General features: G+C 44.1%; 1 protein-coding gene across 1 annotated transcript; it reads right to left on the minus strand.

Moving 5' to 3' along the window:
- Positions 1 to 22,879: 22,879 nt before the first annotated feature.
- LOC109774053 (cytochrome P450 734A1) lies at positions 22,880 to 25,448 on the minus strand. The gene is made up of 4 exons (XM_020332772.3): positions 24,843 to 25,448; positions 24,020 to 24,264; positions 23,527 to 23,884; positions 22,880 to 23,419 (listed from the first exon to the last, which is right to left on the minus strand). The coding sequence occupies exons 1-4, from the start codon at positions 25,350 to 25,352 to the stop codon at positions 23,003 to 23,005; spliced, it is 1,530 nt and encodes a 509-aa protein (XP_020188361.1). The 5' UTR covers positions 25,353 to 25,448; the 3' UTR covers positions 22,880 to 23,002.
- Between the last annotated feature and the right edge of the window lie 46,641 nt (positions 25,449 to 72,089).

Here is a 72,089-nt window from a genome sequence, read left to right on the forward strand (position 1 = left end):
GGCTCCCAAGTGACACCTAACCAATCTAGGAGACACCACTCTCCAAAAGGTAATAGATGGTGTGTTGATGATGAACTCCTTGCTCTTGTGCTTCAAATGATAGTCTCCCCAACACTCAACTCTCTCACACAGATTTGGATTTGGTGGAAAGATGATTTGAGTGGAAAGCAAGTTGGAGAAGGCTAGAGATCAAGATTTATGTGGTTGGAATGGAATATCTTGACCTCAACACATGAGTAGGTGGTTCTCTCTCAGAAAATGTATGCTGGAAGCGTAGGCATGTTCTGATGGCTCTCCTCACGAATGAAGAGTGGGTGGAGGGGTATATATAGCCTCCACACAAAATCTAACCGTTACACACAAATCCCCAAACTCGGTGGGACCAAATAATGAAACTCGGTCGGACCGATTCAGTTCAAAATGTGAACGTTAGGCTTTTCGGTGGGACCGACATGTCAACTTGGTGGGACCGATTTCGTTAGGGTTAGGGCATAACGTAATCTCGGTGAGACCAATTACACAAACTCGGTGGGACCGATTTTGGTAATAAGCTAACAGGGAGTTGGTCAGGCAAACTCGATGGGACCGATTCGCTCATTTCGGTGAGACCGAAATGTTATGAAAGGGAAACAGAGAGTTTGCATTGCGAACTCGGTGGGACCGATCGGTCATCTCGGTTGGACCGAAACGTTACGAAGGGAAACAGAGAGTTTGCAATCCCATCTTGGTGAGACCGAGATCCCTATCGGTGAGACCAAAGTGGCTAGGGTTTTTGGCAGTGGCTATGTCAAGAGAACTCGGTGGCGCCGGATAGAATGTTTCGGTGGGACCGAGTTTTACTTTTGGTTTGGGACATATGTGGATATGAGAAAGTAGTTGAGGGTTTTTGGAGCATATCACTAAGCATTTTGAGCAAGCAACCCATTAAGCAACACCTCATCCCCTTTTAATAGTATTGGCTTTTCCTATGGACTCAATGTGATATTGGATCACTACAAGTGAAATGTAGAGTCTTGAGCTTCAGAGCTTGAGCCAATCTTCTGTCCTTAGCATTTTGAGGGGTCCACATTTCTAATCCATGCCATGCGAATCATTGAGCTTTCCTGAAATATTTATCTTGCGATATCATTAGCTCAATGAGCTATATGCTGTTAGGAATTACCAAAACCACCCAGGGATAGTTGCACTTTCAATCTCCCCCCTTTTTGGTAATTGATGACAACATATAGATCAAAGCATCGACAAATGATCAGAAGATTGAAATACATCGTCGCTTTGAGAAGTATGTGATAAGCAAGAGCTCCCCTAAATTTGTGCATTATTTAAAATTTGCTTTTGAATGCAAATGCACAATCGATTAGGATCGTGGGTTACTCTTCCATGTCACATACATCTTGGTGGAGCGCTCAAAATGATAGAAATTAAAAGCATGCACTCATCACCAAGCAAAGTGAATGATCATATATGGAATATAAGAGATAATATCATCCAAGCAAGCATTAAAGTAGCATATGATCAAACACATGATCAAACAAGTATTTCACACACAGACATAAAGTATCAACCAAGCACACAAAAAGTTCAACCAAAAGCAAGAGAGGCAAAGAAGCAAAACACTCTCTCTCGAAAGTTTGAAAATGCATAGTGCTATGCGTCTCTCAGGCTTGGTCTTCGGGAGGTGGTGTAGAGAGAACTCCAAGGACGAAGGCATCAGTTGATGTAGTTGGAGCTGGTGGAGTGGCTGCTGGAGGTGGTACTGAAGCTGTAGCTGCTGGTGCTGACGATGTAGCTCTAGTATCCGGTACTGGCACTGCAGCAGACCTCTGACTCCTTGGCACTCGCTGAAAAGCATCTGTAGTCGCCTTCCCTTTCCTCTCTTTTGCTTCCTCCTGGAGCTGCTCAACTGCTGTCTGTGTCTCAGTGACCTTCAGATCAAGATCATAAAATTTTGTCCCTATGATCCTCTCCAAGCTCTCCTGATTCTGAGTCAGGGTGGGCAAGCCCTTCTCAATCCTCAATGTAGCTTGAATCAGATATCCAAGCTGATCTTTCTTGCTCTTCAGGAACACCTAAGATGCTTCCTCGGCACTTGGCATCCTTGCAGCCTTTTTTGCCTTTGCTTTAGCTCTCTTCTCTTGTGCTTGTGCTGATGAAGGTTCGTTCTCATTCATGACAACTTCATTATCTTCAAACTCTGGGAGCAAGGGTAAATGATCTTTGTCCAACAAGTAAGTCCCTGTGCCCATCTTGGAGTTGATGAGCATCTGAATATGTGGAGCATACCCACAAGATCTCTTCTGATCAGCAGCTGTCCTTTTGATTGTCTCTACAATCAGACTCATGACCTTGAATTTTTTAGGCACATCAAATATTTGCAGCAAGTTGATGGAGTGTCCTCTAATCATCTTGTGATCTCCAGACTTGGGTAGCAGAGTGTGCCTTAATATAGTGTTGATAGTGGGTAGACCAGACAACAGATAGTGTATAGATCCAAGCTTGTGTGTCTCCAAAGCTTTATCAGGGATCTCGTTGTACATGTCCGCCATAGAGTTGTGATCTTCTTCTTCTTGGCATACACATCCAAATCATCGTCATGCTCTTCTGGGGCATTGATCAACTTGGCCCATTCTTCTACAGTTGATTGGAACCTTGTACCTTCAGACATCCATACTATCCTCCCATCTGGATAGAAATGAGCAGTGGAATAAAACTGCATGATTAGCTCATCATTCCATTTGGTGAGCTTCTGACCTACAAACTTGTCAACTCCACAAGCTTTGAAGCTGTCCTATACACCTGGGAAGTGATCTTCATTTTCTTTGATGTATTCCCAATCAACCCATCTCATGTCACACACAATTGGCTTCTTGTCAAGCAGAATAGTCTCATAGAAGTCTTGTTGTTCTTTGGTGTGGGACCTATAGTCCACAGTAGTTCTCCTCACAGCATAAGGATCAGACTGTCTCCAAAGTCTCAATCCTGCATCTTTCCTGATGTGCATGTCCTCAGCCACTAGATGAGTGTCATTGTGGTCTGGAATCTTGGGTTTTAGTTTTCTTAGCACTAGGGCTTCATCATCCTCTTCTTCAACTTCAGGCACTGGGGCCTTGTTCTTCTCTTCAGCAGGAATGTTTCTGGTGCTTCTCTTGGGCTTAGAGGGTTTCCGAGTTTGAGCTATTGATTTGGGAGCAGTCTTGGGCTTTGATGGAGCAACCCCTGACTTGATTGCATCTCCCATAAGCTTCTGAAACTTGGGTGCTGGTGCAGCATCCTCTTCCTCTTCCTCTTCTTCTGAATCTCTTACCATAGTTTATTTTCCAAGAACTTTTGCAATTGTGGTTCTTGCCCTCTTCTTCTTCCTGCCATCTCCAGCTACTTCACCATCATCTGATTCTATGGTGAATTTCATGGTTTCTCCTGTTGGAACTTTCCTTGGCTTTGACATTGGGACTCTCTTTGCTGGTGCCTTCTTATTCAAGCCAGGCTTAGTTGCAGCAGCTGTGCCATACTCTTTCTTCAGCATACTGGGCAGAGATGGAGGCCACCACTATTGCAACCCGAGGTCCGGCCGTAGGCCAGGTCCCGGCTGAGCACTATTTTGAAGAAGTCCTAGAAGGCGCTCGTTTAATAGAGGCTCAGTGCTCGAAGAGTATCATGTTCGAGTGACATGTGTCCCAATTGTAAAAACAACGCTATTTGGATTATAAAGGATGTGCTTATACTTTTGCCTGAAAGTATTATGATGCCTCCTGTGCGGCCGTTTATGTATGTAGATAACCTGAAAGTTTGCAGTCGTTGGCTTCAGCCCCCACGCACATAATGCGGGGGTGTTCGGAAAAGCGCGTATTCACACTTGATCCAACGTCTTGGTTCATTAAGGAGGTGATAGCGCGGCGAACAAGGTAATCGGACTATATAGCTTTAACACTTTCACTTAGCCATAGGAGTTTGACGGCGGGGCTACTATATAGCCCCTGGAACTTCTGCGCTCATCCGAATACGGTGCGCGTACATACATGACCGGGAAACCGGCCCTTCATTAATGTGGAGGAATCGCGAAGATTCCGCTGAGTCATCGAGTGGTTGACGAGTCTCGCGCTTTATCATGACAGTTAGTTTTCGGCTTTCTCTACTGAGGTGCTCATCCAGATGAACCAAGGCACAATCACAGTAGTTCTCCCGGTGCCACCTTAGCCGATAGAGCGGAACGTAAGGTAGCAAAACATGGGAGCCGGGAAAACCCAACTATTGACCAAAGACATGATTCGGAGCTGATGCATATAAGGCCAAACTCGCGACGCCGAACACTCCCTAAGGTATTCGGACTTTACAACATATACTGGGCTGAGTAACGCCCTCGAGAATGAGCCTGAATTTCCAAGTACGTGCATTAGTCTGACGTGACGAAATGCCAATAACGCCAGCATCCCTCTCGGTTGTGTTGAGTATCCGGAGGGTGTGAAGCAACAAGAGACAGTAAAAAAGGTTTACACAGGGTCTTAATCTAAAAAGAAACCTTTGATCGGGGCCTTGCTGCACGTCTGCGCCTGTGTCTCCGTTGTGTCGTATCCTGGAAGGGTGTAGCACGATGATCATCTGTAAAAGAGAAAAACCCAGCTGAAAGTCTTCGTGCGAAAAATTGGTTGTTCTTAATGAACCATTAGAATGCAACCTAAATAGGGTTAAGCCGAACTGTAGCCCTTTTTACATGCGGGAAGCCCCTAGCACCACCTATGGGGGTATATCCATTGACCCAATCTCAGGTTTAGCTGAGCTGTTACAGCTAGTGGTGCACCGGACTCGTCTAACCGTGTCTGCGGTCTTGACGACCGATCATTTATTCTGGTTGGAGAGGTCGTTCAGTGTTCGGCTGCTAGAGCCGCTACACATTCCTCCGCACGTAAGGAGCGCTCTGTGTTTCCGCTAACTGTGATGATGCCACGTGGACCGGGCATCTTAAGCTTAAGATAAGCGTAATGCAGTACTGCATTAAAACGAGTGAAGGCCATTCTTCCGAGTATTGCGTGATAGCCACTTCGGAATGGAGCGATGTCGAAGGTTAATTCTTCGCTTCGGAAGTTGTCGGGAGAACCGAATACAACCTCTAATACTAGAGAGCCCGTGCAGCGGGCCTCTGGGCCTGGTATTACTCCTTTAAAGGTAGTATTGCTTTGACTGATTCTTGTTGGGTCTATCCCCATTTTGCGGACGGTGTCCTGATATATCAGATTAAGAGTACTGCCGCCGTCCATAAGGACTCGGTGAGATGGTATCCGTCAATTATTAGGTCTAGCACCAAGGCAGCCGATCCTCCATGCCGGATACTAGTCGGGTGATCCCTGCGATCAAAAGTGATCGGGCAGGCCGACCAAGGGTTGAACTTGGGGGTGACGGGCTCCACGGTGCATACGTCTCGGAGTGCGCATTTGCTCCTCCTCTTCGTTACGTGAATCATGTTCACTGTTTTGACCTCTGGTGGGAATTTTTCTGTCCCCCAGTGTTTGGCTGGCGAGGCTCATCCTCATCTTCACTTGGTGTCCCCCTCCCCTTGCGTTCGGCGTTTAGCTTGCCGGCCTGCTTGAAGACCCAGCATTCTCTGTTGGTGTGATTTGCAGGTTTGTCGGAGGTGCCATGAATCTGACACAATCTGTCTAGAATCTTGTTTAGGCTGGACGGTCTATCTTTACTGCCTTTAAATGGCTTTTTTCGTTGACCGGGTTGAGGGCCCCTGAATCCGGCGTTTACCGCCATGTTGTCTGGGCTGTCTTCATTGTTTCGACGCTTGCTTTTATTGCGTCGCGGTTTTCCATTGCCATCCCTGACTTCAGATGTGCCTGGGTCGCTGGTGCCGCTACGGGCCAGCCTGTTGGGAATCGTAGCATAATTTTAAAATTTTCCTACGCTCACCAAGATGCATCTATGGAGTCTACTAGCAACGAGGGGAAAGGAGTGCATCTACATACCCTTGTAGATCGCGAGCGGAAGCGTTCCAATGAACGTGGATGACGGAGTCGTACTCGCCGTGATCCAAATCACCGATGACCGAGTGCCGAACGGACGGCACCTCCGCGTTCAACACACGTACGGTGCAGCGACGTCTCCTCCTTCTTGATCCAGCAAGGGGGAAGGAGAGGTTGATGGAGATCCAGCAGCACGACGGCGTGGTGGTGGATGTAGCAGGTCTCGGCAGGGCTTTGCCAAGCTTCTGCGAGAGAGAGAGAGGTGTTACAGGGGAGGAGGGAGGCGCCCAAGGCTGTGTGTTGCTGCCCTCCCTCCCCCCCCTTTATATAGGCCCCCTGGGGGGCGCCGGCCCTAGAGATGAGATCTCATGGGGGGCGGCGGCCAAAGGGGGGAAGGGGTTGCCTTGCCCCCCAAGGCAAGGGGGAAGCTCCCCCCTAGGGTTCCCAACCCTAGGCGCATGGGGGGAGGCCCAAGGGGGGCGCCCCAGCCCACTAAGGGCTGGTTCCCTTCCACTTTCAGCCCACGGGGCCCTCCGGGATAGGTGGCCCCACCCGGTGGACCCCCGGGACCCTTCCGGTGGTCCCGGTACAATACCGGTAACCCCCGAAACTTTCCCGGTGGCCGAAACTTGACTTCCTATATATAATTCTTCACCTCCGGACCATTCTGGAACCTCTCGTGACGTCCGGGATCTCATCCGGGACTCCGAACAACTTTTGGGTTTCCGCATACATATATCTCTACAACCCTAGCGTCACCGAACCTTAAGTGTGTAGACCCTACGGGTTCGGGAGACATGCAGACATGACCGAGACGCCTCTCCGGTCAATAACCAACAGCGGGATCTGGATACCCATGTTGGGTCCCACATGTTCCACGATGATCTCATTGGATGAACCACGGTGTCGAGGATTCAATCAATCCCGTATGCAATTCCCTTTGTCAATCGGTATGTTACTTGCCCGAGATTCGATCGTCGGTATCCCAATACCTTGTTCAATCTCGTTACCGGCAAGTCTCTTTACTCGTACCGCAATGCATGATCCCGTGACTAACGCCTTAGTCACATTGAGCTCATTATGATGATGCATTACCAAGTGGGCCCAGAGATACCTCTCCGTCACACGGAGTGACAAATCCCAGTCTCGATCCGTGCCAACCCAACAGACACTTTCGGAGATACCCGTAGTGCACCTTTATAGTCACCCAGTTACGTTGTGACGTTTGGCACACCCAAAGCACTCCTACGGTATCCGGGAGTTGCACGATCTCATGGTCTAAGGAAAAGATACTTGACATTGGAAAAGCTCTAGCAAACGAAACTACACGATCTTTTATGCTATGCTTAGGATTGGGTCTTGTCCATCACATCATTCTCCTAATGATGTGATCCCGTTATCAATGACATCCAATGTCCATAGTCAGGAAACCATGACTATCTGTTGATCAACGAGCTAGTCAACTAGAGGCTTACTAGGGACACGTTGTGGTCTATGTATTCACACATGTATTACGATTTCCGGACAATACAATTATAGCATGAATAATAGACGATTATCATGAACAAAGAAATATAATAATAACCATTTATTATTGCCTCTAGGGCATATTTCCAACAGTCTCCCACTTGCACTAGAGTCAATAATCTAGTTACATTGTGATGAATCGAACACCCATTGCGTCCTGGTGTTGATCATGTTTTGCCCTAGGGAGAGGTTTAGTCAACGGATCTGCTACATTCAGGTCCGTATGTACTTTACAAATATCTATGTCTCCATTTTGAACACTTTCACGAATGGAGTTGAAGCGACGCTTGATATGCCTGGTCTTCCTGTGAAACCTGGGCTCCTTCGCAAGGGCAATAGCTCCAGTGTTGTCACAGAAGAGAGTCATCGGGCCCGACGCATTGGGAATCACCCCTAGGTCGGTAATGAACTCCTTCATCCAGACTGCTTCCTGTGCTGCCTCCGAGGCTGCCATGTACTCCGCTTCACATGTAGATCCCACCACGACGCTTTGCTTGCAACTACACCAGCTTACTGCTCCTCCATTCAATATATACACGTATCCGGTCTGTGACTTCGAGTCATCCAGATCTGTGTCGAAGCTAGCGTCGACGTAACCCTTTACGACGAGCTCTTCGTCACCTCCATAAACGAGAAACATATCCTTAGTCCTATTCAGGTACTTCAGGATATTCTTGACCGCTGTCCGGTGTTCCATGCCGGGATTACTTTGGTACCTTCCTACCAAACTTACGGCAAGGTTTACATCAGGTCTGGTATACAGCATGGCATACATAATAGACCCTATGGCCGAGGCATAGGGGATGACACTCATCTTTTCTATGTCTTCTGCCGTGGTCGGGCATTGAGCCTTGCTCAATTGCACACCTTGCAATACAGGCAAGAACCCCTTCTTGGACTGATCCATATTGAACTTCTTCAATATCTTGTCAAGGTATGTACTTTGTGAAAGACCAATGAGGCGTCTGGATCTATCTCTATAGATCTTGATGCCTAATATATAAGCAGCTTCTCCAAGGTCCTTCATTGAAAAACACTTATTCAAATAGGCCTTTATACTTTCCAAGAATTCTATATCATTTCCCATCAATAGTATGTCATCCACATATAATACGAGAAATTCTACAGAGCTCCCACTCACTTTCCTGTAAACACAGGCTTCTCCATAAGTCTGTGTAAACCCAAATGCTTTGATCATCTCATCAAAGCGAATGTTCCAACTCCGAGATGCTTGCACTAGCCCATAGATTGAGCGTTGGAGCTTGCATACTTTGTTAGCATTCTTAGGATCGACAAAACCTTCCGGCTGCATCATATACAACTCTTCCTTAAGGAAGCCGTTAAGGAATGTCGTTTTGACGTCCATCTGCCATATCTCATAATCATAGTATGCGGCAATTGCTAACATGATTCGGACGGACTTCAGCTTCGCTATGGGTGAGAAAGTCTCATCGTAGTCAACCCCTTGAACTTGTCGATAACCCTTAGCGACAAGTCGAGCTTTGTAGATGGTCACATTACCATCTGCGTCCGTCTTCTTCTTAAAGATCCATTTGTTTTCTATGGCTCGCCGCTCATCGGGCAAGTCAGTCAAAGTCCATACTTCATTTTCATACATGGATCCTATCTCGGATTTCATGGCTTCTAGCCATTTGTCGGAATCCGGGCCCGCCATCGCTTCTTCATAGTTCGAAGGTTCACCGTTGTCTAACAACATGATTTCTAGGACAGGGTTGCCGTACCACTCTGGTGCGGAACGGGTCCTTGTGGACCTACGAAGTTCAGTAACTTGATCCGAAGCTTCATGATCATCATCATTAACTTCCTCCCCAGTCGGTGTAGGAACCACACGAACATTTTCCCGCGCTGCGCTACTTTCCGGTTCGGAAGGGGTGACTATCACCTCATCAAGTTCCACTTTCCTCCCACTCAATTCTTTCGAGAGAAACTCCTTCTCCAGAAAGGACCCGTTCTTGGCAACGAAGATCTTGCCTTCGGATCTGAGGTAGAAGGTATACCCAATAGTTTCCTTAGGGTATCCTATGAAGACGCATTTTTCCGACTTGGGTTCGAGCTTTTCAGGTTGAAGTTTCTTGACATAAGCATCGCATCCCCAAACTTTTAGAAACGACAGCTTAGGTTTCTTCCCAAACCATAATTCATATGGTGTCGTCTCAACGGATTTAGACGGTGCCCTATTTAAAGTGAATGCGGCAGTCTCTAAAGCATAACCCCAAAATGAGAGCGGTAAATCGGTAAGAGACATCATAGATCGCACCATATCCAATAGAGTGCGATTACGACGTTCGGACACACCATTTCTCTGAGGTGTTCCAGGCGGCGTGAGTTGTGAAACTATTCCACATTTCCTTAAGTGTGCACCAAACTCGTGACTTAAATATTCTCCACCACGATCTGATCGTAAGAATTTTATTTTCCTGTCACGTTGATTCTCAACTTCACTCTGAAATTCCTTGAACTTTTCAAAGGTTTCAGACTTGTGTTTCATCAGGTAGACATACCCATATCTACTTAAATCATCAGTGAGAGTGAGAACATAACGATATCCTCCGCGAGCCTCGACACTCATTTGACCGCACACATCGGTATGTATGATTTCCAATAAGTTGGTTGCTCGCTCCATTGTTCCGGAGAACGGAGTCTTGGTCATCTTACCCATGAGGCATGGTTCGCACGTGTCAAATGATTCGTAATCAAGAGACTCCAAAAGTCCATCTGCATGGAGCTTCTTCATGCGCTTGACACCAATGTGACCAAGGCGGCAGTGCCACAAGTACGTGGGACTATCGTTATCAACTTTACATCTTTTGGTATTCACACTATGAACATGTGTAACATCACGTTCGAGATTCATCAAAAATAAACCATTGACCAGCGGGGCATGACCATAAAACATATCTCTCAAATAAACAGAACAACCATTATTCTCGGATTTAAATGAGTAGCCATCTCGAATTAAACGAGATCCAGATACAATGTTCATGCTCAAAGCTGGCACTAAATAACAATTATTGAGGTTTAAAACTAATCCCGTAGGTAGATGCAGAGGTAGCGTGCCGACGGCGATCACATCGACCTTGGAACCATTCCCGACGCGCATCGTCACCTCATCCTTCGCCAGTCTCCGTTTATTCCGTAGTTCCTGTTTTGAGTTACAAATATGAGCAACCGCACCGGTATCAAATACCCAGGAGCTACTACGAGTACTGGTAAGGTACACATCAATTACTTGTATATCACATATACCTTGGGTGTTGCCAGCCTTCTTCTTGTCCGCTAAGTATTTGGGGCAGTTCCGCTTCCAGTGACCACTTCCCTTGCAATAAAAGCACTCAGTCTCGGGCTTGGGTCCATTCTTTGACTTCTTCCCAGTAACTGGTTTACCGGGCGCGGCAACTCCCTTGCCGTCCTTCTTGAAGTTCTTCTTACCCTTGCCCTTCTTGAACTTAGTGGTTTTATTCACCATCAACACTTGATGTTCTTTTCTAATCTCCCCTTCCGCTGATTTCAGCATTGAATATACCTCGGGAATGGTCTTTTCCATCCCCTGCATATTGTAGTTCATCACAAAGCTCTTGTAGCTTGGTGGAAGCGACTGGAGGATTCTGTCAATGACCGCGCCATCCGGGAGATTAACTCCCAGCTGAGACAAGCGGTTATGCAACCCAGACATTCTGAGTATGTGCTCACTAACAGAACTATTCTCCTCCATTTTACAGCTGAAGAACTTGTCGGAGACATCATATCTCTCGACCCGGGCATGAGCTTGAAAAACCAGTTTCAGCTCCTCGAACATCTCATATGCTCCATGTTTCTCAAAACGCTTTTGGAGACCCGGCTCTAAGCTGTAAAGCATGCCGCACTGAACGAGGGAGTAATCATCAGCACGCTGCTGCCAAGCGTTCATAACGTCTTGGTTCTCAGGGATTGGTGCTTCACCTAGCGGTGCTTCTAAGACATAATCTTTCTTGGCTACTATGAGGATGATCCTCAGGTTCCGGACCCAGTCCGTATAGTTGCTGCCATCATCTTTCAGCTTGGTTTTCTCTAGGAACGCGTTGAAATTGAGGACAACGTTGGCCATTTGATCTACAATACATAGTGTAAAGATTTCAGACTAAGTTCATGATAATTGAGTTCATCTAATCAAATTATTTAATGAACTCCCACTCAGATAGACATCCCTCTAGTCATCTAAGTGAAACATGACCCGAATTCAACTAGGCCGTGTCCGATCATCACGTGAGACGGACTAGTCAAGATCGGTGAACATCTCCATGTTGATCGTATCTTCTATACGACTCATGCTCGACCTTTCGGTCCTCCGTGTTCCGAGGCCATGTCTGTACATGCTAGGCTCGTCAAGTCAACCTAAGTGTATTGCGTGTGTTCCGAGGCCATGTCTGTACATGCTAGGCTCGTCAACACCCGTTGTATTCGAACGTTAGAATCTATCACACCCGATCATCACGTGGTGCTTCGAAACAACGAACCTTCGCAACGGTGCACAGTTAGGGTGAACACTTTCTTGAAATTATTATAAGGGATCATATTACTTACTACCGTCATTCTAAGCAAATAAGATGCAAAAACATGATAAACATCACATGCAATCAAATAGTGACATGATATGGCCAATATCATTATGCTCCTTTGATCTCCATCTTCGGGGCACCATGATCATCTTCGTCACCGGCATGACACCATGATCTCCATCATTGTGTCTTCATGAAGTCGTCATGCCAACGATTACTTCTACTTCTATGGCTAACGCGTTTAGCAACAAAGTAAAGTAATTTACATGGCGTTATTCAATGACACGCAGGTCATGCAAAATAATAAAGACAACTCCTATGGCTCCTGCCGGTTGTCATACTCATCGACATGCAAGTCGTGATTCCTATTACAAGAATATGATCAATCTCATACATCACATATATCATTCATCACATCTTCTGGCCATATCACATCACATAGCACTTGCTGCAAAAACAAGTTAGACGTCCTCTAATTGTTGTTGCAAGTTTTTACGTGGTTTGTAGGTTTCTAGCAAGAACGTTTTCTTACCTACGTATGACCACAACGTGATTTGCCAATTTCTATTTACCCTCCATAAGGACCCTTTTCATCGAATCCGTTCCGACTAAAGTAGGAGATACAGACACCCGCTAGCCACCTTATGCAACTAGTGCATGTCAGTCGGTGGAACCTGTCTCACGTAAGCGTACGTGTAAGGTCGGTCCGGGCTGCTTCATCCTACAATGCCGCCGAAACAAGAAACGACTAGTAGCGGCAAGAAGAATTGGCAAACTCAACGCCCACAACTGCTTTGTGTTCTACTCGTGCATAATAACTACGCATAGGCCTGGCTCATGATGCCACTGTTGGGAATCGTAGCATAATTTTAAAATTTTCCTACGCTCACCAAGATGCATCTATGGAGTCTACTAGCAACGAGGGGAAAGGAGTGCATCTACATACCCTTGTAGATCGCGAGCGGAAGCGTTCCAATGAACGTGGATGACGGAGTCGTACTCGCCGTGATCCAAATCACCGATGACCGAGTGCCGAACGGACGGCACCTCCGCGTTCAACACACGTACGGTGCAGCGACGTCTCCTCCTTCTTGATCCAGCAAGGGGGAAGGAGAGGTTGATGGAGATCCAGCAGCACGACGACGTGGTGGTGGATGTAGCGGGTCTCGGCAGGGCTTTGCCAAGCTTCTGCGAGAGAGAGAGAGGTGTTGCAGGGGAGGAGGGAGGCGTCCAAGGCTGTGTGTTGCTGCCCTCCCTCCCCCCCCCTTTATATAGGCCCCCTGGGGGGGGGCGCCGGCCCTAGAGATGAGATCTCATGGGGGGGGCGGCGGCCAAAGGGGGGGAAGGGGTTGCCTTGCCCCCCAAGGCAAGGGGGAAGCACCCCCTAGGGTTCCCAACCCTAGGCGCATGGGGGAGGCCCAAGGGGGGCGCCCCAGCCCACTAAGGGCTGTTTCCCTTCCACTTTCAGCCCACGGGGCCCTCCGGGATAGGTGTCCCCACCCGGTGGACCCCCGGGACCCTTCCGGTGGTCCCGGTACAATACCGGTAACCCCCGAAACTTTCCCGGTGGCCGAAACTTGACTTCCTATATATAATTCTTCACCTCCGGACCATTCCGGAACCTCTCGTGATGTCCGGGATCTCATCCGGGACTCCGAACAACTTTCGGGTTTCTGCATACATATATCTCTACAACCCTAGCGTCACCGAACCTTAAGTGTGTAGAACCTACGGGTTCGGGAGACATGCAGACATGACCGAGACGCCTCTCCGGTCAATAACCAACAGCGAGATCTGGATACCATGTTGGCTCCCACATGTTCCACGATGATCTCATCGGATGAACCACGGTGTCGAGGATTCAATCAATCCCGTATGCAATTCCCTTTGTCAATCGGTATGTTACTTGCCCGAGATTCGATCGTCGGTATCCCAATACCTTGTTCAATCTCGTTACCGGCAAGTCTCTTTACTCGTACCGCAATGCATGATCCCGTGACTAACGCCTTAGTCACATTGAGCTCATTATGATGATGCATTACCAAGTGGGCCCAGAGATACCTCTCCGTCACACGGAGTGACAAATCCCAGTCTCGATCCGTGCCAACCCAACAGACACTTTCGGAGATACCCGTAGTGCACCTTTATAGTCACCCAGTTACGTTGTGACGTTTGGCACACCCAAAGCACTCCTACGGTATCCGGGAGTTGCACGATCTCATGGTCTAAGGAAAAGATACTTGACATTGGAAAAGCTCTAGCAAACAAAACTACACGATCTTTTATGCTATGCTTAGGATTGGGTCTTGTCCATCACATCATTCTCCTAATGATGTGATCCCGTTATCAATGACATCCAATGTCCATAGTCACGAAACCATGACTATCTGTTGATCAACGAGCTAGTCAACTAGAGGCTTACTAGGGACACGTTGTGGTCTATGTATTCACACATGTATTACGATTTCCGTACAATACAATTATAGCATGAATAATAGACGATTATCATGAACAAAGAAATATAATAATAACCATTTATTATTGCCTCTAGGGCATAGTTCCAACACAGCGAACTATCCTCGCCCGCGCAAAAGCGGGTCATAAGGCTTGTTAGGGCTGCCATTGTCCTCGGTTTTTCCTGGCTGAGGTGTCTGGCGAGCCATTCGTCCCGGACACTGTGTTTGAAAGCCGCTAAGGCTTCGACATCCGGGCAGTCGACGATTTGATTCTTCTTAGTGAGGAATCTGTTCCAAAGCTTTCGGGCTGACTCTCCGGGCTGTTGAATTATATGACTTAAATCGTCTGCATCCGGAGGTCGGACATAAGTACCTTGAAAATTAGCCCTAAAAGCATCCTCAAGCTCTTCCCAACTTCCAATTGAGTTTTCAGGAGGCTTTTCAGCCAGTGCCGAGCTGGTCCTTTCAACTTGAGGGGCAAGTATTTGATGGCGTGGAGATCATCTCCGCGAGCCATGTGGATATGAAGGATAAAGTCCTCAATCCAGACCCCAGGGTCTGTCATTCCGTCGTATGCCTCTATGTTCATGGGTTTGTATCCCTATGGAAATTCGTGATCCAGCACCTCATCGGTGAAGCATAGGGGGTGCGCGGCACCCCTGTATTTGGATATGTCATGGCATTCTGACGGTTGTAGTGTTCGGTTTTGATTCCGAGCTATTATTCGGTCAGTATAGTCATTTGTTCGGCCATGATTCTGTGCCGGAGCGCGCTTCCTAGATCCGTAGATGGACCTGGTCATACCGGCTTTTTGGTGCAAGTCCTCACGTAAATTGTGTGCTGACTTATGTGCGACATCGTTAGCTGCCCTATCGCGGCCACGGGGTGGTCGATCTGGCTGATGAGCCGTTTTATTTTTCGGCTGAATGGGCTCTAAAGCCTCGTCGTCGAATTCAGGCAGCAGCTTGCGCTTTGGAAAGCTCTTTGTGTGGCGACTGCTACGGTACTTTTCTTCAGTGTCAAGCACTTTGTTCCATCTGCTGTTGAGCGTATTCTGCGCGGCCTTAAGCCTTTGCTTCTGCTTCTTCGGACTCCTCGCGGTGGCAATAAGCCTTCTATGGAGGTTCTCTTGCTCCAAATGCCTTTCCGGGATGATGTGTGCATCGTCGTCCGGGCTGTTCTCCTCTCCGGAGACAGGTTGATGAGTTTTACCCTCGGCGTCGCCGTGATCGGACAGCGGCTCCGTACTATGTTCGCCGTCCGCTGGCTCATCCTGCTCTGCCGCTGGGTCCATGTGGTCGTCGTTTCCTTTGGAGTCGACCGGGGTATTATTCTTTCTTGCACTGTTATCGCTGTTTGTGCTGAGGCGGGATTTGGAGCGGCGCCTACGTCGTCGCTTTGGTTGCTTCTCGAGGGTATTATCCTTCGCTGCATCCTTCCGTTCCTCGTCATTGTTTTCTTTGGGTGTATCCACCATGTATATATCGTGTGATGAAGTGGCTGTCCAGCGCCCTGTGGGCGGTGGTTCCTGTTCCTCTCCTACATCGTCATCCATACCGTCGATGTCTTCGGAGTCGAAATCAAGCATGTCGGTTAAATCGTCGACAGTGGCTATTAAGTGGGTGGTGGGTGGGGAACGAATTTCTTCGTCGTCCGCTTCCCACTTGAGTCGGACATAGTTCGACCAAGGGCCTCCTGACAAGGAGAGAGACCTTAATGAATTCAGCACGTCGCCCAGGGGCGAGTGCTGAAAGATATCCGCGGAGGAAAACTCCATGATCGGCGCCCAATCAGATTTGACAGGCACGGACGCAGGCGGTTCGGAGCCCGTGGCCGGGGACGAATCCAAGGGTCCGGCAACACATGTCTCGTAGGAGGTGAAGTCAGTATTCGGCTCTATCGCCGTTGAGTGTGCGGCCTCCGTGGCGGGGTCCATCCACCCGTCCTCGGACGGCGCAATCTGCTCCGGATTGAGGGCCGGAGTAGCCACGGGTGTGATCTCCCGAACACCGTTCGACGGCAGAGCTAAGTCATGCTCGTCGTGACTGTGCGGCGCACCTGACATGGGCTCGAATCCGTCGAAGATCAAGTCTCCACGGATGTCGGCGGTATAGTTTAAGTTTCCAAACCTGACCTGACGGCCAGGGGCGTAGCTCTCGATCTGCTCTAGATGGCCAAGCGAGTTGGCCCGCAGTACGAAGCCGCCGAATACAAAGATCTGTCTGGGGAGAAAAACCTCACCCTGGATCGCATCGTTGCCGATGATCGAAGGAGCCATGAAGCCTTATGGTGATGGCACAGTGGCACTCTCAATGAAAGCACCAATGTCGGTGTCAAAACCGGCGGATCTCGGGTAGGGGGTCCCGAACTGTGCGTCTAAGGCGGATGGTAACAGGAGGCGGGAGACACAATGTTTACCCAGGTTCGGGCCCTCTCGATGGAGGTAATACCCTACTTCCTGCTTGATTGATCTTGATGATATGAGTATTACAAGAGTTGATCTACCACGAGATCGTAGAGGCTAAACCCTAGAAGCTATGATTATGATTGTCGTTGTCCTACGGACTAAACCCTCCGGTTTATATAGACACCGGAGGGGGCTAGGGTTACACAGAGTCGGTTACAAGGGAGGAGATCTACATATCCGAATTGCCAAGCTTGCCTTCCACGCAAAGGAGAGTCCCACCCGGGCACGGGATGAAGTCTTCAATCTTGTATCTTCATAGTCCAACAGTCCGGCCAGAGTATATAGTCCGGCTGGCCGAGGACCCCCTAATCCAGGACTCCCTCAGTCGGAGTGATAACTTCTTTCGGAGTGATGGTCGGAGTCGGAAGCGAATACCCATTCACCAACGTGAGCTTGATGTCTTCGTTTTGTGTAGCTCTTTGATGATTTGTCCTTCCTTTCCGAATCCTTGCTTCTCCGAGAGGTTCTTCGATCATAACGATCATCTCTACTCCTTCTCTCTCTTGGTGGTGATTCTTCTCTTCTACTTCTTCTTTTGGGAGAATCTTCTCTTCTTTTGTAGAGCCGTACACTCATTGGAGTAGTGTCCGGGTCTTCCACAATTGTAGCAATTTCGTTCACGAGTTGAAGATCTTTTGTCATTGTAGGACCTTGACTTGGAACTTCTTTCCTTGCTTCTACTCTTGTAGAACTTGTTGAAATTCCTCACCATTAGGCTCAATTCTTCATTGAAGGTTTGTTTCTCACTTGATGATGTGGGAGCATCACATGAGGCTTTGTAAGCACCACTTGACTTGTTGTGGAGCTCTTCCTTATCCTTAAGTGACATTTCATGAGCAACAATTCTTCCAATGACTTCCGTTGGCTTGAGATCTTTGTAATTGGGCATCATTTGGATCAATGTGCACACGGTATCATATTTTCCATCCAAGGCTCTTAGGATCTTCTTGATGATGAATCTATCGGTCATCTCTTCACTTCCTAAGCCGGCAATCTCATTTGTGATGAGAGCAAGCCTAGAGTACATTTCAGCGACACCTTCACCATCCTTCATTTTGAACTTGTCAAGTTGACTTTGAAGCACATCCAATTTGAATTCCTTGACGGAGTCGGTACCCTCGTGCATATCAATCAAAGTATCCCAAATTTCCTTTGCATTCTCAAGACGACTGATTTTGTTGAATTCTTCGGGGAACAATCCGTTGAAGAGAATATCACAAGCTTGAGCATTGTATTGCAGCATCTTCAACTCTTCCGCGGTAGCTTCACGGTTCGGTTCTCTCCCATCAAATAATTCACCTTGCAAGACAATACACACAATAGCCCAAACAGTGGGGTTATGTCCAAGAATATGCATTTTCATCTTATGCTTCCAACTAGCAAAATTAGTACCATCAAAGTAAGGACCTCGGTGGTAATTTCCCTCGCTAGACGCCATACTCTCCTAGGTTGTGAAACCAAGGATATGATCACCAAAAACTATGGAAATCAAGGCAAATGGAGACCGTAGCTCTGATACCACTTGTAGGATCGAAAGTATGTCTAGAGGGCGGGTGATTAGACTACTTGACCAAATAAAAATCTAGCCTTTTTCCCAATTTTAAGTCTTGGCAGATTTTAGCAACTTAGCACAAGTCAAGCAATCAACCTACACATGCAAGTCTAAGAGTATAGCAGCGGAATGTAAAACATTGCACATGAAGGTAAAGGGAGGAGTTTGGAGGGAGCAAACACAATGTAGACACGGAGATTTTTGGCGTGGTTCCGATAGGTGGTGCTATCGTACATCCATGTTGATGGAGACTTCAACCCACGAAGGGTAACGGTTGCGCGAGTCCACGGAGGGCTCCACCCACGAAGGGTCCACGAAGAAGCAACCTTGTCTATCCCACCATGGCCATCGCCCACGAAGGACTTGCCTCACTAGGGTAGATCTTCACGAAGTAGGCGATCTCCTTGCTCGTACAAACTCCTTGGTTCAACTCCACAATCTAGATGGAGCTCCCAAGTGACACCTAACCAATCTAGGAGACACCACTCTCCAAAAGGTAATAGATGGTGTGTTCATGATGAACTCCTTGCTCTTGGGCTTCAAATGATATCTCCCCAACACTCAACTCTCTCTCACAGATTTGGATTTGGTGGAAAGATGATTTGAGTGGAAAGCAAGTTGGAGAAGGCTAGAGATCAAGATTTATTGGTTGGAATGGAATATCTTGACCTCAACACATGAGTAGGTGGTTCTCTCTCAGAAAATGTATGCTGTAAGTGTTGGCATGTTCTGATGGCTCTCCTCACGAATGAAGAGTGGGTGGAGGGGTATATATATCCTCCACACAAAATCTAACCGTTACACACAAATCCCCAAACTCGGTGGGACCGAATAATGAAACTCGGTCGAACCGATTCAGTTCAAAATGTGAACGTTAGGCTTTTCGGTGGGACTGACATGTCAACTCGGTGGGACCGATGTCATTAGGGTTAGGGCATAACGTAATCTCGGTGAGACCGATTACACAAACTCGGTGGGACCGATTTTGGTAATAAGCTAACAGAGAGTTGGTCAAGCAAACTCGGTGGGACCGATTCGCTCATTTCGGTGAGACCGAAACGTTACGAAAGGGAAACAGAGAGTTTGCATTGCGAACTCGGTGGGACCGATCGCTCATCTCGGTTGGACCGAAACGTTAAAAGGGAAATAGAGAGTTTGCAATCCCATCTCGGTGAGACCAAGATCCCTATCGGTGAGACCGAAGTGACTAGGGTTTCTGACAGTGGCTATGTCAAGAGAACTCGGTGGCGCCGGATAGAATGTTTCGGTGGGGCCGAGTTTGACTTTTGGTTTGGGACATATGTGGATATGAGAAAGTAGTTGAGGGTTTTTGGAGCATATCACTAAGCATTTTGAGCAAGCAACCCATCAAGCAACACCTCATCCCCTTTTAATAGTATTGGCTTTTCCTATGGAGTCAATGTGATCTTGGATCACTAAAAGTGAAATGTAGAGTCTTGAGCTTTAGAGCTTGAGCCAATCTCCTGTCCTTAGCATTTTGAGGGGTCCACATTTCTAATCCATGCCATGCCAATCATTGAGTTTTCCTGAAATATTTATCTTGAGATATCATTAGCTCAATGAGCTATATGTTGTTAGGAATTACCAAAACCACCCAGGGATAGTTGCACTTTCAACTACGAACTGGTTACAATGTGTGTGGTATGTCGAGAATGAGTCGACCTGCTAGTCATAGTCTTTTTCTACTTATACTGCTTTGGTCCTCCCCGTATTGTGGCGGGGAGTTGCCACAGTTTCGGTATAAACAAAGGGAAGAAGTGAGGGTCGTCTGTACCGACCCGATAAGACGGGGCGTACCGAGTTGGTAGCTATTGGACGCCCCTATAGCAGCACGCGAGTAGGTGAATCTTCAGCTGCCAATGTTGACGATCTTGGGGGATGGCGTGCCTCATCGGCGCCCAAAGTCAAAAGGACGGGCCTGCTGCATCTCATCCCTGTGGCTGACGATAGTCGCAGTGTCGGGATGGTGCGCGTTTAATGTCTCTGACAGGCGGATTCTCTGCTTCCTTCGCGGAGAAGGAAGCCGTAGGGTGCGGTTCTTCCCGGGCGGATTCGGGAAGCACTTGCCGGGGTTTGGTGCCCCACGAAACACTTAGCGAGGAGAACTCGTGGACTACTTTCTCCAAATGACGAGTTGCCAAGCTCCCAATTGCACTGGTCTGTGCGGCATTGCTTGTCGGGCGACATCGTCAAGGCCCAATGAAACACAATATAAGGAGCCCCATCTTGACATGGACGAGGAGGGCCTTTTTATGCGACTCCAAAGGGAAAAATGGGAAACTGTCATGTCGATGAACACAAGTTATTATGTTTAGCATGAAAGAAAATTGGTCTTGATGCGGTCATTGGTACCAAGAACCAATGGACACTTATTGGAAGTTTATCAAAGAGTTCTTTGATGCACACAATACTAGTGGCAATGACCGATCGCACGCTTCGGTCCGCCATCGATGGTCTATTTTACATCGGTGTCATGGGAGGGTGCAGTGGGAGGATTCATGGGTGGTGCCATGGGAGGAGGCATGGAAGCAAACCATGGAGATCATGCAAGCACAAGTGATGGGAATGGAGGCAATGATATTTGAGTGGATATGCATTTATGTTCTATGCTTGTGGTTGTGATGTATTTGTGTTTGTAATGCATTATGCTTTTGTTTGTGTTTGTGTTTGTGTTGCACTATGCTTATGGTTTGAATTTTAATTTCATATGTGGATTTAAAGTTCAATTTGATATGTTGTTGGTTATGTGTGGTGATTCTGTAAAGTTTAAATTCTATCCATAGCTCATGTGTTGTTTCAGTATGTATGAAATTGTGGAGGACATATTTGGGTGCCCTATTTTACATCATCTTCTGGTGACCTAAAACCTTCTCTCTTTTGCCCTAAAACTTTTTTTAGGTGCCCTATTTTTCATTATCTGTTGGAGATGCTCTAAGAGGGGCTTCGCTCACAACAATGTGTGCAAATTTATGACCAAAAATATCCTAGAAACAAACAAAAATTCAAGAGAAAAGCATATACCTTTTATCAGTGCGCCCCCCCGGCGTTACTTTGGTTTGGCCTACTGCCTACTGCCCCCCCCCCCCCGCGTCGCCTCCTCTGAGGCGACTCGGGGGCAACCCTAGCGCCGCCACCGCGGTTCCCCCTCCCTCTTCCTCCTCTCCGCCGCTGCCAGAGGGGCGCCCGGCGCTCGGCGCGCGTCCCCGATGATTGTGGCGGCGGGGATCTGGCGCCTCCTCCTCGGATGGAGGGCTGCGGGCCCCGGGGCGGCAGCCCTGGTCGGCGGCGCCGGCGGGTGCTGGTGGGTGGCCTCCCACGGTTGCGTGGGCAGCGTGGAGGTCATGGTCGATGGTGCAGCGGCGGCCCCTCGCAGTCCGCCGGGCTCCATGGTGAAGCTTCGGTGCCGGCCCGATCTGCTCCGATCCGTGCCGGCACTGGTCCCTGGCGGTGGCGTCCATCGTCCCGTGGTGCCGGATGGCCGGATCTGGCGTTTGGTTGTGGTTCCGGGGGAAACCCCTGGCCGGCGCGGCGGCACCCCAAAGTCGACGTCTTTGACGCCGAGCCCCTCCATGGAAGCTTTGGGGTGGATCCTCCCCCTCCCGCCTCCTCCCTGAGCTCCGGCGAAAGCCGTTTCTCCCCTGGTCTGGGCGTCGACGGCACCTCGGTGGCGTGTTCCTTCTTGGAGGCGGCGGTCGGGAGTTGCTCTTGGTGGTGGAGCGGTTGGTGTCTCGGCTCCAAAGCATGGCGGCCTGGTTGTCCTGCTCTTCTTCTTCGGTCTTCGTCATGGATGCGCGCCTTCGTCCGACAGCTCGCGTCCCTTGCTCCGTGCTGCCGCTGCCGGATTGGTTCTCGTCAGGATGGTCTACCGTTGCTTGTAGGTCAGCGTTGGCTGCTTCTCCTTTGGCAGCTCGGGCACCTGGAGCTGGGCTATGTGCAGCCACTCTGCTGGTCGCCGGTGCGGCACCCATCGAGCCTGGGTGAAAGGGTAGTGGCCCTTTGCGACGGTGGAGACAGCTCAAGTGTTGCCCAAGTTTGGCCATGGATGTAGCCGGCGCTCAATGCTTGCACGGCATGTCCCTCCTCCCAAGTACCTAGTTGGCTAGTTGGCGTAGGCGTAGTGATGGTCGTCGGCAACGATGCTCCATTGTTGCCATTGTGCTGTTCTGCCTAGCTCTATGTATCTTCTTTCCGCTTTGCTTTGCATTCTTCTCTTTGTAATGTGGTGCCCCTGTAATGCTGGCCGGTTGATGGCTTTGTTAATTCAAAGTCGGGCTAGGTTCGAGCTCTTCTCGGGCTCGGCCGGCGCCTTTTCTCTAAAAAAAAATCAGTGCGCGCGCACACACACATACACACTTTCATTACAAAGTTCACACAAGTTCAAAGCCTCCTCTTCCAAGTTGATCACAATCCACACTAATACAAGAGGTATAAATACATAGCACATATACAACGCCACGGAGGGCTCAGATCTTGCGGATAAGAAGTTGAGCACCATACTGGGGTTGGAGGGTCATCACCATCATTGGTGCATGAACATAGGATGGCGAGACATCAAACGCAAACCGCTGGAGCACCATTGCAAGCACCAACTTTGCCTCGACCATCGCGAGATTCTGGCCAACACAGATGGCGGGGCCAATCCCAAAGGGGAAGTATGCACCAAGGTGATAGCTCTTGCCATCTGCAAACCTCGATGGATCGAACTCCTCCGCATTAACTCCCCATATGCCGACATCATGGTGGATGTCAACAATAGGAAGATTGACCTGCGTGCCCGCAGGGATGTCAAGTTTGCCCAGCTTCACATCTCGAGCGACTGTCCTGTTGACGAACAGAGCTGGAGGATACAGCCTAAGGGTCTCCTTCAACACCATATTAACCTGATATCATGACAACATCGCTAGAGTGTTATTCACAATGTTCCAGTAAGGTGACATCGTCAAGAATAAGAAAAGTTGTAGTATTCATTCAAGTAAATAAGGCTCACAATTTTCAGACTGCTCAGGGTTTCCGCATTTGGGTGCTCGTTCTTGCCACACACTTGAAGGACTTCATCTCGGGCCTTGTGTTGCCATTCTTGATGCAATGCCAGCAGAAGTGTTGCCCAAGTCAACAAATTTGCAGTTGTTTCCTTACCGGCAAAGTAAAATGTCTTGCACTCATCAATGATCTCTTCGATTCCCATTTTAAACTCATTGTCAGCTTTGCTGGCTGATAGCATCAAGCCAAGCAAATTTTTGGAATCTTCACACTTGTTTCGATTTATCTCAATCAATCTGCGCAGCGAATTTCGAATTTCCTTGTTTAGGCTATGCCTTCTTCGGTTCTTCTTTGTCGGCACATACCTAAGAAAGAAAGAGGTCATATTCTTTTTCCCTAGCTGTGAATGAAGAGCATGAGTAGCAAGAGAGAGATGCAAACATTTTATTTTCTGATGTAAATAAATGGTGACCCAACTTCAAGTCTATGAGTCAACTCACCTGAAGCCAGGAAAGTAGAAGGTTCTCATAGCAAGTATGACAAGTTGTATCTGTTCATCTTGCAATTGAAAAATTCGCTTTCCTTCCTCGTAGCTACTTCCAAATGCCACACAAGAAATGACATCCGCACTCAAAGTGTGGAATTCTTTATTTACATCGATCTCAAACTCTGCTCGAGTTTCTCCTTGGACTTCCCATTTATCCAGCATGGATGAAGTGATAGCTGACATTTCTGGTATCCAACCCTACCAAATCCAAACAAGTTTAGTGGTATACCATATCTTATCAAGTGCATTATGTACATCGCAACTGCTCTTACACATCAACATGTTTTAATTGAAAGAAGAAACATGGACACCGCAGGTCACGAACTATTCTGAGAGCTCCTGCCAGCTACAAACTGTGAGGGAAATAACTAGTCGCGCAAAAAGGTTGAATCTCAGTAACAAATGTTACCAATCAATAGGCAACCATTTGATGCTTGTTAAACTATCCAGATAAGTTCATTCCAAACATTCATATACATATTGCCAGAAGTTGAAATCAAAGTTAGCAGAAAGAGTAGCATTTAAGAAAAAAAGGAATTGCTTGAAATAACCGTGCATACTGTCCTATTCAATAACAGCACCAAGTTCAAGGCAATGGAAAAAATTTGTAGTTCTGTAAAGAGGTGGCACACCCTACGCCTGTATCGTAGCAACCAAGATTTTAGCAAGACTTTCTAGTCCACAAACTGTAAAGCAATGGGAAATTTTGTACTAGTTCTGTAAAGACAAGTGGTCAATTTTATGTTTCAATCCGAATTCAGGAAGCGCCTCCTCACCTTGACCCTCTCCATGTTGAAGGCGGGCGAGATCACACGGCGGTGGTGCGCCCACTTCTCCCCGGTGAGCCCCACCAGCCCCTCGCCGATGAGCTGCCGAGCTTGCGGGTTGTTGCCGCTGCCGGTGGTACCCTTCTCGAAGGCCCCCGTGGAGTCGGTCAGCACGGCCTTCGCGACCTCCGGGCCGGAGACCACCAGCCGCGGCCGGGGCCCGAACCAGAACACGAATGGGCGGCCGTACCGCGCCGCCCACTCCCGGTACTGCGGCGCGGCGCGGCCGATGAAGCCGTGGTGGAAGGAGGCGAGTGGCGCGGACTGGGCGGCTTTGGTCATGGCGACGTATTCGGCCGCGTTTCCGGAGAGCAGGCTGCGGGGAGGCCCCCGGATGCCCTGACGGCGCAGGCGGCGCTCCAGGCGGTGCGGAACCCACAGGATGGAGTGGACCAATCGAAGCACGTACGTGAGCGCGGCGAGCAGACCGGCTAGGAGCAGAGCAGCGACGGCGCCCATTGCTTGCAGCTTGGCGATTCTGAATGGAGTTTGGCTCCCCTCCGAGGTAGAAGAACCAAAGGAGTTGACTCTCTGTTTGCTTTTTCTTTTTTTGAGTCTCTGGTAGGACCGTAGGAGGTAGCCAGAGTAATCGAGCCGTGCCGGGCTGGCCCGGGTGCTGAGGCTGGCGGCCGAGGCACGGCCCAAGGCGTTACAAGAACCCTCCAAGGAGGAAAACACAAAAAAAGCTAGTGCAAAAAGAAAAGAAGAAAAAAGATCGACACCACCACAAACCCAAGCTCCACCGATAAGCCATGCACATCATCGGAAATTATCGCTGGGCCTCCAAGGGGACCCCTCCAAGGAGGGAGTGATATCCAGGACAACACCGTCACCTCATCTGGCCTAGCCAAATCTTAGGTTTTCACCCGAAGACCACAAGCCATGAGGTACGAAGAGCGAAACGAGCTTCACTGCGGTACCTCCAAGGAGGAAGACAAAATTCGTAGATGCCGTTACCGCCGGTACTGACCAGAACAGTGCAGGATTTTCATCCGAAGCCGAGTCTTTCGCCAACAAACATGGATTCGAGGCCTACCAGCTCCACCGGGCAGAAAAAAGGCCATGCACACACTATCAGGAATGGACTTGTTACCGCCGCACGCAGAAACTCGGCAAACACGAGCCAACCTGGTTGGGCCGCCCCGCCGCACGCAGGCCTGGGCGCCAAACCAGATCCGGCCATCCTCAGCCTCCGTGCATAGAACTGGGCGATGATCCGCACCGTAGTGCATAGGAAGAGTCGAGTTAGAACCGAAGCTGGCCTGACCTACATTGCCGCGCGCTGTGACTAGACGAACATCAAATCAAATTGACCGCCTCCGCACCACCGCGCGCAAGGACAGGACCAGCCGAGCCGGAACTGGTGTGCCTCAGAACCTCCTCTACACCACACCGAGCCGGAACTGGTGTGCCTGAGAACCTCTTTAAACTGCAAAAAAGGATGACAGAAGTGTGAATCGAACCCACAATCTTCCATTCGTCTATCATGATAACTAATTCCCTTTTTCTTCTTTTTGTTCTTTCTTTTTCTTTTTATTATGTTTTTTCGTTTTCTTTTCCCCTAAATCCGTGAATTTATTTTTCAAAGTTCATGCAATTTTTTCAAATATGACAAGTTTTTTTTAAAATTGATGATTTTTCATGTTTGTGCACTTTTCCCAATATTGTAGAACTATTTTTCAAATTAGTGATTTTTTTTCTGAAATTGATGGATTTTTAATGATGATTTTTTTTAGATTTTTTGAAAAAAAGAGTAAAATCATCGGACTTTTTTCGGAAATTGATGAACTTTCTTTCGGATTTGTTGAAATTTTTGAAAATTGATGAACTTTTCGTGAAAATTGATGAACCATATTTTTCGTCCAATTCGGATTTATGTCACTGAATTCAAATTTTATCACCTAATTCAAATTTAGTTTACCTAATTTAAATTTAGTTAACGAAGTTCAAGATTTGTTCACCCAATCCAAAATTAATTCACATATATCAAATTTAGTTCACCTAATTCAAATTAGTTCACAAATAAAATATTTGTTCACCTAATTTAGTTCTAGTTCACGCATTTCAAAATTTGTTGACCCAATTCAAAATTTCTTCATCTAATTTTATTTTAGTTTACAAAAGAAATATTAATTCACCTAATGTAATTCCAGTTTACACATTTCAAAATTTGTTCACCTAATTCTATTGTAGTTCACAAAGTTTAAAATTTGTTCACCTAATTCAAATTTAGTTCAGCTAATTCGATTGTAGAAATTGCAATTCAAAATTTGTTCACCCGATTAAAATTTGTTCACCCAATTCAAAATTTCTTCATCTAATTCTATTTTAGTTCACAAGATAAATGTTAGTTCACCTATTGTAATTCTAGTTCACGCATTTCAAAATTTGTTCACCTAATTCAATTTTAGTTCACAGTGTTTAAAATTTGTTGACCCAATTCAAATTCTAATTCGATTCTAGAACTCACAATTCAAAATTTGTTCACCCAATTCAAATTTAGTTCACACAATTTAATTTTTTTACCGATCCAAATTACTTCACCTAATTCAATTCTAGTTCACCCAATTCAAAATTTGATCACCTAATTAAATTTTTGTTCATCTAATTCTATTTTAGTTCACCAGATTCATTTCTAATTCACACAACTCAAAATTTGGTTCACCTAATTTGTATTTCGTATTTGGTTCCCTATAATGCCTTTTTTTCAATTATGTGTTTCTTGAGGAACAGTTTACTTGTATAATTCTTAGCATCAATTTACCGAGTTTACAGAAAAAAGAATCGGTCTTTATTAATACTACTTGTATAATTCTTAGCATCAATCTAGAGAAGTACGAGCCTGTGTCAGAAACAGTTTTTCTTTCCCTAGCAGCGGCATATAAATAGCTTTTTTAGGAACGGCATAGAACCAGCAGTACAATCTTTTTTTAGGGAAAACTGTAGTACGATCTTTTTTTAGACGAAATCTAAGTTAACAATAGAACGCTAGCGAAATCTTATTGGGCTTCCTAGATACAGCCCAGAACAAAAGGTAGTAGGCGCCACAACTACGAACCGGCGCAGAAGGCGCCGGTTAGGACCGCCCGTGCCTGGCCTGTCGCGGGTCGTGCCGGTGTGCTCGTGGGCCGGCTCGCCAAGCACGGCCCGTTTGGTCAGTTGAGTTCCTATTGGATCTGAAAACACATTTTTTTCTTTTGCAAGTGACGCGTACAATCGAAGACGCTCACATACATGAGAATACACTCACCCCTATAAACGCACGCACACACATCGTACCCCTGTGAGCACCACCGAGAGATTGAGCCGGCATAGCATCTTGAGATTTTACGAAGTCACTACAAGCGCCTTCCACCGAATGAACATCGCCGGAAGTTTGAAATAAATCCAGAAATAATGCGAGCACCAATCTTCAGTCTAGGACTTGAACTCTGGTGGGTTGGAGATACCACTGTCCTCCTAACCATCAAATCAGATGTTGGTTCGCAGTGGTGCGCTTCGGTAGTGTATAGAAAATGGAACGCTTGGGCCCAGTTTGGCGGCAACATTTATTAAACTTTTGTAGTTAAAACTTAAGTAGTCGGATGCCTTGGCAAATGGCAATGAATACTTTAGTTTTTAATGATGCGCTCAGGGGCACTGTCGGGGCGGTCCTCAGGGATGATAGAGGAAATTTCATTGCTGGGGAAATGGGAGGATAGACTGGTGCGCAAGTGTCCTGGCGGCGGAAGCCTTGGCACTCCGATACGAGTTGTCCCTTGCACAAAGGATGGGTTGCAACTGTCTTTATTAACTCCGACTACCTGGAGGTCATTGATACCGTTAACAATGGAGGATTTTCAATGGGTGCAGCGGCGGCGATTTTTTACGACTGTTATCATCTTGCTTGTGAATTTTTTATTTCTAGGTTTGAACATTGTAATAGAGAACCAAAAATAAATTTCAATTTTTAAAAACCACAGTTTCCTGAGTTCAGTTCATGAATACTTCATTTTTAAAGTACTGCAAAAACAATATTGTATTGAAAATATTATGGTTTATGGTATTTGTTGATGCCAAACACATCAAAGCTATAAAAAGTACGGTTTCTGAAAAAACACGATTTCTACAAAAACTCTAAATACTTAGTTTTGACGAATAAAGAGAGAAATCATATACTCCTAGCCGGTCTCCTTGTCCTCCATAATCAAGCCCGCAATCGCTAGCCATTGTGTCACCTGTTTGTTTTGGCTTACCTACGTTGCACCCAAACACATCATCCAACTCCTCGTCCTTCTGATCGAGATGCTTTAGCATGTCATCAGGATCACCGTCACGTGAAACCCTTGGTTCGAGGAAAAATCCCCATGCTCCTTCACCACTCACCCAGATCGAATCACCAAGACCTGGATTGTGAGAGTTCCTCTTGCTATCCCTGAGAAAAAGCCGATATAACGAGACGGAAAACCGGAATACACAAAACGTTCTTGTATTATGGAACGGAAGGAGTAGTTATTTGAAAAGAATATTTACGACATAAGTCTCGCCTTCCTCGGACATGGTTGGATACTTGGGTTTGGCGGTTACTCGTCCGAATATTTACATTATTGTGGGATTCTGCTGAATGATCGGCCTTCCGGGATGAAATCAGTCTGCTTGGTCAAAGGCTCAAATGCAATTGTGAGATGATCAAGGAATGTCGTGTATGGAAGGAACAAAATCCACGGCCATAGGCCCTGGCCAACCGTGCCGACCAATTCAAACCACATTGCAGCGGCTATATAATCCGGCCGGCTAAACGCCATTAAACTCGCCGGCCCACAGGCAGCGAAACGTCGTGCTCCCAGTGTCGTTCCGCGTCGCGCGGCGCGGTGTCCAATCCCAATCCCACGACCCCACTCCCCCTCTCCCCTCTCCGATGCTGACCGACCCCGGCCGCCCCGACGCGCCGCTCGCGGCCTGGAATCACGAGGTGTCGTGCGCTTGGCTTGACGTGGGAGAGCCCCCTACCGAACAGCCGTGATATCCAAGGCAGGGCGGAAGCCATACAATACACAAGCGAGCGATTGAATTGCCCGCAAGTTGCACCATGGCAACCAACCGCAAGCCATGTTAGCCTAATCTGCCCCATCATTGTTAACAAACAAACACCAATTTAGGTCCGTGGACCTCTAAAGTCTAGTTGGTGGCTGCCACAAACTGGGAAGGAGCCGGATTCCCCGGATTTAGCAGGGTCACATGTTTGAGGCATCACACCATCTAGTAGAGATTTGTTAAATCAAGAAACACCCCCTAAAAGCGAGCCAATTTGTGGTTGGATGGTTAGAGGGACTATGGTATCCCTAATCCACCAGGGTTCAAATCCTGGTGCTCGCATTTATTTCTGGATTTATTTCAGGATTTTCGGCGATGTGCATTCAGTGGGAGGAGACATTCCCGTCGGCGACGAGGTGCATACGGTGACTTCGTAAATTTCAAGATGATATGCCGGCTCAGTCTTTTGGAGGTGCTCATAGGGATAAGGTATGCGTGTGTGTGCGTTCATAGGGGTGAGTGTATGCGCATGTATATGAGCACTTGTGTCTGTACTGATGTTAAAAAAAAGAAACACTCCTAAAAATGTTAAATCAAGATACGGAAAGTCGTCAGAAGAGTTAAATCCGCTTCATTGTGTCGTTGGTGTGGCGAGGATTTTATAATTTCCATTTGCTATTTGGTTTGTCGGGTGAGGAAGATGGTGTATATGTGTGTTTTTTATAATGCGGTCTTATTGGGCTTCCTTGCGAGTGCGATTATGTGGTGTCTGCTAATCAACTCAGAAGTTTATTATGTTGGTGACTGCATGTACTATATTAGTATTACAGTGTCACATACTGACGCTTCTGTTTAGACAGTAATAGGATGCGTGGGACTGATTGTTTTTAGGCTGGCTGGTGCCGATTATTTTGAGAAATTGTTGATCCAATTAAAATTGTGAATCAAATCCAAAATTAATTATCTTAACTGACTGAGAGAGTTCGTAGTTAAATCGTTGACCCGATCAAAATTGTGAACCAAATTCAAATGTAACACCTTAGGTGAATGGGAGGGCTCTAAAATTAGGGAGAGTAGTGGCTAGTTAATTAAGAACTCATTGAACCAATCAAAATCATGAATCAAATCTAAAATTGATTATCTTAATCAAATTAGGAAGTTCTTTGAGAAATCATTTACCCGGTCCAAATCGTGAACCAAATTCCAATGCAATACTTGACTTAATGAGAGAGCTCTAAAATTACAGAGTGTATTAGATGATATTTTATATATACTTTTGGAAATAATGTATATAGTGGATAAATTAGTTATGTATAGATGAAAATCTTTTCACGGTTACAAAAATATTCAGTTTGAGAAATGGGTTATGGTAACGATGGGCCAGTTCTTTTGTTGATTTCTAGAATAAACTAAAATAAGTTGTCCCCTACCCATGTTATTTTTGAAGCCCAGTAATTTTTTTTAAAGCCTGCTAATTAAGACTTGACTAGTTGCCTTATAAAAAATATTTTGGGTTGGGCTTATAGAATAAGTTGCGTAGGGGACAACTTATTCTAGAAGCCAAAAAAGTCACCAAAAGGTTTGGCCCTATGTATGCAACATGTAACCACCGAGATCGTTGAAAAAAAGGTTCTGGCTTGAAGGAGCTAGGTCAAATATGGTAAAATGTGGACATGTGATAAGGATCAAGTAAGGATCCTAGGGTTTTTGGCCTAATCTTTCACGGCGAACGATAGAACTAGCATATAACTTTGATTGTTGAGCAGATTAGATCTACTCCGCAAACAACATAACAGATTCTTGCGCATCAGCAAGCAAAATAAACGATGTTGGAGTCCCCGACATGGGACCCTTTTCCTGTCTATTCTTAACTAAAAAAATCAACTCCCCTATTACAATGGCCGGCAGCCAGCTTATATAGGTAAACCCTAAAACTAAAACTATTCGGATTGGACACGCTCATATTGACTAAAATAACATAACTAAAAAAATAAACTATATGGCTCATGACATGGCCTTGATATAAAGCAATGTTCGGCCTAATCAATTAAACCAACACGGGTAATTAATTATTTTGAGCCTCCTATTTGGCCTCGCCGAAACACATTGGTGGTGTTCTAAAATTGGGCTTCAACTCATCCGTAGGAGGAATTGCAAAGCAAAAGGATCCAAAGTTCAGAATATCAGCAGGTGGTGAAATAACAAGAGTAATAGATATCCTCCCCTCATCAACATGATGACACTCGTGGCAATTGTAAGATGGAATTTCCACAGAAAAGGCTCGAGGTGAGCCTGACTTTGAGTTAACAAACCATCAACCGGCCATGAGGTATCACAATAAAAAATAGTACGCATCGACCCAACAATATAAGGGAACACATTGGATAGCTTACAACACAATGCATAAACTAAGACAAGGGAAAAATAAAGATGAGCAAGCTAGCAAATGCCAAAGACCACAACACTCGGACACCACGTCAGTGAGCGAGAGAAGCACAACGAGGAGAAGCTTGCTAACATAATCGGGATTTTGAAACAAAGTTTCATCACTGGACACGAGGAACCCAGCGCCATCCTCCTCGCATGCCGAAGAGGGCCCCAACCCTTCCACCATGGGAGGTGCTCACCCAAGAGCTGAAGAGTTGACGGCCCCGAAGCCCATAGCAGCCGCAGAGCAAGACTACCGCCCACAACGCCGTAGGCCGAGGCCACCCGAGTGCAGCAGGAAGCCACCGGGAGCAGCCACAAAGAAGGGGATAACATGAACAACGAGACAAATATGCAGGTCGGTGAGGGTCCATGCCCGTCGAGCGCATATGAAAGACAACCAGGTGTCCAAGGAAGCTACCATGTCACTACTGCAGGGAAGGGGGCAACGATCCGATACCGCCGGATCGAAAGCGCCACAACACCGGAATTGAGTCATGCACACCTATGGGTAACCCAACCTTTAAGACCAAAGACATCGATTGTACACGCAACAGTGATCCCATGATCAGTGTGTCACTGCATTCAACAAACTAAGAGTTTACATCCATTACATGATGTTGAGTCTTGCATAATTAAGACCAACATGGTCAAGTCTTATGTAAATAAAAGCCTCGAAGGCGGAACTTCAAAAGAACACTTGCAACGAAAACATCGCCGATAACTTGGACCCATGCCATATGCCTTAACCTTATATGAAACTGACTAACTCAAAAGCGTGATAGTTCGCATGATCCTCATTGAAGCACTCTTCTTCAAACTCCTGATCTTCCATGTCTAACCAAGTTAGTAGACAGGGACAAGCTAATGAGTACTTTGAATGTACTCGCAAGCAACCCACAAGGTGATAACAGAATATTGATACGTCTCCAACGTATCTATAATTTATGAAGTATTCATGCTGTTATTTTATCATTCTTGGGTGTTTTACAATCATTTTGTAGCAACTTAATATCATTTTTTGGGACTAACCTATTGACCCAGTGCCCAGTGCCAGTTGCTGTTTTTTGCTTCTTTTTTACATCGCAGGAAATCAATATCAAACGGAGTCCAAACACAACGAAACTTTTCGGAGATTTTTTCTGGACTAGAAGGAACCCAATGGGCCAGAGCTGCACCTGGGTTGTGCCCACCTTGGTGGCCTCCCGCACCCCCTCTTTGCACTATAAATTCGCAAATATTCTGAAACCCTTCAGGGTTAACCTAGATCAGAAGTTCCACCGCCGCAAGGCTCTGTAGCCACCGAAAACCAATCGGGAGCCCGTTCCGGCACCCTGCCGAAGGGGGAATCATCACCGGTGGCCATCTTCATCATCCCGGCGGCCACCACGATGAGGAGGGAGTAGTCCACCCTCGGGGCTGAGGGTTTGTACCAGTAGCTATGTGTTTAATCTCTCTCCCTCTCTCTCTCTCATGATCTATATCATGGGCTTTGTTAATATAGATGGATCATATGATGTTTCTCCCCTCTATACTCTTGTTGTGATGAACTAAATCTTTACCCTCATGAAGTTTTGTCTTGTCGGATTGAATATTCAGATATGAGAACACATGATGTATATCTTGCAGTATGAATACTTGAGGTGACAATGAGGTATCGTATTGATTCACTTGATATATGTTATGGCACTCAACTTGCGGATTCCTGAGGTGACGTTGGGGTAATCTATGCATACGGGTTGATGCACGTTTTTATTATCTTTTCTCCGATAGAAACTTTGGGATCTCTCTATAGTTCTTTGTGTGGATTGAGTATTATGAATATGAATTTGCTTTGGTGTTATTTTAGTACGAACTCTTGATTAGATCGATCAGAAAGAATAGCTTGCGTTATTTTAGTACGAACTCTAGGATAGATCGATCAGAAAGAATAGCTTTGAGGTGGTTTCGTACCCTACGAACAATTTCTATCTTTTGTTCTCCGCTAATAGGAACTCTGGAGTGATTCTTTATTGCACTTTGAGGGATAATCATATGATCCAACTATGTTATCACTACTGAGAGATTGCACTAGCGAAAGTACGGACCTAGGCCTTGTTTTCAAGCATTGCAATACCGTTTTTGTGCCCGTTTACTATTTGCTACCTTGCTGTTTTTATTTATTCAGATTATAAAAATATATTTCTACCATCCATATTACACTTTTATTACCATCTCTTCGCCGAACTAGTGCACCTATACAATTTGCCATTGTATTGGGTGTGTTGGGGACACAAGAGATTTCTTGTATTTGGTTGCAGGGTCGTTTGAGAGAGACCATCTTCATCCTATACCTCTCACGGATTGATAAACCTTAGGTCATCCACTCGAGGGAAAATTGCTACTGTCCTAGAAAACTCTGTGCTTGGAGGCCCAACACGTGTCTACAAGAATAAAGTTGTGTAGTAGACATCAAGCTCTTTTCTGGCGCCGTTGCCAGGGAGGTGACTGCATGAAGGTATATCTTTAGATCTTGCAATCGAATCTTTTAGTTTCTTGTTTTATCACTAGTTTGGTTTATAAAAGAAAACTACAAAAAAATGGAATTGAGGTTGCATCATATTATTGATCATCTTTATAATATCTTTCTTGAACATGATGGTTCGGAAAATTGTGCTCAATTGCTAGAAGAAGAATTCAATAGAATGTTTGGTATAAATGATGAGCATGATGGCAATGTTGTTAGTATGAATTCTTTGAATATCTAAAATGCTAATGATGATTGCACAAGTCATGACAAAAATGTTTCTTATAAGCATGCCACTTTTTGTGGAGTGAATTGGGAGTGCAACTGCACACCAAAAAGGGAAGATAGATTTTGTAAGAAGCATAAGTATTTAGAAACAAAAAAGTTGCAAGAGAGGCTAGATGATTGTGCTGAAAGATTTGATTTTTTCGCCATCCTTGTGAACTTTGCAATGAACATGGTCATTTAAATCTCCAATGCAAATTCTTTCATGATCAAATCGTGTCCAAAAATTGTGATAACTTGATTACCCTTGAGCATCATAAAGAGCTTAGTCTTCTTTTGGGGTATGAAGAAATGAAACGTATAACTAAGGGTATTCCAAAATTTAATCTCGAGAGATTTCTTGATTTTGATCTAGAAGAAATTTATATGTTTTGTTCGGTAAATTGCATTGATAATCCTTATATTGCCAACTACCTAAAGACAAGAAAACAAATGGAGTATGAAGAGAGTACTAATGAAAGGAAAAAAATTCCCAATACCCTCCTAGTGTTTATTATGATGAATCAGGTAACGAGGAGGAGCTTCCTATCCAATCAATCTATTCAACAAGAAGCTTGAAAAAATTAATTAAACCCACACATGATGTGGTGAAGAAGAAAATAAGAAAGAATAAAGGTAAAAATGTATCTCTCCCAAATAATGTTGCTCCTATTACCATTGTGCCTCATGAAAGTGAATCAAATATGTCGATAGAGGATGATGATATTGAGTATGATTTTGTGATAACTACTACTTGTTGTAATGATTATGATTGGGAAGACAGTGATATCCATTATGATCTTGAAAATCTTTTTAGCACTTGCTTGGAAGAATATGATAATGATGTTTGCTATACTATTGGTGCCATTCATGCTATTGATAAGAATGATTGTGATCATATGCAAAACCACAAGCTTGGGGTGTTGGAAATATGCCCTAGAGGCAATAATAAAATGGTTATTATTATATTTCCTTGTTCATGATAATTGTCTATTGTTCATGCTATAATTGTGTTATCCGGAAATCGTAATACATGCGTGAATACATAGACCACAACATGTCCCTAGTGAGCCTCTAGTTGACTAGCTCGTTGATCAACAGATAGTCATGGTTTCCTGACTATGGACATTGGATGTCATTGATAACGGGATCACATCATTAGGAGAATGATGTGATGGACAAGACCCAATCCTAAGCATAGCACAAGATTGTGTAGTTCGTTTGCTAGAGCATTTCCAAATGTCAAGTATCATTTCCTTAGACCATGAGATTGTGCAACTCCCGGATACCATAGGAGTGCTTTGGGTGTGCCAAACGTCACAATGTACCTGGGTGGCTATAAAGGTGCACTACGGGTATCTCCGAAAGTGTCTGTTGGGTTGGCACGAATCGAGACTGGGATTTGTCACTCCGTATGACGGAGAGGTATCTCTGGGCCCACTCGGTAATGCATCATCATAATGAGCTCAATGTGACCAAGTGTTTGGTCACGGGATCATGCATTACGGTACGAGTAAAGTGACTTGCCGGTAACGAGATTGAACAAGGTATTGGGATACCGACGATCGAATCTCGGGCAAGTAACGTACCGATTGACAAAGGGAATTGTATACGGGATTGATTGAATCCTCGACGTCGTGGTTCATCCGATGAGGTCATCGTGGAACATGTGGGAGCCAACATGGGTATCCAGATCCCGCTGTTAGTTATTGACCGGAGAGTCATCTCGGTCATGTCTGCATGTCTCCCGAACCCGTAGGGTCTACACACTTAAGGTTCGGTGACGCTAGAGTTGTAGAGATATTAGTATGCGGTTAACCGAAAGTTGTTCGGAGTCCCGGATGAGGTCCCGGACGTCACGAGTAGTTCCGGAATGGTCCGGAGGTAAAGATTTATATATAGGAAGTCCTATTTTGGCCACCGGAAAATGTTCGGGATTTTTCGGTATTGTACCGGGAAGGTTCTAGAAGGTTCCGAAGTGGGGCCCACCTGCATGGGGGGACCCACATGAACGTGGGTAGTGGGGGCAAGGCCCCACACCCCTGGTCAAGGCGCACCAAGATCCCACCTTAGAAGGAATAAGATCATATCCCGAAGAGATAAGATCAAGATCCCTAAAAAAAGGGGATAACAATCGGTGGGGAAGGGAAATGATGGGATTTCTTTCCCCCACCTTTGCCAATGCCCCAATGGACTTGGAGGGCAAGAAACCAGCCCCCTCCACCCCTATATATAGTGGGGAGGCGCATGGGAGCAGCACCCCAAGCCCCTGGCGCCTCCCTCTCCCTCCCGTGACACCTCTCCCTCTCGCTGAGCTTGGCGAAGCCCTGCCGAGATCCCCGCTGCTTCCACCACCACGCCGTCGTGCTGCTGGATCTCCATCAACCTCTCCCTCCCATTGCTGGATCAAGAAGGAGGAGACGTCTTCCCCAACCGTACGTGTGTTGAACGCGGAGGTGCCGTCCGTTCGGCGCTCGGTCATCGGTGATTTGGATCACGACGAGTACGACTCCATCAACCCCGTTCACTTGAACGCTTCCGCTCGCGATCTACAAGGGTATGTAGATGCACTCTTTTCCCTCTCGTTTCTAGAAGACTCCATAGATTGTTCTCGGTGATGCGTAGAATTTTTTTAATTTCTGCAACGATCTCCAACAGTGGCATCATGAGCTAGGTCTATGCGTAGTTTCTATGCACGAGTAGAACACAAATTTGTTGTGGGCGTAGATGTTGTCAATTTTCTTGCCACTACTAGTCTTATCTTGTTTCGGCGGCATCGTGGGATGAAGCGGCCCGGACCGACCTTACACGTACGCTTACGTGAGACAGGTTCCACCGACTGACATGCACTAGTTGCATAAGGTGGCTAGCGGGTGTCTGTCTCTCCCACTTTAGTCAGATCGGATTCGATGAAAAGGGTCCTTATGAAGGGTAAATAGAAGTTGGCATATCACGTTGTGGTTTTACGTAGGTAAGAAACGTTCTTGCTAGAAACCTATAGAAGCCACGTAAAAACATGCAACAACAATTAGAGGACGTCTAACTTGTTTTTGCAGCATATGCCTTGTCATGTGATATGGCCAAAAGGATGTGATGAATGAAATATATGTGATGTATGAGATTGATCATGTTCTTGTAATAGGAATCACGACTTGCATGTCGATGAGTATGACAACCGGCAGGAGCCATAGGAGTTGTCTTTATTTTTTGTATGACCTGCGTGTCATTGAATAACGCCATGTAAATTACTTTACATTATTGCTAAACACGTTAGCCATAGAAGTAGATGTAATCGTTGGCGTGACAACTTCATGAAGACACGATGATGGAGATCATGATGATGGAGATCATGGTGTCATGCCGGTGACGAAGATGATCATGGCGCCCCGAAGATGGAGATCAAAGGAGCAATATGATACTGGCCATATCATGTCACTATTTGATTGCATGTGATGTTTATCATGTTTTACATCTTATTTGCTTAGAACGACGGTAGCTTAAATAAGATGATCCCTCGCAATAATTTCAAGAAAGTGTTCCCCCTAACTGTGCACCGTTGCGAAGGTTCGTTGTTTCGAAGCACCACATGATGATCGGGTGTGATAGATTCTAACGTTCGAATACAACGGGTGTAAGCCAGATTTACACACGCAATACACTTAGGTTGACTTGACGAGCCTAGCATGTACAAACATGGCCTCGGAACACGGAAGACCGAAAGGTCGAGCATGAGTCGTATAGAAGATACGATCAACATGAAGATGTTCACCGATGTTGACTAGCCCATCTCACGTGATGATCGGACACGGCCTAGTTGACTCGGATCATGTTTCACTTAGATGACTAGAGGGATGTCTATCTGAGTGGGAGTTCATTGAATAATTTGATTAGATGAACTTAATTATCATGAACTTAGTCTAAAATCTTTACAATATGTCTTGTAGATCAAATGGCCCACGCTAATGTTGCCCTCAACTTCAACGCGTTCCTAGAGAAAACCAAGCTGAAAGATGATGGCAGCAACTATACGAACTGGGTCTGGAACCTGAGGATCATCCTCATAGCTGCCAAGAAAGATTATGTCCTAGAAGCATCGCTAGGTGACGCACCCATCCCAGAGAACCAAGACGTTATGAACGCTTGGCAGCAGCGTGCTGATGATTACTCCCTCGTTCAGTGCGGCATGCTTTACAGCTTAGAACCAAGGCTCCAAAAGCGTTTTGAGAAACACGGAGCATATGAGATGTTCGAAGAGCTGAAAATGGTTTTCCAAGCTCATGCCCGGGTCGAGAGATATGAAGTCTCCGACAAGTTCTTCAGTTGTAAGATGGAGGAAAATAGTTCTGTCAGTGAGCACATACTCAAAATGTCTGGGTTACACAACCGCTTGACTTAGTTCGGAGTTAATCTCCCGGATGACGCGGTCATTGACAGAATCCTTCAGTCGCTTCCACCGAGCTACAAGAGCTTTGTGATGAACTTCAATATGCAGGGGATGGAAAAGACCATTCCTGAGGTATATTCAATGCTGAAATCAGCGGAGGTGGAGATCAAAAAGGAACATCAAGTGTTGATGGTGAATAAAACCACTAAGTTCAAAAAAGGCAAGGGTAAGAAGAACTTCAAGAAGGACGGCAAGGGAGTTGCCGCGCCCGGTAAGCCAGTTGCCGGGAAGAAGCCAAAGAATGGACCCAAGCCTGAGACTGAGTGCTTTTATTGCAAGGGAAGTGGTCACTGGAAGCGGAACTGCCCCAAGTACTTAGCGGACAAGAAGGCCGGCAACACCAAAGGTATATGTGATATACATGTTATTGATGTTTACCTTACCAGCACTCGTAGTAGCTCCTGGGTATTTGATACAGGTGCGGTTGCTCATATTTGTAACTCAAAGCAGGAGCTGCGGAATAAATGGAGACTGGCAAAGGACGAGGTGACGATGCGCGTCGGGAATGGTTCCAAGGTCGATGTGATCGCCGTCGGCACGCTAACTCTACATTTACCTACGAGATTAGTTTTAAACCTCAATAATTGTTATTTAGTGCCAGCTTTGAGCATGAACATTGTATCAGGATCTCGTTTAATTCGAGATGGCTACTCATTTAAATCCGAGAATAATGGTTGTTCTATTTATATGAGAGATATGTTTTATGGTCATGCCCCGCTGGTTAATGGTTTATTCTTAATGAATCTCGAACGTAGTGTTACACATATTCATAGTGTGAGTACCAAAAGATGTAAGGTTGATAATGATAGTCCCACATACTTGTGGCACTGCCGTCTTGGTCACATTGGTGTCAAGCGCATGAAGAAGCTCCATGCTGATGGACTTTTAGAGTCTCTTGATTACGAATCATTTGACACGTGCGAACCATGCCTCATGGGTAAGATGACCAAGACTCCATTCTCCGGAACAATGGAGCGAGCAACCAACTTATTGGAAATCATACATACTGATGTGTGCGGTCCAATGAGTGTTGAGGCTCGCGGTGGCTATCGTTATGTTCTCACTCTCACTGATGACTTGAGTAGATATGGGTATGTCTACCTAATGAAACACAAGTCTGAGACCTTTGAAAAATTCAAGGAATTTCAGAGTGAGGTTGAGAATCAACGTGACAGAAAAATAAAATTCTTACGATCAGATCATGGAGGGGAATATTTGAGTCACGAATTTGGCACACACTTAAGGAAATGTGGAATAGTTTCACAACTCATGCCGCCTGGAACACCTCAGCGAAATGGTGTGTCCGAACGTCGTAATCGCACTCTATTGGATATGGTGCGATCTATGATGTCTCTTACCGATCTACCGCTCTCATTTTGGGGCTATGCTTTAGAGACTGCCGCATTCACTTTAAATAGGGCTTCGTCGAAATCCGTTGAGACGACACCGTATGAATTATGGTTTGGGAAGAAACCTAAGCTGTCGTTTCTAAAAGTTTGGGGATGCGATGCTTATGTCAAGAAACTTCAACCTGAAAAGCTCGAACCCAAGTCGGAAAAATGCGTCTTCATAGGATACCCTAAGGAAACCATTGGGTATACCTTCTACCTCAGATCCGAAGGCAAGATCTTTGTTGCCAAGAACGGGTCCTTTCTGGAGAAAGAGTTTCTCTCGAAAGAAGTAAGTGGGAGGAAAGTGGAACTTGATGAAGTACTACCTCTTGAACCGGAAAGTAGCGCAGCTCAGGAAGATGTTCCTGTGGTGCCTGCACCGACTAGAGAGGAAGTTAATGATGATGATGATCAAGGTACTTCGGATCAAGCTCCTACTGAGCTTCGTAGGTCCACAAGGACACGTTCCGCGCCAGAGTGGTACGGCAACCCTGTCTTGGAAATCATGTTGTTAGACAACGGTGAACCTTTGAACTATGAAGAAGCAATGGCGGGCCCAGATTCCGACAAATGGCTTGAAGCCATGCAATCTGAGATAGGATCCATGTATGAAAACAAAGTGTGGACTTTGACAGACTTGCTCGATGATCGGCGAGCGATAGAAAACAAATGGATCTTTAAGAAGAAGACAGACGCGGATGGTAATGTTACCATCTATAAAGCTCGACTTGTCGCTAAGGGTTATCGACAAGTTCAAGGGGTTGACTACGATGAGACTTTCTCACCCGTAGCGAAGCTGAAGTCCGTCCGAATCATGTTAGCAATTGCCGCATACTATGATTATGAGATATGGCAAATGGACGTCAAAACGGCATTCCTTAACGGCTTTCTTAAGGAAGAATTGTATATGATGCAGCCGGAAGGTTTTGTCGATCCTAAGAATGCTAACAAGGTATGCAAGCTCCAGCGCTCCATCTATGGGCTGGTGCAAGCATCTCGGAGTTGGAACATTCGCTTTGATGAGATGATCAAAGCGTTTGGGTTTACACAGACTTATGGAGAAGCCTGTGTTTACAAGAAAGTGAGTGGGAGCTCTGTAGCATTTCTCATATTATATGTGGATGACATACTGTTGATGGGAAATGATATAGAATTCTTGGGAAGCATAAAGGCCTACTTGAACAAGTGTTTTTCAATGAAGGACCTTGGAGAAGCTGCTTATATACTAGGCATCAAGATCTATAGAGATAGATCAAGACGCCTCATTGGTCTTTCACAAAGTACGTACCTTGACAAGATATTGAAGAAGTTCAATATGGATCAGTCCAAGAAGGGGTTCTTGCCTGTATTGCAAGGTGTGCAATTGAGCACGGCTCAATGCCCGACCACGGCAGAAGATAGAGAAAAGATGAGTCTCGTCCCCTATGCCTCGGCCATAGGGTCTATTATGTATGCCATGCTGTGTACCAGACCTGATGTAAACCTTGCCGTAAGTTTGGTAGGAAGGTACCAAAGTAATCCCGGCATGGAACACTGGACAGCGGTCAAGAATATCCTGAAGTACCTGAAGAGGACTAAGGATATGTTTCTCGTTTATGGAGGTGACGAAGAGCTCGTCGTAAAGGGTTACGTCGATGCTAGTTTCGACACAGATCTGGATGACTCTAAGTCACAAACCGGATACGTGTATATTTTGAATAGTGGGGCAGTAAGCTGGTGCAGTTGCAAGCAAAGCGTTGTGGCGGGATCTACATGTGAAGCAGAATACATGGCGGCCTCAGAGGCAGCACAAGAAGCAATCTGGGTGAAGGAGTTCATTACCGACCTAGGAGTTATTCCCAATGCGTCGGGCCCGATGACTCTCTTCTGTGACAACACTGGAGCTATTGCCCTTGCCAAGGAGCCCAGGTTTCACAGGAAGACCAGGCATATCAAGCGTCGCTTCAACTCCATTCGTGAAAATGTTCAAAATGGAGACATAGATATTTGTAAAGTACATACGGACCTGAATGTAGCAGATCCGTTGACTAAACCTCTCCCTAGAGCAAAACATGATCAACACCAGAACTCTATGGGTGTTCGATTCATCACAATGTAACTAGATTATTGACTCTAGTGCAAGTGGGAGACTGTTGGAAATATGCCCTAAAGGCAATAATAAAATGGTTATTATTATATTTCCTTGTTCATGATAATTGTCTATTGTTCATGCTATAATTGTGTTATCCGGAAATCGTAATACATGTGTGAATACATAGACCACAACATGTCCCTAGTGAGCCTCTAGTTGACTAGCTCGTTGATCAACAGATAGTCATGGTTTCCTGACTATGGACATTGGATGTCATTGATAACGGGATCACATCATTAGGAGAATGATGTGATGGACAAGACCCAATCCTAAGCATAGCACAAGATCGTGTAGTTCGTTTGCTAGAGCATTTCCAAATGTCAAGTATCATTTCCTTAGACCATGAGATTGTGCAACTCCCGGATACCATAGGAGTGCTTTGGGTGTGCCAAACGTCACAACGTAACTGGGTGGCTATAAAGGTGCACTACGGGTATCTCCGAAATTGTCTGTTGGGTTGGCACGAATCGAGACTGGGATTTGTCACTCCGTATGACGAAGAGGTATCTCTGGGCCCACTCGGTAATGCATCATCATAATGAGCTCAATGTGACCAAGTGTTTGGTCACGGGATCATGCATTACTGTACGAGTAAAGTGACTTGCCGGTAACGAGATTGAACAAGGTATTGGGATACCGACGATCGAATCTCGGGCAAGTAACGTACCGATTGACAAAGGGAATTGTATACGGGATTGATTGAATCCTCGACATCATGGTTCATCCGATGAGATCATCGTGGAACATGTGGGAGCCAACATGGGTATCCAGATCCCGCTGTTGGTTATTGACCGGAGAGTCGTCTCGGTCATGTCTGCATGTCTCCCGAACCCGTAGGGTCTACACACTTAAGGTTCGGTGCCGCTAGAGTTGTAGAGATATTAGTATGCGGTTAATCGAAAGTTGTTCGGAGTCCCGAATGAGATTCCGGACGTCACGAGTAGTTCCGGAATGGTCCGGGGGTAAAGATTTATATATAGGAAGTCCTATTTTGGCCACCGGAAAATGTTCGGGATTTTTCGGTATTGTACCGGGAAGGTTCTAGAAGGTTCCGAAGTGGGGCCCACCTGCATGGGGGGACCCACATGAACGTGGGTAGTGGGGGCAAGGCCCCACACCCCTGGTCAAGGCGCACCAAGATCTCACCTTAGAAGGAATAAGATCATATCCCGAAGGGATAAGATCAAGATCCCTAAAAAAGGGGGATAACAATCGGTGGGGAAGGGAAATGATGGGATTTCTTTCCCCCACCTTTGCCAATGCCCCAATGGACTTGGAGGGCAAGAAACCAGCCCCCTCCACCCCTATATATAGTGGGGAGGCGCATGGGAGCAGCACCCCAAGCCCCTGGCGCCTCCCTCTCCCTCCCGTGACACCTCTCCCTCTCGCTGAGCTTGGCGAAGCCCTGCCGAGATCCCCGCTGCTTCCACCACCACGCCGTCGTGCTGCTGGATCTCCATCAACCTCTCCCTCCCCTTGCTGGATCAAGAAGGAGGAGACGTCTTCCCCAACCGTACGTGTGTTGAACGCGGAGGTGCTATCCGTTCGGCGCTCGGTCATCGGTGATTTGGATCACGACGAGTACGACTCCATCAACCCCGTTCACTTGAATGCTTCCGCTCGCGATCTACAAGGGTATGTAGATGCACTCTTTTCCCTCTCATTGCTAGAAGACTCCATAGATTGTTCTTGGTGATGCGTAGAATTTTTTTAATTTCTGCAACGATCTCCAACATGGGGATGCTATGTTTAATGAGTATGATATGTTTGAAGATTTATTTGCTGGAAATAATGCTTGTCCTAAGCTTGGGGATGCTTTGATTAATGAATATGATCCTTTGATTCCTTCTACTTTCGATAAGAAAAATTATTATTATGATAGCATGCCTCCTATTTATGATGATTACAGTAATGAAAGTGGGTTTGGAAGAGTGTCAACTTTAGGTAGTAGTGATCCCACTATTTTGGAGGGTGTTGAATCTTATTACAATATTGATGAAAGTGGATTTGGAGAGGTCATGACTTTATTTAGTGATACATCCACTATCTTGGAAGAGGTTTCAATTGATTATGACAATGAAGTTGCTATCTATGATGATTATTATGATGACATGTATGCCATAAAGAGTGATAAATCTTCTATGCTTGTGCATCATGAAAAGAGTGATGTATGTGATTGAAGGAAATATGCCCTAGAGGCAATAATAAAGTTATTATTTATTTCCTTATATCATGATAAATGTTTATTATTCATGCTAGGATTGTATTAACCGGAAACATGATACATGTGTGAATACATAGACAAACATAGTGTCACTATTATTCCTCTACTTGACTAGCTCGTTGATCAAAGATGGTTATGTTTCCTAGCCATAGACATGAGTTGTCATTTGATTAACAGGGTCACATCATTAGGAGAATGATGTGATTGACATGACCCATTCCGTTAGCTTAGCACTTGATCGTTTAGTATGTTGCTATTGCTTTCTTCATGACTTATACATGTTCCTATGACTATGAGATTATGCAACTCCCGTTTACCGGAGGAACACTTTGTGTGCTACCAAACGTCACAACGTAACTGGATGATTATAAAGGTGCTCTACAGGTGTCTCCAAAGGTACTTGTTGGGTTGGCGTATTTCGAGATTAGGATTTGTCACTCCGATTGTCGGAGAGGTATCTCTGGGCCCACTCGGTAATGCACATCACTTAAGCCTTGCAAGCATTGCAACTAATGAGTTAGTTGCGGGATGATGTATTACGGAACGAGTAAAGAGACTTGCCAGTAACGAGATTGAACTAGGTATTGAGATACCGACGATCGAATCTCGGGCAAGTAACATACCGATGACAAAGGGAACAACGCATGTTGTTATGCGGTTTTTACGATAAAGATCTTTGTAGAATATGTGGGAGCCAATATGAGCATCCAGGTTCCGCTATTGGTTATTGACCGCAGACGTGTCTCGGTCATGTCCACATAGTTCTCGAATCCGTAGGGTCCGCACGCTTAAAGTTCGATGACGATTTGTATTATGAGTTTATGTGTTTTGATGTACCGAAGGTAGTTCGGAGTCCCGGATGAGATCGAGGACATGACGAGGAGTCTCGAAATGGTCGAGACGTAAAGATCGATATATTGGACGACTATATTCGGACATCGGAAAGGTTCCGAGTGATTCGGGTATTTTTCGGAGTACCGGAGAGTTACGGGAATTCGCCGGGGAGTATATGGGCCTTATTGGGCTTTAGGGGAAAGAGAGAGGAGAGGCTGCGCCCCCCCCCCAATGCTTAGTCCGAATTGGACTAGGGGGAGGGGCGGCGCCCCCTCCTTCCTTCTCTTCTTTTTTCCCTTTCCTTCTCTCCTACTCCTACTACTTGGAAGGGATCCTAGTTCTACTAGGAAAGGGGGAATCCTACTCCCGGTGGGAGTAGGACTCCCCTAGGGCGCGCCATAGAGAGGGCCAGCCCTCCCCCTCCTCCACTCCTTTATATACGGGGAGGGGGGCACCCCTTGGAGACACAACAATTGATCCCTTGGATCTCTTAGCCGTGTGCGGTGCCCCCTCCACCATAATCCACCTCGGTCATATCGTAGCGGTGCTTAGGCGAAGCCCTACGTTGGTAGAACATCATCATCGTCACCACGCCGTCGTGCTGACGGAACTCTCCCACAAAGCTCGGCTGGATCGGAGTTCGAGGGACGTCATCGAGTTGAACGTGTGCTGAACTCGGAGGTGCCGTGCATTCGGTACTTGATCGGTCGGATCGTGAAGACGTACGACTACATCAACCGCGTTGTGCTAACGCTTCCGCTTTCGGTCTACGAGGGTACGTGGACACACTCTCCCCTCTCGTTGCTATGCATCACCATGATCCTGTGTGTGCGTAGGAATTTTTTTTTGAAGTTACTACGTTACCCAACAGTGGCATCCGAGCCAGGTTTTATGCGTTGATGTTATATGCACGAGTAGAACACAAGTGAGTTGTGGGCGATACAAGTCATACTGTTTACCAGCATGTCACACTTTGGTTCGGCGTTATTGTTGGATGAAGCGGCCCGGACCGACATTACGCGTACGCTTACGCGAGACTGGTTCTACCGATGTGCTTTGCACACAGGTGGCTGGCGGGTGCCAGTTTCTCCAACTTTAGTTGAACCGAGTGTGGATACGCCCGGTCCTTGAGAAGGTTAAAACAGCACTAACTTGACGAACTATCATTGTGGTTTTGATGCATAGGTAAGAACGGTTCTTGCTCGGCCCGTAGCAGCCACATAAAAACTTGCAGCAACAAAGTAGAGGACGTCTAACTTGTTTTTGCAGGGCATGTTGTGATGTGATATGGTCAAAGCATGATGCTATATTTTATTGTATGAGATGATCATGTTTTGTAACCGAGTTATCGGCAACTGGCAGGAGCCATATGGTTGTCGCTTTATTGTATGCAATGCAATCGCCCTATAATTGGTTTACTTTATCACTAAGCGGTAGCGAGAGTCATAGAAGCAATAGTTGGCGAGACGACAACGATGCTACGATGAAGATCAAGGTGTCGCGCCGGTGACGATGGTGATCATGACGGTGCTTCGGAGATGGAGATCACAAGCACAAGATGATGATGGCCATATCATATCACTTATATTGATTGCATGTGATGTTTATCTTTTATGCATCTTATTTTGCTTTGATTGACGGTAGCATTATAAGATGATCTCTCACTAAATTTCAAGATAAAAGTGTTCTCTGATGTCTACTACACAACCTTCTTCTTGTAGACGTTTTTGGGCCTCCAAGTGCAGAGGTTTGTAGGACAGTAGCAAATTTCCCTCAAGTGGATGACCTAAGGTTTATCAATCCGTGGGAGGCGTAGGATGAAGGTGGTCTCTCTCAAGCAACCCTGCAACCAAATAACAAAGAGTCTCTTGTGTCCCCAACACACCCAATACAATGGTAAATTGTATAGGTGCACTAGTTCGGCGAAGAGATGGTGATACAAGTGCAATATGGATGGTAGATATAGGTTTTTGTAATCTGAAAATATAAAAACAGCAAGGTAACAAGTGGTAAAAGTGAGGGTAAACGGTATTGCAATGCTAGGAAACAAGGCCTAGGTTTCATACTTTCACTAGTGCAAGTTCTCTCAACAATAATAACATAGTTGGATCATATAACTATCCCTCAACATGCAACAAAGAGTCACTCCAAAGTCACTAATAGCGGAGAACCAACGAAGAGATTATGGTAGGGTACGAAACCACCTCAAAGTTATTCTTTCCAATCAATCCGTTGGGCTATTCCTGTAAGTGTCACAAACAGCCCTAGAGTTCGTACTAGAATAACACCTTAAGACACAAATCAACCAAAACCCTAATGTCACTTAGATACTCCAATGTCACCTCAAGTATCCGTGGGTATGATTATACGATATGCATCACACAATCTCAGATTCATCTATTCAACCAACACATAGAACCTCAAAGAGTGCCCCAAAGTTTCTACCAGAGAGTCAAGACGAAAACGTGTGCCAACCCCTATGCATAGGTTCATGGGCGGAACCCGCAAGTTGATCACCAAAACATACATCAAGTGAATCACGTGATATCCCATTGTCACCACAGATACGCACGGCAAGACATACATCAAGTGTTCTCAAATCATTAAAGACTCAATCCGATAAGATTACTTCAAAGGGAAAACTCAATCCATTACAAGAGAGTAGAGGGGGAGAAGCAACATAAGATCCAACTATAATAGCAAAGCTCGCGATATATCAAGATCGTGCCAAATCAAGAACACAAGAGAGAGAGATCAAACACATAGCTACTGGTACATACCCTCAGCCCCGAGGGTGAACTACTCCCTCCTCGTCATGGAGAGCGCCGGGATGATGAAGATGGCCACCGGTGAGGGACCCCCCCTCCGGCAGGGTGCCAGAACAGGGTCCCGATTGGTTTTTGGTGGCTACAGAGGCTTGCGGAGGCGGAACTCCTGGTCTATTCTGTTCCCCGAAGGTTTTAGGGTATATTTGTATATATAGGTGAAAGAAGTACGTCAGGGGAGCCACGAGGGGCCAACGAGGGTGGTGGGCGCGCCCAGGGGGGGTGGGCGCGCGCCCCTGCCTCGTGCCTCCCTCGTTGCTTCCTTAACATTGACTCCAAGTCTCCCGGGTTGCTTTCTTTCCGAAAATAACTTCTCCAGAAGGTTTCGTTCCGTTTCGACTCCGTTTGATATTCCTTTTCTTCGAAACACTAAAACAAGGGAAAAAACAGGAACTGGCACTGGGCTCTGGGTCAATAGGTTAGTCCCAAAAATAATATAAAAGTGCATAGTAAAGCCCATAAAACATCCAAGATGGATAATATAATAGCACGGAACAATAAAAAATTATAGATACGTTGGAGACGTATCAGCATCCCCAAGCTTAATTCCTGCTCGTCCTCGAGTAGGTAAATGATAAAAACAAATTTTTTGATGTGGAATGCTACTTGGAATAATTTCAATGTAATTCTTCTTAATTGTGGTATGAATATTCAGATCCGAAAGATTCAAGACAAATGTTTAATATTGACATAAAAATAATAATACTTCAAGCATACTAACAAAGCAATTATGTATTCTCAAAATAACATGGCCAAAGAAAGTTATCCCTACAAAATCATATAGTCTGGCTATGCTCTATCTTCACCACACAAAGTATTTAAATCATGCACAACCCCGATGACAAGCCAAGCAATTGTTTCATACTTTTGACATTTTCAAACTTGTTCAATCCCCACGCAATACATGAGAGTGAGCCATGGACATAGCACTATATGTGGAATAGAATGGTGGTTGTGGATAAGACAAAAAAGGGAGAAGATAGTCCCACATCAACTAGGCGTATCAACGGGCCATGGAGATGCCCATCAATAGATATCAATGTGAGTGAGTAGGGATTGCCATGCAACGGATGCACTAGAGCTATAAGTATATGAAAGCTCAATAAAAGAAACTAAGTGGGTGTGCATCCAACTCGCTTGCTCACGAAGACCTAGGGCATTTTGAGGAAGCCAGTCATTGGAATATACAAGCCAAGTTCTATAATGAAAAATTCCCACTAGTATATGAAAGTGACAAAATGAGAGACTCTCTATCATGAAGATCATGGTGCTACTTTGAAGCACAAGTGTGGTAAAAGGATAGTAACATTGTCCCTTCTCTCTTTTTCTCTCATTTTTTTTTATTTGGGCCTTTCCCTTTTTTATGGCCTCTTTTTTTTGTCCGGAGTCTCATCCCGACTTGTGGGGGAATCATAGTCTCCATCATCCTTTTCCTCACTTGGGACAATGCTCTAAAAATGAAGATCATCACACTTTTATTTTCTTACAACTCAACAATTACAACTCGATATTTAGAACAAAATATGACTCTATATGAATGCCTCCGGCGGTGTACCGGGATATGCAATGGATCAAGAGTGACATGTATGAAAGAATTATGAACGGTGGCTTTGCCACAAATACGTTGTCAACTACATGATCATGCAAAGCAATATGACAATGATGGAGCGTGTCATAATAAACGGAACGGTGGAAAGTTGCATGGCAATATATCTCGGAATGGCTATGGAAATGCCATGATAGGTAGGTATGGTGGCTTTTTTGAGGAAGGTTTATGGTGGGTGTATGATACCGGCGAAAAGTGCGCGGTATTAGAGAGGCTAGCAATAGTGGGAGAAGGGTGCGTATAATCCATGGACTCAACATTAGTCATAAAGAACTCATATACTTATTGCAAAAATCTACAAGTTATCAAAGCAAAGTATTATGCGCATGCTCCTAGGGGGACAGATTGGTAGGAAAAGACCATCGCTCGTCCCCGACCGCCACTCATAAGGAAGACAATCAATAAATAAATTATGCTCCGACTTCATCACATAACGGTTCACCATACGTGCATGCTACGGGAATCACAAACTTTAACACAAGTATCTCTCAAATTCACAACTAGCCAACTAGCATGACTCTAATATCACCATCTTTATTTCTCAAAACAATCATAAGGAATTAAACTTCTTGTAGTATTCAATGCACTCTATATGAAAGTTTTTATTATATCCCTCTTGGATGCCCATCATATTAGGACTAAATTCATAACCGAAGCAAATTACCATGCTGTTTAGGACTCTCAAAATAATATAAGTGAAGCACGAGAGTTCATCTATTTCTACAAAATAAAACCACCATTGTGCTCTAAAAGATATAAGTGAAGCACTAGAGCAAACGACAAACTACTCCGAAAGATATAAGTGAAGATCAATGAATAGTTGAATAATTATGCAACTATGTGAAGACTCCCTAACATTTAAGAATTTAAGATCTTGGTATTTTATTCAAACAGCAAGCAAAACAAAAGAAAATAAAATGACGCTCCAAGCAAAACACATATCATGTGGTGAATAAAAATATAGCTGCAAGTAAAGTTACCGATGAACGAAGACTAAAGAGGGGATGCCTTCCGGGGCATCCCCAAGCTTAGGCTCTTGGTTGTCCTTGAATATTACCTTGGGGTGCCTTGGGCATCCCCAATCTTAGGTTCTTGCCACTCCTTATTCCATAGTCCATCGAATCTTTACCCAAAACTTGAGAACTTCACAACACAAAACTTAACAGAAAATCTCGTGAGCTCCGTTAGCGAAAGAAAACAAAACACCGCTTCATGGTACTGTAATGAACTCATTATTTATTTATATTGGTGTTAAACCTACTGTATTCCAACTTCTCTATGGTTTATAAACTATTTTACTAGCCATAGAGTCATCAAAATAAGCAAACAACACACGAAAAACAGAATCTGTCAAAAACAGAATAGTATGTAGTAATATATAACTAACGCAAACTTCTGGAACTCCAAAAATTCTAAAATAAATTGGTGGACCTGAGGAATTTGTCTAGTAATTATCTGCAAAAAGAATCAACTAAATAGCACTCTCCATTAAAAAGTTTTAGCTAATCTCGTGAGCGCTAAAGTTTCTGTTTTTTACAGCATCATCATAAAGACTTCACCCAAGTCTTCGCAAAGGTTCTACTTGGCACAGACACTAATTAAAACATAAAAACACATCTAAACAGAAGCTAGATGGATTATTTATTACTAAACAGAACCAAAAAGCAAGAAACTAAAATAAAATTGGTTGCCTCCCAACAAGCGCTAACGTTTAACGCCCCTAGCTAGGCATGATGATTTCAATGATGCTCGCACAAAAGATAAGAATTGAAACATAAAGAGAGCATCATGAAGAATATGACTAGCACATTTAAGTCTAACCCACTTCCTATGCATAGGGATTTTGCGAGCAAACAACTTATGGGAACAAGAATCAACTTGCATAGGAAGGTAAATCAAGCATAACTTCAAAACTTTAAGCACATAGAGAGGAAACTTGATATTATTGCAATATGTAGAAGCATATGATCCTCTCTCATAATAATTTTCAGTAGCATCATGAATGAATTCAACAATATAACAAGCACCTAAAGCATTTTTTTTCATGATCTACTTGCATAGAAATTTTATTACTCTCCACATAAGCAAAATTCTTCTCATTTGGAATAGTGGGAGTATCGTAAGAGACTTGAATACTATAAATTGTTTCCACATTAAAAGAGTAATGTTCAGAAAAAGGGTAATCATAATCATGACAAGTTTTATAAGTATAGTCATCACTACTTTTTATAGCATAAGTTTCATCACAATAATCATCATAAGTAGCAACTTTGTTCTCATCATAATCGATTGAAACCTCTTCCGAAATAGTGGATTCATCACTAAATAAAGTCATGACCTCTCCAAATCCACTTTCATAAATATTATAAGGTTCAACATCCTCCAAAATAGTGGGATCATTACTTCCTAAAGTTGACACTCTTCCAAACCCACTTTCAACAATATAATCATCATAAGTAGGAGGCATGCTATCATCATTATAAATTTGCATATCAAAACTTGGGAGACTAAAAATATCATCTTCATTAAACGTAGCCTCCCCAAGCTTGGGACAAACATTAATTGCAGCAAATATATTCTCAAAAACATCATATTCTTCAAACATAGCATCCCCAAGCTTGGGCCTTTTCATATCATAAGCATAATCACTCTCATCATTAATAGTATGGATAACACCAATAGTATAGCAATTATCATATTCTTCCAAGCAAGTGCCAAAAAGATTTTCAAGATCATAAGAAGTATCATTATCTTCCCAATCATAATCATGACAACAAGCAATAGGCAAAACGAGATCATCATCAAGTGCATCATCTTCCACAATTATTTTTGATTCATTTTCATGAGGCACAACAATAATAGGAGCAACATTATTTGGGGGAGATATCTTTTTACCTCTCTTCCTTTTTCTTTTCTTATTCTTCACTTCATGTGTGGGTTCAATCCTCTTTTTGGAGCTCCTTATTAATGAGATTGGTTGAATAGAAGGCTCCTCCTCGTTACCTGATTCATCATAAGAAATAATAGGAGAATATTGGGAAGTATTTTCCCTTTCGTTAGTATTCTCTTCATCTTCTATTTGTTTTCTTTTCTTTATGTAATTGACAATATAAGGATTTTCAATGCAATTCACCGCACAATACATATAAATTTCTTCTAGATCAAAACCAAGAAGTTTATAACGGGCAAATTCTGGAAGATGCCTAGTTATATGTTTCATTTCTTCGCAACCCGTAAGCAAGCTAAGTTCATTATAATGTGCAAGGGAAATCAACTCATCACAATTTCTGGACACGATTAGATCATGAAATTTTTTGCATCGGATAGCTAAATGACCACTTTCATTGCAAAGTTCACAAGTACGGCCAATAAAATTTAAATTTTCAGCACAAACATCTAGCCTTTCTTGCAACAATTTAGTTTCTAAATGCTTATGCCTCTTGCAATATCTATCTTCCCTATTTGGTGTGTACTTGCAAACCCAATGCACTCCACAAAAATTGACATGTTTATAGGAGGCATTTTCATCATAACTAGTGCAATCATCATTAGTACTATGGATATTCAAGGAGTTCATACTAACAACATTGCAACCATGCTCATCATTCAAAGATTTAGTGTCAAACATCTTAATACATTCTTCTTCTAACACTTTGGCACAATTTTCCTTTCCATCATACTCACGAAAGATATTAAAAAGATGAAGCGTATGAGACAAACTCAATTCCATTTTTTGTAGCTTTCTTTTATAAACTAAACTAGTGATAAAACAAGAAACTAAAAGTTTCGATTGCAAGATCTAAAGATATACCTTCAAGCACTCACCTCCCCGGCAACGGCGCCAGAAAAGAGCTTAGTTGACGGGGTGTGAGTGCCGCTTACCTAGCCTCCCCGGCAACGGCGCCAGAAAAGAGCTTGATGTCTACTACACAACCTTCTTCTTGTAGACGTTGTTGGGCCTCCAAGTGCAGAGGTTTGTAGGACAGTAGCAAATTTCCCTCAAGTGGATGACCTAAGGTTTATCAATCCGTGGGAGGCGTAGGATGAAGATGGTCTCTCTCAAGCAACCCTGCAACCAAATAACAAAGAGTCTCTTGTGTCCCCAACACACCCAATACAATGGTAAATTGTATAGGTGCACTAGTTCAGCGAAGAGATGGTGATACAAGTGCAATATGGATGGTAGATATAGGTTTTTGTAATCTGAAAATATAAAAATAGCAAGGTAACAAGTGGTAAAAGTGAGCGTAAACGGTATTGCAATGCTAGGAAACAAGGCCTAGGGTTCATACTTTCACTAGTGCAAGTTCTCTCAACAATAATAACATAGTTGGATCATATAACTATCCCTCAGCATGCAACAAAGAGTCACTCCAAAGTCACTAATAGTGGAGAACGAACAAAGAGATTAAGGTAGGGTACGAAACCACCTCAAAGTTATTCTTTCCAATCAATCCGTTGGGCTATTCCTATAAGTGTCACAAACAGCCCTAGAGTTCGTACTAGAATAACACCTTAAGACACAAATCAACCAAAACCCTAATGTCACCTAGATACTCCAATGTCACCTCAAGTATCCGTGGGTATGATTATACGATATGCATCACACAATCTCAGATTCATCTATTCAACCAACACATAGAACCTCAAAGAGTGCCCCAAAGTTTCTACCAGAGAGTCAAGACGAAAACGTGTGCCAACCCCTATGCATAGGTTCATGGGCGGAACCCGCAAGTTGATCACCAAAACATACATCAAGTGAATCACGTGATATCCCATTGTCACCACAGATACGCACGGCAAGACATACATCAAGTGTTCTCAAATCATTAAAGACTCAATCCGATAAGATTACTTCAAAGGGAAAACTCAATCCATTACAAGTGAGTAGAGGGGGAGAAGCAACATAAGATCCAACTATAATAGCAAAGCTCGCGATACATCAAGATCATGCCAAATCAAGAACACGAGAGAGAGAGAGAGAGAGAGAGAGATCAAACACATAGCTACTGGTACATACCCTCAGCCCCGAGGGTGAACTACTCCCTCCTTATCATGGAGAGCGCCGGGATGATGAAGATGGCCACCGGTGAGGGATCCCCCCTCCGGCAGGGTGCCGGAACAGGGTCCCGATTGGTTTTTGGTCACTACAGAGGCTTGCTGCGGCGGAACTCCCGATCTATTCTGTTCCCCGAAGGTTTTAGGGTATACTGGTATATATAGGTGAAAGAAGTACGTCAGGGGAGCCACGAGGGGCCCATGAGGGTGGAGGGCGCGCCCAGGGGGGGTGGGCGCGCCCTCCTGCCTCGTGCCTCCCTTGTTGCTTCCTTAACGTGGACTCCAAGTCTCCCGGGTTGCTTTCTTTCCGAAAATAACTTCTCCAAAAGGTTTCATTCCGTTTCGACTCCGTTTGATATTCCTTTTCTTTGAAACACTAAAACAAGGGAAAAAAACAGGAACTGGCACTGGGCTCTGGGTCAGTAGGTTAGTCCCAAAATAATATAGAAGTGCATAGTAAAGCGCACCAAGATGGATAATATAATAGCATGGAACAATAAAAAATTATAGATACGTTGGAGAAGTATCATTCTCCCTGAGTATGCTCCGTTGCCAAAGTTCGTCGTGCCCAGACACCACGTGATGATCGGGTGTGATAAGCTCTACGTCCATCTACAACGGGTGCAAGCCAGTTTTGCACATGCAGAATACTCAGGTTAAACTTGACGAGCCTAGCATATGCAGATATGGCCTCGGAACACTGAGACCGAAAGGTCGAGCATGAATCATATAGTAGATATGATCAACATAGTGATGTTCACCATTGAAAACTACTCCATCTCACGTGATGATCGGACATGGTTTAGTTGATATGGATCACGTGATCACTTAGATGATTAGAGGGATGTCTATCTAACTGGGAGTTCTTAAGTAATATGATTAATTGAACTTTAATTTATCATGAACTTAGTCCTGGTAGTATTAGCATATCTATGTGTAGATCAATAGCTCGCGTTTAGCTCCCCTATTTTATTTTGATATGTTCCTAGAGAAAACTAAATTGAAAGATGTTAGTAGCAATGATACGGATTGGATCCGTGATCTGAGGATTATCCTCATTGGTGCACAGAAGAGTTATGTCCTTGATGCACTACTAGGTGACAGACCGATTGCAGGAGCAACTGCAGACGTTATAAACGTTTGGCAAGCTCGATATGATGACTACTTGATAGTTTAGTGCACCATGCTTTACGACTTAGAATCAGGGCTTCAAAGACGTTTTTCGAAACGCCACGGAGCATATGAGATGTTCCAAGAGTTGAAATTAGTATTTCATACTCATGCCTGTGTCGAGAGGTATGAGACCTCTGACAGTACTTTGCCTACAAGATGGAGGAGAATTGCTCATCTAGTGAGCATGTGCTTAGAATGTCTGAGTACTACAATCACTTGAATCAAGTGGGAGCTAATCTTCCAGATAAGATAGTGATTGACAGAGTTCTCTAGTCACTATCACCAAGTTGCTAGAACTTCGTGATGAACTATAATATGCAAGGGATAACGGAAACTATTCCCAAGCTCTTCGTGATGCTGAAATCGACGAAGATAGAAATCAAGAAAAGCATCAAGTGTTGATGGTTAACAAGACCACTAGTTTCAAGAAAAGGGCAAAGGGAAGAAGGGGAACTTCAAGAAGACCAACAAGCAAGTTGCTGCTCAAGTGAAGAAGCCCAAGTCTCGACCTAAGCCTGAGACTAAGTGCTTCTACTGCAAAGGAAATGGTCACTGGAAGCGGAACTGCCCCTAGATACTTGGCGGATAAGAAGGATGGCAAAATGAACAAAGGTATATTTGATATACATGTTATTGATGTGTACTTTACTAGTGTTTATAGCAACCCCACGGTATTTGATACTAGTTCTGTTGCTAAGAGTAGTAACTCGAAACGGGAGTTGCAGAACAGAAACTAGTTAAGAGTGAAGTGATGATGTGTGTTGGAAGCAGTTCCAAGATTGATATGATCATCATCGCACACTCCCTGTACTTTCGGGATTAGTGTTGAACCTAAATAAATGTTATTTGGTGTTTGCGTTGAGCATGAATATGATTTGATCATGTTTATTGCAATACGGTTATTCATTTAAATTAGAGAATAATTGTTGTTCTATTTACATGAATAAAACCTTCTATGGTCATACACCCAATGAAAATGGTTTGTTGGATCTCGATTGTAGTGATACACATATTCATAATATTGAAACCAAAAGATGCAAAGTTAATAATGATAGTGCAACTTATATGTGGCACTGCCATTTAGATCATATTGGTGTAAAGCGCATGAAGAAACTCCATGCTGATGGGCTTTTGGAATCACTTGATGCTTGCGAACCATGCCTCATGGGCAAGATGACTAAGACTCCGTTCTCCGGAACAATGGAGCGAGCCACTGACTTGTTGGAAATAATACATACCGATGTATGCGGTCTAATGAGTGTTGAGGCTCACGGCGGGTATCATTGTTTTCTGACCTTCATAGATGATTTGAGCAGATATGGGTATATCTACTTGATGAAACATCAGTCTGAAACATTTTGAAAAGTTCAAAGAATTTCGGAGTGAAGTGGAGAATCATCGTAACAAAAATAAAAGTTTCGACGATATGATCGCAGAGATAAAATATTTGAGTTACGAGTTTGGCCTTCAGTTAAAACTATGTGAAATAGTTTCACTACTCACGCCATCTGGAACACCACAGTGTAATGGTGTGTCCGAACATCGTAACCGTACTTTATTAGATATGGTGCGATCTATGATGTCTCTTACTGATCTACCACTATCGCTTTGGGGTTATGCATTAGAGACAGCTACATTCATGTTAAATAGGGCACCATCTAAAATCCGTTGAGACGACACTATATGGACTATGGTTTGGCAAGAAACCAAAGTTGTCGTTTCATAAAGTTTGGGGTTGCGATGCTTATAAGAAAAGGTTTCATCCTGATAGCTCAAACCCAAATCGGAGAAATGTGTCTTCATAGGATACCCAAAGGAGACAGTTGGGTACACCTTCTATCACAGATCCGAAGGCAAGATATTCATTGCTAAGAATGGATCCTTTCTAGAGAAGGAGTTTCTTTCGAAAGAAGTGAGTGGGAGGAAAGTAGAACTTGATGAGGTAACTGTACCTGCTCCCTTATTGGAAAGTAGTTCATCACAGAAATCTGTTCCTGTGACTACTACACCAACTAGTGAGGAAGGTGATGATGATGATCATGTAACTTCAGATCAAGTTACTACCGAACCTCGTAGGTAAACCAGAGTGAGATCCACACCAGAGTGGTACGATAATCCTGTTCTGGAGGTTATGTTACTAGACCATGATGAACCTACGAACTATGAAGAAGCGATGGTGAGCCCAGATTCCGCAAAATGGCTTGAGGCCATGAAATCTGAGATGGGATCCATGTATGAGAACAAAGTATGGACTTTGGTTGACTTGCCCCATGATCGGCAAGCCATCGAGAGTAAATGGATCTTCAAGAAGAAGACTGACGCTGACAGTAATGTTACTGTTTATAAAGCTCGACTTGTTGCAAAAGGTTTTTGACAAGTTCAAGGGATTGACTACGATGAGACCTTCTCACCCGTAGCGATGCTTAAGTCTGTCCGAATCATGTTAGCAATTGCCGCATTTTATGATTATGAAATTTGGCAAATGGATGTCAAAACTGCATTCCTGAATGGATTTCTGGAAGAAGAGTTGTATATGATGCAACCGGAAGGTTTTGTCGATCCAAAGGGAGCTAACAAAAGTGTGCAAGCTCCAGCGATCCATTTATGGACTAGTGCAAGCCTCTCGGAGTTGGAATAAACGTTTTGATAGTGTGATCAAAGCATATGGTTTTATACAGACTTTTGGAGAAGCCTGTATTTACAAGAAAGTGAGTGGGAGCTCTGTAGAATTTCTGATATTATATGTGGATGACATATTGTTGATTGGAAATGATATAGAATTTCTGGATAGCATAAAAGGATATTTGAATAAGAGTTTTTAATGAAGGACTTCGGTGAAGCTGCTTATATATTGGGCATCAAGATCTATAGAGATAGATCGAGACGCTTAATTGGAATTTCACAAAGCACATACCTTGACAAGATTTTGAAGTAGTTCAAAATGGAACAGTCAAAGAAAGAGTTCTTGCCTGTGTTACAAGGTGTGAAATTGAGTAAGAATTAAAGCCTTACCACGGCAGAAGATAGAAAGAGAATGAAAGTCATTCCCTATGACTCAGCCATAGGTTCTATAAAGTATGCCATGCTGTGTACCAGATCTATTGTATACCCTACACTGAGTTTGGCAAGGGAGTACAATAGTGATCTAGGAGTAGATCACTGAACAGCGGTCAAAATTATCCTTAGTAGAATAAGGATATGTTTCTCGATTATGGAGGTGACAAAAGGTTCGTCATAAAGGGTTAGGTCGATGCAAGTTTTGACACTGATCCAGATGACTCCAAGTCTCAATCTGGATACATATTGAAAGTGGGAGCAATTATCTAAAGTAGCTCCGTGCAGAGCATTGTAGACACAGAAATTTGCAAAATACATACGGATCTGAATTTTGGCAGACCTGTTGACTAAACTTCTCTCACAAGCAAAACATGATCACACCTTAGTACTCTTTGGGTGTTAATCACATAGCGATGTGAACTAGATTACTGACTCTAGTAAACCCTTTGGGTGTTGGTCACATATCGATGTGAACTATGGGTGTTAACCACATAAAGATGTGAACTATTGATGTTAAATCACATGGCGATGTGAACTAGATTATTGACTCTAGTGCAATTGGGAGACTAAAGGAAATATGCCCTAGAGGCAATAATAAAGTTATTATGTATTTCCACATATCATGATAAATGTTTATTATTTATGCTAGAATTGTATTAACGGAAACATGATAGATGTGTGAATACATAGACAAACATAGTGTCACTAGTATGCCTCTACTTGACTAGCTCGTTGATCAAAGATGGTTATGTTTCCTAGCCATAGACATGAGTTGTCATTTGATTAACGGGGTCACATCATTAGGAGAATGATGTAATTGACATGACCCATTCCGGTAGCTTAGCACTTGATCGTTTAGTATGTTGCTATTGCTTTCTTCATGACTTATACATGTTCCTATGACTATGAGATTATGCAACTCCCGTTTACCGGAGGAACACTTTGTGTGCTACCAAACGTCACAACGTAACTGGGTGATTATAAAGGTGCTCTACAGGTGTCTCCGAAGGTACTTGTTGGGTTGGCGTATTTCAAGATTAGGATTTGTCACTCCGATTGTTGGAGAGGTATCTCTGGGCCCACTCGGTAATGCACATCACTTAAGCCTTGCAAGCATTGCAACTAATGAGTTAGTTGCGGGATGATGTATTACGGAACGAGTAAAGAGACTTGCCAGTAACGAGATTGAACTAGGTATTGAGATACCGACGATCGAATCTCGGGCAAGTAACATACCGATGACAAAGGGAACAACGTATGTTGTTATGCGGTTTGACCGATAAAGATCTTCGTAGAATATGTGGGAGCCAATATGAGCATCCAGGTTGCGCTATTGCTTATTGACCGCAGACGTGTCTCGGTCATGTCTACATAGTTCTCGAACACGTAGGGTCCGCACGCTTAAAGTTCGATCACGATTTGTATTATGAGTTTATGTGTTTTGATGTACCGAAGGTAGTTCGGAGTCCCGGATGAGATCGGGGACATGACGAGGAGTCTATAAATGGTCGAGACGTAAAGATCGATATATTGGACGACTATATTCGGACATCGGAAAGGTTCCGAGTGATTCGGGTATTTTTCCGAGTACTGAAGAGTTACGGGAATTCGCCGGGGAGTATATGGGCCTTATTGGGCTTTAGGGGAACGAGAGAGGAGAGGCTGCGTGCCCTCCCCCCCAATGCTTAGTCCGAATTGGACTAGGGGGAGGGGCGGCGCCCCTCCTTCCTTCTCTTCTTTTTTCCCTTTCCTTCTCTCCTACTCCTACTACTTGGAAGGGCTCCTAGTTCTAGTAGGAAAGGGGGAATCCTACTCCCGGTGGGAGTAGGACTCCCCTAGGGCGCGCCATAGAGAGGGCCGGCCCTCCCCCTCCTCCACTCCTTTATATACAGGGAGGGGGGCACCCCTTGGAGACACAACAATTGATCCCTTGGATCTCTTAGCCGTGTGCGGTGCCCCCCTCCACCATAATCCACCTCGGTCATATCGTAGCGGTGCTTAGGCGAAGCCCTGCGTCGGTAGAACATCATCATTGTCACCACGCCGTCGTGCTGACGGAACTCTCCCACAAAGCTCGACTGGATCGGAGTTCGAGGGACGTCATCGAGTTGAATGTGTGCTGAACTCGGAGGTGCCGTGCGTTCGGTACTTGATCGGTCGGATCGTGAAGACGTACGACTACATCAACCGCGTTGTGCTAACGCTTCCGCTTTCGGTTTACGAGGGTACGTGGACACACTCTCCCCTCTCGTTGCTATGCATCACCATGATCCTGTGTGTGCGCAGGATTATTTTTTTGAAATTACTACGTTACCCATCAGTGATAGTTATATTGTTGAATCCATTCATAATGCCTCTGAAAATTATTATGAGAAAGGAACTTATGCCCTTACATATCTCAATAATATCAAGTTTCTTCTCTATGTGTTGATTGTTTTGAAGTTACACTTGTTTTGCCTTCCTATGCTAGTTGATTCTTGTTAACATAAGTTGTTTGCTCAGAAAATCCATATGCATAGGAAGTGGGTTAGACCTAAATGTGCTAGTCATATGCTTCACGATGCTCTCTTTATGTTTCAATTCTTATATTTTAGGCGAGCATCATTGAAATCATCATGCCTGGCTTAAAAGGCATTAAAGAAAAACGCTGGTTGGGAGACAGCCCAACACTTTTACCTACTGTTTTTGTCTGTTCACATGATTATGCTACTATAGTAATCATGTTTTATTGCTTTTGTTTCAATAAAGTGCCAAGTAAAACCTTTGGATCATGTTGGGTGATAGTTGATTTGATCTTGCTGAAAAATAGAAACTTTTGCGCTCACGAAATTAATTCTCATTTTTAACAGAAGAGTGATTTTGATTTGATTCTTGTTGCAGAAGATTAATATACAAATTTCTCACGTGGTCCTGAATTTTCAGAATTTTTGGAGTAGCAGAAGTATGGTTTGAGTACAAATTATTACTGACTGTTCTGTTTTTGTCAGATTCTGTTTTCAATGCATAGTTTGATTGCTTTCTAGTTTCTATGGCTTATATTGCTCAATATAAATTGTGTAAATGATAAGGTACATTAGGCATGGTGTGAGAACAATTTTGAATCTTGTCTTTGACAGTACCAAAGTGAATGGTTTGTCTTTATCATACTAACCCATCTCACGAAGTTCCGTTAAGTTTTCTGTGATTGAAGTTTTCAAGTTTTGGGTGAGATGTCGATATGAGGAGGACAAGGAGTGAAAAGACCCTAAGCTTGGGGATGCCCAAGGCACCCCAAGGTAATATTCGTCACATTATCGGTAATTCATTTTGTTAGGATTTTATTTCTGTTATTTAGAATAATGTTTTGCATCTTTTATTTCAATAAAAGTGGCATTGATAGCCTTTGCCATGCTTATTTTGCAAGTCTATATGTTGCTGTTTGAAAATAGAAAGTTTACCGTTGTTGCAAAAATTCCCTAGTATAGCCAGAACATGATAAAATGTTGAAACTTTTTGCACAATAAGCTCTGATAAATTTTCTACAGTGTGTTAAATTTTCAGAATTTTTTGAGTTGAATAAGTATTGATACTCTTGCATTCTTTACAGACAGTACCGTTTTGGCAGATTGCTGTTATGTTTGCATTGTTTGCATATGTTTGCTTGTTTAATGATTCTATTTGAGGATACGAGTATTAAATATGCAGAGGCATTTAGCATGCAATGTTGAATAATAATTTTAGTGATTTACTACAGTAGAGAATGATAAGGTTTTTGCATTGGTTTATACTAACTTATCTCATGAGTTCTTGTTGAGTTTTGTGTGGATGAAGTTTTTAAGATTTAGGGTAACCGTGATATAAAAGGAATTAAGGAGACACAAAATCTCAAGCTTCGGGATGCCCAAGGCATCCCAAGATAATATTTCAAGAAGTCTCAAGCATCTAAGATTGGGGATGCCCCGGTAGGCATCCCACCTTTCTTCACCAACAATTATCGGTTAGTATCGGTTGATCCTAAGTTTTTGCTTCTTCACATGATGTGTGTTATCCTTTTAATGTCATTTTATTTTGTTTTGCTTGCTATTTTAATAAAGTACTTAGATCTGAAAGTTTTTAAATAAGAGAGAGTCCTCAAATAGCTACCCATTTACATAACTACTCGCTTGATCTTCACTTATATCTTTTTGGAGTAGCTTGTCATTTAATCTTGTGCTTCACTTATATCCTATGAGTAAATTGTTTAATAAATTGAATGTCATGAAGTTGAAATCATATCATGCCTAGTGGTAGCTTCACATTGGGTTTAGAAAGTGAATCTTTTGAGGCTTGACAATCACAATATTGGTCATACAAGAAATTCACGAATAGTTAGTATAAGGAAGAGAACTTTCACATGCAAATACACTATCTTGGAAATCTTTTGTGATTGTGAGCCCCCGTCAAAATATTATATGCCAGAATTTTTGACATTGGACAAGGAAGACAACGTAATGATTTATGTTTGTTCATATTCACATAGAAGTTATATTGTCATAGATCCTTCAACATGTGGTGCTTGCCCCCTATCTTTGCTAGCCAAAAAATTCGCACTGAGTAGAGATACTACTTGTGCATCCAAAAATCCTTAAACCCAGGTCTTACTTTCAAGTGTCCACCATACCTACCTATGGATTGAGCAAGATCCTTCAAGTAAGTTGTCATCGGTGCAAAAAGGCAATAAAAATTGCTTCTAAAAGTGTGAGATCATTTTGTGTAAGAGAAAATTGAGCGTTGCACGAACTTGTGATGGTGAAGAATAAAGCGACAGACTGCATAATAAAGGTCGCTATCACAAGGGGCAATTTAACGTGACGTTCTTTTGCACTAAAGGGTTGAGCATACAAACAAATAAGCGCATGACAACCTCGAGGTGAATACGTTGGGAGGCAAAACAATAAGCCCCTATCTTTCTATGTGTATGGTTGAAATGTTTTGCTCATGTGTATGTGGTGAGTGTTAGCAATCATAGAAGACTATAAGATGGTTGAGTATGTGGAGCCCTTACTTAAACTCCGTTGAATAAGTTGAATAGGAATTGCTTGGTGACTAAGAACATAGTTTGTTGAGTCTCAAGAGAGTTCATTTTTTGAACCTTAACATGTGAATTGGTTGCTACTATAACATGAGAAGTTTTATAAGAAAGAATTGCTGTTATGATGCTAGGAAAAGTGATTGAAATTATCATTAATCAAACTTATGCACTTTGCTAGCATTCACACTTCATAAATTATTTCTTTTATCATTTACCTACTCGAGGACGAGTAGGAATTAAGCTTGGGGATGCTGATACGTCTCCAACGTATCTATAATTTATGAAGTATTCGTGTTGTTATTTTATCATTCTTGGGTGTTTTACAATAATTTTATAGCAACTTTATATCATTTTTTGGGACTAACCTATTGACCCAGTGCCAGTTGTTGTTTTTTTCTTGTTTTTTACATCACAGGAAATCAATATCAAACGGAGTCTAAACACCACGAAACTTTTCGGAGATTTTTTCTGGACCAGAAGGAACCCAATGGGCCAGAGCTGCACCTGGGTTGTGCCCACCTCGGTGGCCTCCCGCACCCCCTCTTTGCACTATAAATTCCCAAATATTCTGAAACCCTTCGGGGTTAACCTAGATCAGAAGTTCCGCCGCCGCAAGGCTCTGTAGCCACCGAAAACCAATTGTGAGGCCGTTCCGGCACCCTGCCGGAGGGGGAATCATCACCGGTGGCCATCTTCGTCATCCCGGAGGCCACCACGATGAGGAGGAAGTAGTCCACCTTCGGGGCTGAGAGTTTGTACCAGTAGCTATGTGTTTAATCTCTCTCTCTCTCTCTCGTGATCTATATCATGGGCTTTGTTAATATAGATGGATCATATGATGTTTCTCCCCTCTATACTCTTGTTGTGATGAATTGAATCTTTACCCTCATGAAGTTTTGTCTTGTCGGATTGAATATCAGATATGAGAACACATGATGTATGTCTTGCGGTATGAATACTTGAGGTGACAATGAGGTATCGTATTGATTCACTTGATATATGTTATGGCACTCAACTTGCGTTTTCCCGAGGTGACGTTGGGGTAATCTATGCATAGGGGTTGATGCACGTTTTTATTATCTTTTCTCCGATAGAAACTTTGGGGTCTCTCTGTAGTTCTTTGTGTGGATTGAGTATTATGAATATGAATTTGCTTTGGTGTTATTTTAGTATGAACTCTTGATTAGATCGATCGGAAAGAATAGCTTGCGTTATTTTAGTACAAACTCTAGGATAGATCGATTGGAAAGAATAGCTTTGAGGTGGTTTCGTACCCTTCGAACAATTTCTTTCTTTTGTTCTCCGCTAATAGGAACTCGGGAGTGAATCTTTATTGCACTTTGAGGGATAATCATATGATCCAACTATGTTAGCACTGTTGAGAGATTGCACTAGCGAAAGTACGGACCCTAGGCCTTGTTTTCAAGCATTGCAATACCGTTTTTGTGCCCGTTTACTATTTGCTACCTTGCTATTTTTATTTATTTATATTATAAAAATATATTTCTACCATCCATATTACACTTTTATTAACATCTTTTCGCCGAACTAGTGCACCTATACAATTTGCCATTGTATTGGGTGTGTTGGGGACACAAGAGATTTCTTGTATTTGGTTGCAGGGTCGTTTGAGAGGGACCATCTTCATCCTACACCTCTCACGGATTGATAAACCTTAGGTCATCCACTTGAGGGAAAATTGCTACTGTCCTAGAAAACTCTGCGCTTGGAGGCCGAACACGTGTCTACAAGAATAAAGTTGCGTAGTAGACATCAAATATGCATGCATGGCTCAGTACAAGTGACTGCTTCTATACTAAGGTTTAACATTTGTGAAAAGCTACTTTTGTTTGCATGAGAATGGCCTAGTGTTTTTGAAAACCAAGTGAAACTTTAAACCAAGATGTCATAAGGTTACAGACATGAACATAAACATCTCATGAATCTAACCTTGATAATCTCTCCTCCAACACCATCATTTTTCTTCACATTCCCAACCCAATACTTGTAAACGAAAAACATGGACATAGTTCAAGCATGGTCATTCCAAGTGTCCTTGACCGTGGACATGGTTATTCAAATAGTTTGACACTCTATAGAGGTTGTACAATGGATCCAGCAGACCCGAGAAGTTTTTGTGTCAACCACTACTCTATGTACATTAACTACCTAAGGTAAGCACCCAATCAATACCTTTGCCAAGTCGATAACATGGAGTCCACTCATCGGTACACAAAATCATGTCAATCAATCACATAACAAGGCATTCATCCATCCTTTCAATACACCATACCAACACATGAGATAGTGATGAGAGACAATCATAGTAGTCCATCTAGTCACAACCCCATATCGAGAGTGACCAAGTCACCCCTGCCACTAGTAATGTGGGCTCTTTGCTAGTACCATAAGGCGTAGTGTGGTTGCATGTGTAAGGTGGAGATGACTGTTAGTTCTTGACTCTAATCGTTTTTGGAAACATTTTTCACAAAACATTAATCTCAATTACCATCTCTTTTTCATCAAAGGAAAATCTTTTCTCAAACCACCCATGGCACTAGTGGCACCTGCTTCCTCTCAACCAGGAAGGTGTTGGGCGCCCAAGTGCAAGGGTTTTCAGCAAGCAACAATTTTCCTCAAGTGGCCTCGAGGTTTATTGAATCCACGAGAGCCACACGATTAGAATTAATGATTGGTAACTGCACACACAAAACAAGCTCCATTGTTCCCCCAACAAGACTAGTGAGATTGTCAGTCTCGCTAACTTGCTAGTTGATGTCTACTACGCAACTTTATTCTTGTAGACACATGTTGGGCCTCCAAGCGCAGAGTTTTGTATGACAGTAGCAATTTTCCCTCAAGTGGATGACCTAAGGTCTATCAATCCGTGGGAGGTGTAGGATGAAGATGGTGTCTCTCAAACGACCCTGCAATCAAATAAAAGAAATCTCTTGTGTCCCCAACACACCCAATACAATGGCAATTTGTATAGGTGCACTAGTTCGGCGAAGAGATGGTGATACAAGTGTAATATGAAAGGTAGAAATATATTTTTACAATCTGAATAAATAAAAACAGCAAGGTAGCAAATAGTAAACAGGCACAAAAACAGTATTGCAAAGCTTGATAATGAGGCCTAGGGTCCGTACTTTCACTAGTGCAATCTCTCAACAATGCTAATATAATTGGATCATATAACCGTCCCTCAATGTGCAACGAAGAATCACTCCAAAGTTCCTACCTAGCGGAGAACATACGAAGAAATCATTTGTAGGGTACGAAACCACCTCGAAGCTATTCTTTTCGATCGATCTATCCAAGAGTTCGTACTAAAATAAAACCAAATAATTTCAGATTCATAATACTCAATCCAACACAAAGAACCTCAAAGAGTGCCCCAAGATTTCTACCGGAGAAACAAAAGACGAGAACGTGCATCAATCCCTATGCATAGATTACCCCAATGTCACCGCAGGAATCCGCGAGTTGAATGCCAAAACACATATCAAGTGAATCAATATGATACCCCATTGTCACCACGAGTATTCATATGCAAGACATATACCAAGTGCTCTCAAATCCATAAAAGTATTCAATCCGATAACAACGAAATCTCAAAGGGAAAAACTCAATTCATCACAACAAGATAGAGAGGGGAAAACACCATATGATCTGACTATATTAACAAAGCCCGCGATACATCAAGATCGTGTCATCTCAAGAACACGAGAGAGAGAGATTAAACACATAGCTACTGGTACAAACCCTCAACCCCGAGGGTGGACTAATCCCTCCTCATCGCGGTGGCCGCCGGGATGACGAAGATGGCCACCGGTGATGATTCCCCCCTTGATAACCCACAAGTATAGGGGATCAATTGTAGCCTCTTTCGATAAGTAAGAGTGTCGAACCCAACGAGGAGCTAAAGGTAGACCAAATATTCCCTCAAGTTCTATCGACCACCGATACAACTCTACGCATGCTTAACGTTCACTTTACCTAGAACAAGTATTAAACTAGAAGTACTTTGTAGGTGTTGTTGGATAGGTTTGCAAGATAATAAAGAGCGCGTAAATAAAAACTAGGGACTGTTTAGCTAAAGACACAATAAAGTAAATATAGCGAGTGTGGAAAAGTGATGATAGGAGTTGCGAAATTGTCCCTAACTATTTTACTAGACCGATAGCAAGTTTTATGCGGGAGAGGCCACTGCTAGCATGTCATCCCTGACTTGGAATTCTATGCACTTATGATTGGAACTATTAGCAAGCATCCGCAACTACTAATGTTCATTAAGGTAAAACCCAACCATAGCATTAAGTTATATTGGTCCCCCTTCAATCCCGTATGCATAAATTTCTATGCTAGGTAGAAGCTTCTGCCACTCTTGCCCTCCAATACATAGTCCTATCAACATACAACTAACCCTATGGTGTGATCCACGCGCGCGCTCATATGATGGGCACCAAAGTACAGCAACATAACCACAAGCAAATTAAATCAATCATAGCAATTCATCAACCACCGATAGGACAACGAAAATCTACTCAGACATCATAGGATGGCAACACATCATTGGATAATAATATGAAGCATAAAGCACCATGTACAAGTAGAGGGTACAGCGGGTTGCGAGAGAGTGGACCACTGTAGATAGAGGGGGGAAGGTGATGGAGATGTTGGTGAAGATGGCGGAGGTGTTGGTGAAGATCGCGGTGATGATGATGGTGGCCACGGCAGCGTTCCGACGCCACCGGAAGAGAGGGGGAGAGGGGGCCCCTTCTTCTTCTTCTTCCTTGACCTCCTCCCTAGATGGGAGAAGGGTTTCCTCTCTGGTCCTTGGCCTCCATGGCATGGGAGGGGCGAGAGCCCCTACGAGATTGGATCTTTCTCTCTGTCTCTCTCTGTTTCTGCGCTCTGGTATTCTGCCCTTTCGCCGTTTCTTATATATCCGGAGATCCGTAACTCCGATTGTATTGAAACCTTCGCCAAGATTTTTTTTCCCAAAAATTAGCTTTCTTGCGGCCAAAGAAGAGCAGCAACCACCTTATGGGGGGCCCACGAGGGTCAGGGGCGCGCCCAGGGGGGCAGGCGCGCCCCCTGCCTCATGGCCACCTCGGGCACCGTCTCGCGTTGAATCTTCTTCCCATATTTTCCAAATATTCCAAAAATATTCTCCGTCCGTTTTTATCCTGTTTGGACTCCATTTGATATGGTTTTTCTGTGAAACATAAAACATGCAACAAACAGGAACTGTCACTGGGCACTGGATCAATATGTTAGTCCCAACAATAATATAAAAAGTTGCCAAAAGTATATGAAAGTTGTAGAATATTGGCATGGAACAATAAAAAATTATAGATACGACGGAGACGTATCAGCATCCCCAAGCTTAATTCCTGCTCGTCCTCGGGTAGGTAAATGATAAAAAAGATAATTTTTGATGTGGAATGCTACCTAGCATAATCTTGATCACATAATCTAATCATGGCATTAATATTAAGACACGAGTGATTCAAAGCAATAGTCTATCATTTGACATTAAGACAATAGTACTTCAAGCATACTAATAAAGCAATCATGTCTTTTCAAAATAACATGGCCAAAGAAAGTTATCCCTACAAAATCATATAGTCTGGCTATGCTCCATCTTCACCACACAAAATATTCAAATCATGCACAACCCCGATGACAAGCCGAACAATTGGTTCATACTTTTTAACGCGCTTCAGCCTTTTCAACCCTCACGCAATAAATGAGCGCAAGCCATGGACATAACACTATGGGTGGAATAGAATATGATGATGGAGGTTGTGTGGAGAAGACAAAAAGGAGAAAGTCTCACATTGACGCGGCTAATCAACGGGCTATGGAGATGCCCATAAATTGATGTCAATGTGAGGAGTAGGGATTGCCATGCAACGGATGCACTAAGAGCTATAAGTGTATGAAAGCTCAAACTGGAAACTAAGTGGGTGTGCATCCAACTTGCTTGCTCATGAAGACCTCGGGCATTTGAGGAAGCCCATCATCGGAATATACAAGCCAAGTTATATAATGAAAATTCTCACTAGTATATAAAAGTGATAACTCAAGAGACTTTCTATATGAAGAACATGGTGCTACTTTGAAGCACAAGTGTGGTAAAAGGATAGTAACATTGCCCCTTTTTTTTGCGGGCTTCTTTGGCATCCTTTTTTATTTAGGCTTCTTTGGCCTCCCCTTTTTTTTGGGGCAATGCTCTAATAATGATGATCATCACACTTTTATTTATTTACAACTCAATATTACAACTCGATACTAGAATAAAGATATGACTCTATATGAATGCCGCCGGCGGTGTACCGGGATGTGCAATGATCTAGCATAGCAATGACATCAAAAAATGGACAAGCCATGAAACATCATGCTAGCTATCTTACGATCATGCAAAGCAATATGACAATAAATTCTCAAGTCATGTATATGATGACGATGGAAGTTGCATGGCAATATATCTCAGAATGGCTATGGAAATGCCATGATAGGTAGGTATGGTGGCTGTTTTGAGGAAGATATAAAGAGGTTTATGTGTGATGGAGCGTATCGTATCGCGGGGTTTGGATGCACTGGCGAAGTTTGCACCAACTCTCGAGGTGAGAAAGGGCAATGCACGGTACCGAAGAGGCTAGCAATGATGGAAGGGTGAGAGTGCGTATAATCCATGGACTCACATTAGTCATAAAGAACTCATATACTTATTGCAAAAGTTTATTAGGCCTCGAAGCAAAGTACTATTATGCATGCCCCTAGGGGGATAGATTGGTAGGAAAAGACCATCGTTCGTCCCCGACCGCCACTCATAAGGAAGACAATCAATAAATAAATCATGCTCCGACTTCGTTACATAACGGTTCACCATACGTGCATGCTACGGGAATCACAAACCTCAACACAAGTATTTCTACTAATCCACAACTACCCACTAGCATGACTCTAATATCACCATCTTTATATCGGAAAACTATTGCAAGGAATCAAACATATCATATTCAGTGATCTACAAGTTTTATGTAGGATTTTATGACTAACCATGTGAATGACCAGTTCCTATCATCTCTCTAAACAGATATAAGTGAAGCAAAAGAGTTTAATTCTTTCTACAAAAGATATGCCCACGCTCTAACAAATATAAGTGAAGCAAAAGAGCATCC

The sequence above is a fragment of the Aegilops tauschii genome, chromosome 1, assembly GCF_002575655.3.
Source record: "Aegilops tauschii subsp. strangulata cultivar AL8/78 chromosome 1, Aet v6.0, whole genome shotgun sequence".
Lineage (NCBI taxonomy): Eukaryota > Viridiplantae > Streptophyta > Magnoliopsida > Poales > Poaceae > Aegilops > Aegilops tauschii.

Coding starts and splice junctions, on each gene's coding strand:
- LOC109774053 (XM_020332772.3), bottom strand. CDS start 25,352: ATGGGCGCCGTCGCTGCTCTGCTCCTAGCCGGTCTGCTCGCCGCGCTC. Junction 24,265..24,842: donor TCAACATGGAGAGGGTCAAG/GTGAGGAGGCGC, acceptor TGGATTTGGTAG/GGTTGGATACCAGAAATGTC. Junction 23,885..24,019: donor TTCTACTTTCCTGGCTTCAG/GTGAGTTGACTC, acceptor TTTCTTTCTTAG/GTATGTGCCGACAAAGAAGA.